The 71,838-nt window shown below is 39.8% G+C and overlaps 1 protein-coding gene across 4 annotated transcripts; it reads left to right on the top strand.

Annotated features, from left to right (window-relative positions):
* The first annotated feature begins 13,590 nt into the window (after positions 1 to 13,590).
* On the top strand, positions 13,591 to 71,365 carry TENT4A (terminal nucleotidyltransferase 4A). 4 transcript variants are annotated; one of them, XM_063163043.1, is made up of 12 exons: positions 13,591 to 14,435; positions 27,976 to 28,099; positions 29,551 to 29,597; positions 30,528 to 30,648; positions 32,174 to 32,281; positions 32,985 to 33,113; positions 34,191 to 34,404; positions 40,782 to 40,908; positions 47,914 to 48,014; positions 48,265 to 48,437; positions 59,655 to 59,813; positions 69,139 to 71,365. In XM_063163043.1, the coding sequence occupies exons 1-12, from the start codon at positions 13,618 to 13,620 to the stop codon at positions 69,313 to 69,315; spliced, it is 2,298 nt and encodes a 765-aa protein (XP_063019113.1). In that variant the 5' UTR covers positions 13,591 to 13,617; the 3' UTR covers positions 69,316 to 71,365. The 4 variants fall into 4 exon arrangements, with proteins under 4 accessions (XP_063019113.1, XP_063019105.1, XP_063019132.1 ...); XM_063163035.1 differs by having other exon boundaries at positions 69,136 to 71,365; XM_063163062.1 differs by lacking the exon at positions 59,655 to 59,813.
* Positions 71,366 to 71,838: the final 473 nt, after the last annotated feature.

Genomic DNA, 71,838 nt, shown 5'->3' with positions numbered 1-71,838 from the left:
CAAAGCAGCAGTGCAATAGTGTAGATTTGTAGGATTTTAATGTTTTTCAAAGGCAAGTATGTTTCCTCTTTCATTCTCTGCCTGTCTCTTTGAAAAATGGTGATGGTATCACCATCAGGATGGAACAGGAGAACTGAATTGGAAATCCCAAATAGTACTGTGAAAGTGCTCAAGTATTAAAGGGCAGTCATCAGGATATACTGGAATCAGTAACCAGAGAGGAAAATAGTCCTTTTTACACTTCAAATAATCTTTGCAGGTTTTACTAGATCTCAGAAATAAAAAGTATCAGATTAAACATAATATTTAGTCTGAAACAGTGCAGTATATGATAATTACTGATAAAATAAAGTAATACTAGGAAGAGTAGTTTGGAAAATACAAGTAGCTATGCAGACAGCATACAGCAGTATAATGTTATGAATAGAAAGCTAAATGACCAAGAAGAAAAGCGCTATTTTCATAAGCAAAAAGGGAACACTGCTCTAGTGTGGAGTCCTCCTTGGGCTGCAGGTGGATCTCTGCTCCATTACGGACTTCCATGGGCTGCGGGGGCACAGCTGCCTCCCCATGGCTGCAAGGGAATCTCAGCTCTGGCACCTGGAGCACCCCTCACCCCTCCTTCCTTGCGTGCCCTGGTGTCTGCATAGCTGCTCCTCTCACTCCTCTCTCCACTTGCAGGTTTTTTTGCCCCTTTTTAGCTGTTATCCCAGCAATGCCACCACCATCACTGCTGAGTTCTGCCTTGGCCAGTGACAGGTCTGTATTGGAGCTGGCTGGTATTGGTTCTGCTGGACACGGGAGAAGCTCCTGGCAGCTTCTCACAAAAGCCACCCCTGTAGCCCCTCTATGACCAAAACCTTGTCGTGCAAGCCAAATAAAACATCTGAATTTATAAAAGTTCAAAATAAAACGCTAACATGGCATTTGTAGGAAAAGTCTTTTGTTAATAACTTTAAGTGGTTTTCCTAAAATGAAATTGCCATACAATGTAGACATTCCAGACTTCAATGAATAATATGCTGTAATTACTACTCTTTAAATGGTTACTATTAAAAGTAAAAAACCCCAGAGTAATTGTACTTTGTTTCCTAATTCTTCATAGTAGATGAATTGTCATTGCAACAGCTTTTAATTTCAATTCAAAGCAGACAAAACAATCTCCTTTGCAGATGCAACCCCATCTGCTACTGTGGCTAAACCTCAGAGATCTTCTTGAATGTTCTTGTTTCTGCATCAGATCAAAAAGATAAATTGCTAGTAACACTGCCAATGACAAACCATGCTTTATTTTTCATCGAGTAATACTGTCATCTTCTGCCACTTTGTGTCTTCATTAACACTAGGCTAATTAGAAACATGAAATGATTATCTAACATTTTCTAACATATAAAATCCAGTCTAACACTCTTCTCAATTGTCTTATTGTGGCGCTGCACAGATGTGGGCTTTCTGGGTACCTATTGCATCATGGTTTCCAGTCCCCTCTAAGCACTGCCTAGAGCAGAAATTGTTACTCACAGCAGCAATTTCAAAGACAGTCCTCTCCTCCAGCTCAGGGACCCTGGAAGCAGACAAGAATGCACCCCAAACAAGCATGAATAAATTACCAGCAGAGGTCTGCACCAGCCATCTGTGTCTGTTTTGCACAACATGTAGAACAACAAGGAGTGATAAACTTCCTGCTCATGATCCTCTTTCCCTTCCAGCCCCCAGCACAGCAGCCCTCAGTAAAAGGCACCATCATCTACAGAGTTACTGATAGCTAAACCTTGCCAGCACTTAGTGCATAGACCCTCCTTTGGTGTCACAGCACTCAGCCAAGCAAGCCAAGAAAGATGGAAACCCACCCAGAGCATTTTTTAATTCAGCCTTTCAGAGGCTTACAACTTTTGTTTGGGCTTGGAAGTTTTTTGTCCGTTTCTGGGAAATATGTCAATACAAATGTACAAAGTCCAGTAGCTGGGCTCAGGCACCCAGTCTGCCCAGTAGCTGCCCCTGGATCTCAGTCAGCGGCACTCGGAGGCACCAGCCCACGCATGCATGGGGACACAGCTTGAATCCACCCTTGACTGTGCTCAGACATGGACAGCATCCAGCAAGAGGCCCTGGGTCCTCAACCTCCACAGCTGACACCACTTGGAAATGCAAAATTCTGAGAGCAAAATTCTAAATATATCAGCTCCATCCTGGCTTCTGGTATATTTAGTCTATTCTTGCCTCAGATTTTCACTAAACACCTTCAGTTAAAACAAACAAACAATAAACAACATCAGGGGGAAAAAAGTCCATTAAATTATTTATTCATGTAACATTGTTTCACACACAGTGAATTTATGGACTATCTCATGAACTGATAATCAGAGGGGTTCCTGGAGAGTTTCCTGTGGAGAAAAGATTGCCTGCTCAGAGCAAAGTTTTATTTTGGGGTGGGGTTTTTTTATGTTTTGGGTTTTTTTGGTTGGGCTTTTTCTGGGGTTTTTGGTTTTTCTTTTAATAATATCGAAACTCTTTATCATAGAATTGTTTGTGTTTGTGCAGGTGAATTTTTGCAAAGCGATGTTTACAGAAGGAGCAGAAAGGGAAATGCTGGGACTGACCAGAAAAGTTGAGTTCTGCATTTATTAGCTGTTTTCAACTTAAATATGTTCTAAAGTAGGTGACTGTAGCATAAGATGTAGGGGAAAAGCATGGCTCTATTGTTTATAGAGACTGCTTTCCATAACACCGTATTTTTCAGCCTAGGAACACACGTCTCCAAAGGCATTTTAAACAACAGCCTTTGAATGGGCTTTCATTTTAAGTAAATCAGTTTTCTGAAAATCTCTCCAGTAAGGATTTGGAATGGATACTCATGAAGACTACAGGTAATTTTCATTTCCAGGGACAAGGCCCCTTATCTTTGTTACCCTCTGTACAGATTCTTCCAGAGAAACATACTGCCTCTTCCTACTCTTTGTCCAACAGCAAGGCCAGCTGTTTGGCAGCAAGGCTGGGCATTCAGCCAGAGCTCTACTTGATCTAGAAAAGGTTTTATCTTTCCTAATGTATACTGTAAATATTTTGTTCGAGCAGAACCAATTTGAAACTTTCCAGGATGATAGATGAGATCTGCCCTGAGACATCACAGACCATTTTTCCTTCCTTGTGGGTAACTGTAGATGTAATTCCTGTGAGGTCAAAACATTTTGTCCGTGATTCTTGCTGGTTTCCATGTGGCCCAAATGGGAGAGTTCAAACTGAATGAGAGAGTTTGAATCAGGCCCAGCTAAGAATTATGCCTTGCAGTAAAAATGTCCAGAAATTGTTCTTTGTAGCTGTGTAGAAAGCTGAGGCAGGGCTGTCTATCCTATATGGTTTAATCAAGGTCAAACCACTTCCACCCTGTCTCCCAGCCCTATGCCAGAGCCATTGCTAGTAGGAACAGATGGTTTCCAGGCCAGCACCAGGCAAGAGAATCTTATTGCAAAGCCAAATAGTGTGTGGTTAACTGTAACATGTCCTCACCAAGAAACATACCACACTCTGGGCGGGTGTTGGAAAGGATTTCACTTGTCACAAGGATTCTGAAAGTAGAAAACAGCAGGAAGAAATACAGGGCAAAAGGTGAAAAAGGCAGCTTCCACATCTTCAGGACAGATCCTTGTATGTTGCCCTGCCTATCCATAACAGATCGGGTTCAAGGGAAGACTCTGAAGGGGTCTGCACTTCACAGCCAAGAGTCAGCCACAGATTTTTGTGATGGAACTCCTGAAGCATCTCACTGGGCATCATGGAGTACAGACTGATACTGTGTACAGTTCTCAAAGGTAAGTTATGGAAGAGAAGGATCAAGAGAGGACAAAGGGACTGATCAGTCTACATTGATTATTTCCATCCAATAAAAATAAGTCTCATGGATATGTCTGTCACCACCTCATGAGCTGGGATGAACTTCACAGCTATCACCAGACAATGCTGAATGAGAAAACAGCTACAGCCTGGTGATGAAAAGAGCCCTTCTGTATCCTACCAGGCAGGGTGTGGAGCCACAGTACATCTGTCATGTGTCCAAATTAACTTGTTTCCGAGGAGAAAGAGGTCCATGCATCCTTGCTACCATAATGAAAGAAAAAAGTTGAACTTTCATGTTTCTGAAGGAATGAATACCTATCTGCTTGATGGTGTCAGTCAATACCACACCATGAGTTCTGCAGGAGACTCTGCAAGTAAAGCCTGTCCCATTGCAAGTGTCATCTGTCAGCAACGATGGCAAAGATCTTCAATTTGAGCTGTGGTATACTGGATGGAGGTCAGACTACCCCAAGGCAGGCTCCTGGCTGCAGGGCTGTCAGACCTCTCACTCAGCTGAGAAGCACTAAAACCATCAATGAACTGCCTGGACTCACTGGAGTGGATCGCCAGCCTGTGAAGCCTCACTGCAGGAACCTGCAGCTGTTTCCAGGCTTCTGGATGCCCTGAGCCAGTGGTGAATTTGAGGCATGGGTAAAAGCAAAGCTGCCACATTACAAAACTACATGGGAGCTTCAGCTTGGTACACAGCAGCAGGAATGGCAGCCTCTCCTTGCTCTGGCCCATGACCTGCCTGGAGGGAGCAACAGATATTCTGCTCTCTTAAACTATGCACAGTAACCTCAGGCTATCAGAAATCCTAATCTGCTTAAATGCTGGCATTTCACCCTTCCTCATGCCTTTCTGCTCTCACCACAACAAATGAATGTTGTTTCTTCAATGTTACCTGTGTGTCCATAGAGATTATGAGCCCAGGAGCCCAGAGGCATAGGCTTGCTGTGAAGCCCATGTTTGCTGAGATTAGAGACTAACATTATGAACAGACTCCTTAACCCAGTTTGCATGGCTGTGGAATGGAATCTGCTATTGCAGGTAACAATCATGTTCACTATGCTGGGTTCTGCCCTTGGATCAAAACAACCCTGTGCAACACCAGAGGTTGGGGGAAGAGTGGCTGGAAAGCTGAACACTGGAAAAGGCCCTGGGGGTGCTGGTTAACAGTCAGCTGAACATGAGCCAAAGTGTGCCCAGGTGGCCAAGAAGGCCAATGGCATCCTGGCCAGTATCAGCAATAGTGTGGCTAGCAGGAGCAGGGCAGTGATCCTCCCCCTCTGCTTGGCACTGGTGAGTATTCAAATCCTGTGCTCAGTCCTGGGGCCCTCACTACAAGAAGGACATTGAGGTGCTGGAGCAAGTCCAGAGAAGGGCAATGGACTGGGGAAGGGTCTGGAGCACAATTTTGATGAGGAGAATCTGAGAGAGGTGGAATTGTTTAGCCTGGAGAAAGGGAGGCTCAGGGATGACCTTATCACTCTCTAGAACTGCCTGAAAGGAGGGTGTAGCCAGCTGGGAGTCAGTCTCCTGCCAGGTAATAAGTTACAGAACATCAAGGCCTTGATCTGCACCAGGGGAGGTTTAGATTGGCTATTAGGAAAAAACTCTTCACTGAAAGGGCTGCCAACCACTGGCACACACTGCCTGGGAACTGGTGGAGTCACCAAGGATTGACTCCCTGAAGGGATCCTGGAAGTATTTGAAAGATGTGTAGATGTGGCACAGTTTAGTGGTGGAACAGACAGTACTGGGTTAAAGGTGGGACTTGACTGGACCTGGTCGGACCAGGTCTTTTCAAATCTAAAATATTCTGTGTGATTCACTGCTGATACCCACAGACAGGAGATACTGGCACTGCCATCACAAGTTTGGAACGCCCAGGCATGCTCTGTTCATCTACAGCCTTCAGGATCCCAAAGGTATATCTGATGGACTGCATGTGTGTAAGGTCCCAAGGTGAAGTGGTACTGACAAGCTGAAGAAGTGCTGGAGAAGTCCCAGCTGATGTTTGTCCACAGTCTGTCCATGCGCTGGAAAGAGCTCATGGTCAGGCTGGTTTTTATTTCTCAAGGAAGGCAGAGAAAGTTGTACAGTGCTATACGATTCCAGTATTAAACCACAGGATAGGACCCACAGGAGGATTTGGTGCAAGAAATTTGGAGTGCTGGTAGGAAATCTGGGGGAGAGGTGACTGAATACTCTTCTGGTTCCTGGCCTTGATTTCAGGTCTTTCAAAGAGCAAATGGACATGTGTGTGCTGACTGGTGAGCCTTCACTCTGACAGTTTTCCTAGCCCCCTGGCCAACATCTGCATTCTGACCACTCCACCTCTTTTGCTCCTCTTATTCCTAGTCCAGATATTTCTCTACATCAAATAAAATTGCCAGCCATGTTCCCTTACTGATGCATGCTTTTCCTATCTTTGTTTCTATCCTCATTCTAAAGGACCAGCTAAACTATATTATTCTTTCTTATCAGTCCCTATCTAATCTATCCTACAGCTGCTGTGCATCAGCTTTAGCTAAAAACCCTGCCAAAAATCTTGCTCTCCTTTGATCTTCTGTATTTCTCTGCTAACTTATCCACGGCCCAATGCAAATACAGTTCAGGTCAGCACTTTTATATTGGCAAAAACTGTTTCTCTTATGGAAATCTCTTTCCTGAGATGTCCAAGTGATTTAGTTGTGGCCCAAGAACAGTTAAAAATAATAGCTTTGAAGGTGGAGAGGCAGGACATAGATATACTTAAGGAGAGGGAGGTGCACTGCAATGGAGCAGTTTCTATTTAAAGAGTGAATTCGTGTAGGTATGTGCCTGTGCTGCCTATAGCTGAGGACCAGTGGGCAGGATGAACCAATGATAAATACTTAAGCAGCTGACCACACAAGATAAATTATCTTCTCAAAATCTGCACAAGATCAAATACGGCTTTGATCTAGCATGAGATCTAATAAAAGTGGGCTACATCTTTCACAATGATAGTTTTTGCTGACACCTGATGTAACCTTAATTCTAACCACGGTTGTTCTGCTATGCATAAATGATCCTTCCAGGTTTAGTACAGAAGCAGCTGGTGCCCTGTCTGATTGCCATGTTAACCTGGCAGGTCAGGGTTCCAGAGCACATCCTCACTAAGTGACTTTTACATCAGCTTTCTCACAGCTTGTCCCCTTGTGCTCTCCCCAGCAGAAAGCTTACACCCAGCAGATATGATAGAAGAGTTTTTATTCTAATATTGTTCCTAGGAGAAACAATGCATTACTGATAGATTTTTCTCCTAGAAGACAGTCTAGCCAGATCTTTTTCCTTCCATATTAGTGCACATGCAACCACACTGTGAGTTGGGATCCCTCCCCTCTGCCAGGATTCACACAACATCTTCTGCATGCCCCCAGCTGTCCTCTGCAGCAGCCTGGAGAGTGACAACTAATGATCCTGGGACCACCTAGATTGGAAACACAAGTAAGGGAGGAATTCTAACCAGTTTATTACTGTGAACTTCCATGAGAGTGGCCTTAATATATTCTCTCAACCTGTCATTCAAAGGCAAGCAACCATTCCGACAAAAGCAATTCTTTGCAGGGCTCTGTGTTAACCAGGACAGGAAGACAGAGCATCTGATTTCATACAGCTCCACAGATCCCACTTAGAAAAATGCTTTCAAAAGCTTTATAGACATTTAGCATAAACTTCATTTGTTTATGATCTCTCTCATAGAGTATTTTCTACAGCTGAAATTATTCTTAAAACCCTCTTTGTGCTTGTTATCACAATTTAATTTCACATCTGTATAAAGCTTTGAAGAAATAAAGTCTATGAGACTTGTCTTCAATTAAGTGTTACTGCTGGCAGCAGAACATCCTCTCTTATGAAAAGTGACAAGTCTCAAAGGCAGAATTCCGAATCCCTGAGTTAAAAAACAAACCTTCCAAAAACTTATATGCTCCCAAACCTTCTCTAAATGATTAAAAGAAACAAAACATAACACAAGAACAACTTTAATAATTTCATAGAACATCATTGATACAGAGTAATTTAATATGTCACCAAATACTGTAAAAATGTGCTGTGTTAAGTATTTAAGTACTGTGTAACAAGCTAAGATAAACATTCATAATAAAGCAGACTTTTGAAAGTAATCCCTATCAGAGTCCCAAATATAGCAATGGAAATAAACTGTGGGAATGTCAAGGCGGCACCTTTACCTTGCTCCTGCTGTGGTATTGCACATCCCTGCCACGCACAGAGTGATGAAAGGTCTCCGAGGCAGAGTTCCCTCCAGAAGCGTTGACACGCATCCAGCAGCGTGAGGCAAGGATCACACCCGGCTGTCCGTGCGCCCTCTCCCACTCTGATCCCACCCTGCATGCAAAGGGAACAGAGTGCCTTGTGAACCGCCTCCCACGCGCTCTCCATTTACCACACAGCTATCCTATGTGGGCAGCTAGGGAAGGATTTTCATGTGCATGAACATGCCTGGCTGGAAGCTGCAGCTGTTCAGCTGCTGATTTATCATGTGTTCAGCTTCTCTGACACAGGGCTGGCAGCCCTTGTAAGAGCAAGGAAGACAGGGTGGGAAGAGGAGATGGCTGGTGGTTGACAGCTGTTTCAGGCTCTGTACTTTAATTGGCTCTGAATATACCTCAACAACTTAAATTTGGCTGATGCTTACTGTTCATCAGAAGAGGACATGGAGCCTTGAAGAGAGGAAGGACTGAGCCAAGTAGAAAATTTAAGGGAGAAAATATAACATGATTTAAGCTGTTCAGGGTTACTCATGCCTGGCCTTCTTTAATGGGAGACACGAGCCATTTTGAAGAAGGTAAAAGCCTGTATTTCCAGACAACAGATTAAAAGAATGCCCCAAATCATATCTTGTTAGAACCAGAAACTGATGTTCTGGATTTCTACTTGTCTCCCTGTTGTGATCAGCTACATATGAGACATGAAAATTGTATCTCCACTCTCCCATTCAGGAATGTATTGACTGAGAAAAGAAAACAAAAGTGATGATAATGCAGCTAAGGAAACTGTCTCCCTGTCACCTCCTCCCCAACATTATCTCCTGGTGACTAGCACACTCTGAAGGTCACTTGTTAGAGATGCACCTCCTTCAGCGAGACAGCCTTTCTCTCACATCCTCATCTAGAGATCTTGATTTGTTCAGTTCTTTCCTTTCCTCACCTTCATCAGGCATGAGTGTGGTCAGATATGCTGCTGAGCCCTAGTCTCTGTGCCTTCTCCATCCATCCCACGACAGAACCATGGAATATTCTGGGTTGGAAGGGACCCTCAAGGATCATTGAGTCCAGCTCTGAAGTGAATGGCTATGGGCCACAAATGCCACAAAAGAGATCAGAGCTGGTGAGCATGAAGGAGGTGATGCATCAGAGGCTTGCAGTGTAATTGTGGGTGGCCAGAACCAAGATCATATGGGCCAAAATCCAAATTTCATGTCCAGTCTTTCCTTATACACCTCTGGGGATGGTGACTCCAGTACCTCCTTGGGCAGCCCATTCTAAAGTCTAATCACCCCTTCTGTGAAGTAATCCCTCTCAATGTCCAACCTAAACCTCCCCTGGCACAGCTTGAGGCTGTGTCCTCTTGTGCTGTCAGTGGCTGGCTGGGAGAAGAGACCAACCCCAACCTGCCTACAGCCTCCTTTCAGGCATTGCAGAGAGTGAAATGGTCACCCCCGAGCCTCTTCTGCAGGCTAAACAACCTCAGCCCCTTGGGCCATTCCTTATGGAATTCGTGCTCCAGACGCTTCATCAGTTTTGCTGCCCTCTTCTGGACTTGCTCCAGCACCTCAATGTCCTTCCTGATTTGAGGGGCTCGGAACTTTGAAGGGACACAGGATTCAAGGTGCAGCCTCACCAGTGCCAAGTATAGGGAGAGACTTTTCATTACCTGCATCCTCACAAATTCAACAGTGGGAACAAAGCTTTACTGAAAAGAAAGGATATTTTTGATCCAAGCTATACTTGACTTCCAAACATTCTGAGAATTTAATCTTCAGTGTGAAGTTTCACTCAGTAAAGAACAGCTGAATTAAAATCAACAAGACTTTAAAAAAACTTAATCCCTGCAAAGGAAGTTCTCACTTGCTACTTTTAGAGGGAAATTCTCACTTTAAGGAGACAAGATTAGAAACATGCTTTATTTAGAGTCTCACTGAAAGGCTAGAAACAGAGGAGAGAAAAAGCTGATGTTAGAAGATGATAATCTTTCTTGTCATCATGCCACAACAGACCAGCGGGTATTATTTCCCCATATTGTATACATTTATGTAGGAAACATGTAATGCCTCCTTGTTTGCAGAGATATTTCAGTGATGTGCTACAAGCTTTTACAAATCATCATGAGATAAAGAAATTGGTGTATTATCAAATCATTGCTTATAGATTTCTCAGAGATTTCCTTCTTCCCCAAGTACGTAAAATGTGGACCTTCAAACACATTGTGCCCGCCCATCCATCCATCCATCCATCCATCCATCCATCCATCCATCCATCCATCCATCCATCCATCCATCCCATTACACTAACATAGTATCTGCTGCCTTGAACCCATACAAAGAACTGAGAAAGCACTAGTGTAGCTTCAGAAATTCTGTCTAACACAACATAAGGCAGTGAGAGACAACTCTCTTTGTGGCTACTTCAGGAAACAGCCTAGCCTCTTCCAAGACAGTGTTGGGATTGCTGAGAGTCTCTCCTCTTTCAAAAGCTGTTTCTGAGTTACTGCCTCTTACAAAGCGGTGGTCTCTACCACTTGAGCCTGAAAAATGAAGTTGAAGATAATTTTAGCAAAGAGGGAAATCAGGCCCTCTTGAAAGTGCTGACTTTTAAAAGAAGGCAACAGGGCAGGGAAGCAAACAAAGAAAACAGGTCATGAAACTGTTGCACTTGGAAAGGTCTCCATAAGATTGGCCATTGTGTCTTTTTGGTTTCCCCCTCCACCTCTTCGAGCAACCCGGTCTAGTGGAAGGCATCCCTGCCTATGGCAGGAGGGTTGGAACTAGGTGATCTTTAAGGTTCCTTGCAATGCAAACCACTCTGTGATTCTATGAAAACACTGATCAGTATTCCTTTAAGAGTTTCAAATCAGCAGGTTGAAGATGTGACCTTTACTGGACGTATGAAAAGTCAAAACATGGAAATAAAAAGGCTGAGATGTTGGCTCTGAAGCTGCCTCAGCCTTCTCAATATTTCACAGCTGATCTACAAAGTAACTCTTCAAACCATTAGCATACTACAGCAGCTATGCTTGCAGAAATACTGTCCATCCTCACCTCTCCTTGCTGTACCCAGGAGGCAAGAATGCAAAGTATTCAGGGCTGAAAGAAGAGACAGTGTAATTATCTGGCTTATTTCTTACAGCACCTATATAAAAAAGAACAGAGTTGAAAGGCCTGTTTATTTGTCTTGTTTCAAGTTCAATTAAAACCAAACCAAAACAATCCAAAATACTTTGGAAGATGAACCATAAAATGAAGGACTGCTATCAGTAACTCAAGTTGAAATCTCTGCTTAAGATCTGAACACTTCATTGACCATGCAAGAAATTGTGGTGAACATACTCCTACATGAGAAATAATTAATAGCTCTTTCATGTGGTTTGGGCTTGGTTAGTTTATTGTGTACTTTTATGTGTACTTTGGCTGTTAGTCCTATTCCTTTATAAAAATAAATTAATGACCTGCTTTTTCTGAATGACTTCCAGTAATAAATATTAGGCTGTCACCCTCATATCAGTTTTCCTTGCTCTGAACTCTAAGGGCATAGTTTGAGAATACAACTGCATCATGCACAACTATCTTCTGCTAACAAGTGACAGTCTTGTTCTCTCATCCTCTCTCCACCCCCTCCTTAGTATCAGCTCTGACCACAAAGTAAGCTAATTCAAAATGAACTGCTGAAAACTATTACTTTTCTTCCAAGTGTGGTCTCCTCTGAATTAAAAAGTTAAATTTGCTCACTGATCAATATCAGGGATTGTGCAAGGCAGCAGGGAAAGGAATTAGCAGGATTATAGAGAGCAGGACCTCTCCTTTTCTCACCTTCTGCAGCAGCTAGTTCATTCAAGAAGTACTGTGCAGCTGCATCGGAGGACTGTTCTAACTACAATTCCCTGATAGTATTTGGCTTTATGCACAGACAACTCTTCTCCGTGCTGTTCTGCAGCCTCGTTAAGGGCTCTATTGAATGATCTGGGGAGTCCTAGACTGCTGGAGTTTCTGGGGGTGCCTCACGAGAGGACACTTTATCCATACGCACACTGAAGCTGCTCATGGAAATAGAAAAGAATTAATTGGATAGAAAGAGAACCATTACGGACATCATTCTGGGACACTGGCTCTTAAAGCCAATCTTCAGATCACAGCACGTCTGTGTCTGATCCCCTTCCAATAGCAGCGTCCATTTTACTTAGTGATCACCGCACGCGAAACCCATCCCTTAGAGACACCCCTTGGAACTGGCACTGTCTCCCTGTCCACAGTCCTGGACTCAAGCCCAATAAAAACTGAAGTACCCAGTGGAAATGTGGTGCTTTCTTGGTGCTACCAATCCAAGGAAAGCCTTCCCTTGGTAATGAACTGTATGGCCCTGCCTGGACCCATCACCCAGGCCTCCCCTTTCCCCCAGGGAGCAGAGTGGCCCTGCCCAGCCCCACACCCTCTGCTGCTCAGCCTCCCCAAAGGAGGTCAGCCTGCACTTGCTTCTCCCCTGAATTCCTCCTCAAAATCCACCCTTTTATTTTTGTGAGAACTGGGCTACAATTCTCCAGAAGGATGAGCTGTGTCATGGAGGGGTCAGACAATGCAGCATTTGTGAGAAACCAACACGGAGGCAGGGCTGCAGCTGTGCCAGCCGCTCACGGAGATGAAGGGAAGACAAGTGAGAGGGAACCTCATGAATGTCTGTAAGTATCTGAAGGAAAGTTGTCGAGAGGATGGAGCCAGGCTCTTCTTGGCGCTGCCAAGCCATAAGACAAGAAGCAAAGGGCAGCAACTGATGCAAAAGAAGTTCTACCTAAACATGAGGAAGAACCTCTTTCCTGTGTGAGTGACCACACACCGGAACAGATTGCCCAGAGAGGTTTTCTAGCCTCCCTCACTGGAGATTTTCAAGAACCGTCCGGACGCAATCGCGTGCCACCTGCTCTGGGACGCTTCTGCTTGAGCAGGGACGCTGGAGCACTGTGGTGGTCCCTTCCAGCCGGACCCATCCCGCGACTTTGGGAGTCTCGGAGCAGCGGGCACCGCCGCGGCTCCCCCCGCCCGCCCGCCGGGGCTGAGGCACGGCCGCGCGCTCCGCGCCGGCGCGGGCGGGCGGGCGGGCGCGCGCGGGGCGGGGGAGCATTCCCAGCTCCCGTCTCCCTCCCGCTTCCCGCGCATGTGCGGTTGCCAGGGCGGCCGTCTCCGGTGGAGGTTTAAAATCTGCGGGACATGCGCAGTGCCGGTTCTGGCCCTGGCGAGGGGGACACGCCACATTGGAACGGCGAGCGGAGCGCTCCGGGCAGCGCCGGGTACAGTTTGCGCCGCCTTCGCTTCCTCCCGAGCCGCGCTCGCCTCGCCCGGCTCTGCCTCCGGCCGCCCTGCCGCCCTCGCTCGCTCCCTTCTCGCCGCGACACATGCCGCTGCTGCCGGGCCGCTCCTAGCGCCGCTGCCGGGCCGAGCGAGCGAGCGAGGGAGCGGGCGGTGAGCGGGCGGCGGCGCGGAGCTCTGGCCGGGCAGTGAGGGACGGCGGCGGCGGCGGGCGGGCGTGGATGGATCCCCGCGTGGCCTGGATCCAGCCCGAGCAGAAAGGACCCGCGAATGCGCTGTGGATGCAGATCTGGGAGACCTCGCAGGGCGTGGGGGGCCGGGGCGGCGCCAGCTTCCCGCACTACCTCTGCCTCAACTCCCCGGCGCTGGACTCTGCCGCCTCTCCGCCCCGCGGGCACGGCTGCGTGCGGCTCGGGGCGCCCGGCGCCTGCTGCTCCTCTTCCTCGCCGCCGTCGCCTTCGCCTTCCCCGCCGGCCCTGCTGACCGGACTGGTGCCCGCTGTCCCCGGCGGCCCCGCGGCGGTGAACGGCGGCGGCGAGGGAGGGCGGCGGCTGCAGAAGTCGCCTTCCGTGTCTTCCTCGTCCTCCTGCTCGTCGGTGGAGTCCGGCACCGAGAGCCCCGGCTTCTCCTCCTCGGGATCGTGCAGCGGTGGCGGAGGCGGCGGCTCCTCCTCTTCCTCCGGCGGCCCCCGGGCGGTGGCGGTGGCTCCTCCCGGGCTGCTGGGCAGCGGGGCTGGACCCGGCGAGTTTTTTAACTTCCACGAGAACAAAGTGAACGCTGTGAATGGGCACCACCAGCCGCCGCACCCGGCGCGCAGCCCGCACCCGCCTCCGGCGTCTCCCCAGCAGCACCAGTACCACCCGGGCCGCAGGAAACGGGAGAATAAAGCCAGCACCTATGGCATGAATTACCTGCTCTCCGGCAGCCGCGGCGTCGCCGTCAACAACTCCCCCCACCAGCAGCGCCAGCCGCCTCAGCCAGCGCTGCAGAGCCCCGGCACCCCCTGGAAGACCAGGAAATACAGCCCGGGCGTGCAGGGGTGAGCAGCCGGGCCCCAGAGGGAAGCGGGGCCTCGGCCGGTTCCTTCCTGCGGCCCCTCCGGGAAGGGGGGCGGTGGGATGGGATCACACGAACTCCTCTGGAGCCGGCCGCGGCAGGGAGGCCGATGGCAGGGGATGGCGGGGCGCAAACCCGTGCCCTTTTATGAATCACCTTGGTCTGTACCGGCCGGGTGGTTCTTGGCCGAAGCAGCGATTCGTGCACTGCGAGGGAACGCGTAGATGCAAGGGGTTAGGCCTTACTTTGGAATAGACTGAGAGGTGAAGTTGTCAGGCCATTTATCAGAGGTCACCTACAATAATTAAAGCAAGGATGTGTGCAGAATGCTTGTCGGAGCTACCAGGTCTCAATTCTGATTGTAAGGGGCAAGTGGAAGGCTTCCGTTCAGAGAGACTCAAAACCTTTGTGTTAATTTTTAAATGCCTCTCCTTAAGCTGCAGAAAGCTGGTTAGCTTGGGGAGTGTTAGCAACCTCACATGAAAGGGAGGTGCCGAGTTCTGTCTGAGATAGACATGAAAGTCAGTGTAGTCTTAGAACATTTCTCTCAAGTGTGTTTTAGCTCTAGGATAAATTGAGTCAGCCAATAGCTGTACAGAGATCTTGTCTTTTTGAAGAGAACGTTTTTATGAAGCTTACCCTATCTGGTAAGCCATACCTTTCTCGTACGAATGGGTAGTTAGTAAAGCCGAGTGTTCAGTTTGATCTGATTGGCATGGAGAAGGGACTAAAATTGAACAAAGCCTGTCTGGGATGCTCGATGAGACTGCTGTATTTTACTTGTCAAATTTCATTCAATCAAGAGGAAATGTTACTTTCTAAAGGTTATTTTATTCCTGGAAAAAGTGTTAGCTGCGTTGACTGACTGTAGCAGATTTCTGATGTCACTTCAAAAATAGTTTCTCGGAACATCCTAACATCAAGACCCTTGGATGCCTGTGGAATAAAGGCATTTTATATTTGTAGAGGGGAAATAGCTAAAGATAACAGGGTATGAACTGGAGGTTTTTAAGTGAGAGATTTAACTTAAGGACAGTGGCTTCCTTTTCTCTTTTGTGTAGTAGTCAGGTGCTGAGTATGTTAAAAGTTATAAAAAAGTATTTAAATACATTTTTAAAGTTATATTTTTGCAAACCATAAGCTCAAGAGGGGGAGGACAAGACTTGTAACTACTGCTTTTTCATTCCGGACTGACACTAAAAATTCAAATTTCTTACAGAAAGCTAGAATATGAATCTTTAAGAGGTGTCTTGCACTAGGAGCTTTGAGTCCTATACTAAGACATTTGTATGTCTCAAGTTCCAATAGTATCTTTAAAATAGTGTGAAGTTTTATTTTTTGTTTTTATAGAGATGTGGTAACTTTTTAATTTAAGTGATCTCAGTGTAAGTGAGGCAGATCTCCAGGCAGGTGGAGGAAGGAGCAGCCTGAGTTCATCCAGCAGGTTTATGACAAATGGCAAACCTGTGAATCAAATCCAAGTGTTGCAAGTTCTGTCCTGTAGCTGTTAGGCAGCAGCACCTATGCTGTTCACATAACTTATATTTTTAATCTTCTGTCCTGTTTTCTTTCACCTTTTGTGTAATAGTGGCCATGCCACTCTTCAGGTATGAGTTTCTAGAGAATCCATATGTAAGGAAATTGTTTAGCTGAGATTCAGTTGTGCTGTTCAGTTCTGTAATGTAGGTAGTTCTTTTGCTGATGTGTTAATGACAAGGTTTTTGCTAAATATCTTTAATAGTGGAAGCTGTGTTTCCTGATCTTCTGTCAAGGATCTCTGTTACAAAAGTGGGACCTGATTCTGGCAGTGGGATACCAGTAATACCAGTAACTGCAGCATGTGTGATCCTGTAGTTCCAGAGCATTCCTTAAAGTAGTAGGGAACTAACTAGTGCTGAAGGAGAGCATGAATCTTGAAACCATAGACCTAAATATGACAAGCAGTTTCTGCCTTAAATTTGAGTTCTGTTACCTAAGATGAATCTTGAACAAGTCTACATTCTTATACAATTTCCTCTTTAGTGTTAGTAATTTTTTATTAAGTGCTTGCATGATTGAAATAAGAATATTTTCATGGACGGATTTAGGTATCTATCTTCTGCAGTAATTCCTGTTTATTGGTGAGCTTAACTTTCTCCTGAAGCCTGGCTGGTGTGTTATTTGGCAATTCAGTGAAAATGCACTGAAAAGGCTGGGATGGGACAGATCCCTGCGGGAGTTTCTTGTGGATCCCTTATGTTCCTTTAGTTGCCTGCTGTTCCCTGGAACTGTCAGCCGGGTCCTGAAGTATCTCTTTGGTAACTCATCATCTGTTGACAGAGCATCTTCAGTGTTGCCATCCTGCTATATGCAACTGTTGAAAAATGGGGTCCTGAAAATCTTCAGCTGCAGTCTGGTTTGGGCATTGATTAGAGGAGGAAGGACTTGATCATAGGTGCTTTTATGCTTACCCTGTACCTGAGTGGTGGAGCAAGACAAGATTCTGCTGTGAATCCTGTTCCTAAAACAGTGCTTTTCTGCGGCATGCTGAAATTTCCGAGCGATACGCGGTGGCTCGCAGTGTTACTGTATTGTCTTCTGGTAACAGAGTAAGCAGGGCAATCTCTGCTAGCCCTCTCCCAGGCTGCAGTCCTACTTGTGATGAGTTGTGTGCTTTTGAGCAGTACTGTGCTCTCCTGCTTTCTCATTCAGAGCTGAGGGTGGTCTGTGGCACTGCAAGTCATTGTGTTATTCACACTGCTCGTGGTCAGTGGCTTGGTGATGGTAGGTGTGGTGATGTTTAGGAATACTGTATAAAAGCTGTGTTTTCCTCTGTTTTATGTACATAATTCATTTTTTCCAGTGGCTTCATGCTTTCACCACTTTGATAGCAGCATGACAGTCTTTGCAAAGGGAATTTTTCCCGTAAAGCACAAGTGGGAAAAGCTATGTTTGATTAGATTTCATCCTATAGCTGTTCTTTTGGATGCCCTAGATTGTCCCATGTCATGCTTTTAACAGAATTTGGGAAGGTAAGGAGTGAAGGGTTTGAAGCCATATTTATTCCATTGCCTCAACAGAGTGATTAATATAGCAGCAGTGTAAATTCCTATGTGCCTGGGTTTAGTTTAGTTTAGATGACAAAATGATTGGTTTCAGATGCAAGGCAGAGACGTATCCTTTCATATTATGAGGTTAATTCAAGCTGTTGGGACTGATGTTCAGAAGTTCATGTTGTTTCTTGGTACTGTAAAGTATCCTCTTGTGTAAAACTACATCTAGCCTCTTAGGGTGTGCATTCTTTTCTCAGCAAATACCTTCTGTTTCTGTAAAGTCAGTATCTTAAATATATCTGACTAATTTAAGCATCCAGAGAGTTTAGAAGTGCTCAGATATTACTTCAAAAGAGGGCATCAAGCTATTCTAAACTTTTTGCTAAGGCTTCTTCTGCTTTTGTTTGGATGCACAGCTAATGGAGTGCTTTCTCTGAAGATGCAGCTAATAGCTTGTGAATAGTATAAAATTACATCAGATTTAATTATTTTATTTCTTAATATGAATTTAACAAAGTAAGTAAAAAATTAAAGCATTTTTAACGATATGGGTCTGTACTGCTTAATACTTCCAACTAAGTGTTCAGTCTAATTGTAGATGTTGAATGAAATGAGTGCTGAAGTACCTGGCATATCTGCTTGGCACATTACAATGCTGTGCAGAAACAGCAGAACTGGCTTGTTGAGGATTGGTTTGAGTACCAGAACTGTTATGATACATTGGAATGGTGTTCTGCCTGGGCTGATTGGTGCTGCACAGTGTCTGATGACTTCTGCATTCATTTTCCCCTCTGTGTAGCTGTTGTCTTTAACTCTCTCTCGATAATGACAAACAAGTTCTAGAGTACAAGAGCACCAAGACCTCCACATTTCCTTATGCTGAAGGAGGATTCAGGGCAGCATTCCCTAATGACTACAGCAGGTACTTGGGGAGAGGTCTCATCAGCAAGGTAAGCTTGTGGCAGTGCTGCTACAGAAGGCTTGTTTCAGTGTTCACCAGTTTGCAGCTGAACAATACCAAGCACAAAAAGTGATGTCTAGAGATATGGTGATGTGCCTCTATGCTAAGCTTATATCAGATCATTTATTATTCTTTATTTCTTCACCTGTATGCAGCATTTCTAATTCCAGTCTTACACGGGTTTTTTGCATTTTTTGATATATTTCAGAACTTTAATAAGATAAATTTAGTTTCAGTTTAGTGCAGTGCACTATTAAAAATCCATTGCATTCAGGACTGTGCATAGCTGTGGTTGCATGTTTGTCAACCCTTTCTTCTTATTATCCTGCTGTCAGAGCTGTCAGATACAAATTAATGTGTGGGCATGCCACACTGTCAGCCCCTTCTGCAAATTTTGTTTTCTTGTATTTTGAGCTGAAAGAATGTAGACTTTGGAAATGCTCTGAAGCCTTTACTGTCTGGAGTGAGATGTCCAGCACTTGTAGGGGCTTTAGGGGCCTCCCAAGGGTGGTTATTCTTAACTTCTCCCTCGCTTAACAGTGCGGTCTTGCTCCAACACCTTCTAGTAAAGAATCAGCACAGTGGGCTGTGCTTCACCACACTGCTGTCCAGTCCTTGGTGTCTGCTGCCTGTGGTGCTGGGTGGACACCTGAGTGGAAGTGTTGATGTAGGAGGCAGGTCATGCTGGCATGTTACACTCAGTTCTTGTTTTGCTTCATTATAGGGTCAGGGTAGAAGTAGGCATTATATGCTGGAGTGTATGCAAGGAGAAGTGTGGAATTAGTTGCCTGTTAGTCATAGTAAATTTCTGGAGAGAGCATCAGGATGTAGTTAAATAGATTGTTTTCGTGCCTGAAGCTTGGTATGAAGGGAAGTTCAAAGGTAGCTGCTGGATGAATTGTCCAGAACAGAACATCTCTTTTTTCCTGTGGTCAAGTAAGTTGCCTTGGTAAAGCACAAAATTTCCATGCAAAGTGGGTACCTAGTGCAGAGTTAGAGGCTGCTGCTGTGGGGAGTGGAATGAAAGGAATGTTTTGGCAGCAGTAGGCTCCAGAGTCACCAGAGGTGCTAGAGGTCAGAAAGGCTGAGCTACACTAGTAAAACATGAGAAGGTCTTGTATGACAGGTGCTCACATCTGTGTGTAAAGGAGAATGGGACATGCTGGAGCAGTTTAATCCTGGCATCAGCTTCATGGTGTTTTTGCCAGTTGTTAGACTTTGGCAGTAGTGACAGCTGGCACTAAGAACATCAACAGCTGTACTGGGTGAGACCCTTAGAGGCCAATGCCAAATATTGGGGAAGGAATATATATGCATGAGCTTGTGGTGATATTTTCTGGAAGCATCTCCCAGCTTTAGATTATTAGTGGTTCTTGGACTACCTGGGTTATAGGCAATGCATTGTTATGCTTATTGTAGATTTTATGTATGAATGTGTCTTGCCTTGATCTTTTATGATCTGGGGTTAGCAATGACCTGTGGGAAGGTGTTCTTCAGTAAAGCTATGCATTATGTAATGATTTTTATTTTTTTTTATCCTGAGGCTGTCACTAGGGTAGTAGTGCCTGCCAGTTGCAGGTCTGTGCATTACAGAGGCAGACCATGAGTGCTTTTTGCAGGGGACTTGAAAAAGGAGGAGGGGGGATGTTGAGTCACCTGACAGTTGTTTGTTTTCTAGTCTGTTAAATTATTTCTTGTATTGAAACTGTTTCCTGCCTCTAGATGTTTATCTCTGCTGTATGTTTTTCAGTCCCTGCTTTATCTTTGGGACTCATATGAACCATACCTGTGTGTGATAGTGTTACAGTTTTCCTGCATCTTGGGCTATCTTGTTCTATCTTGTACTCTGTCTCCTTTTTACTGACATGGGACTCGTTTGATGTTTTTGTGCTTGGAGGCTTCACCTGTGATCTTCCTTTAATATGGAAGCTAAGAGTTCCAGTTGCTTGTTTCCTGGTTAAAACATTTCTTTATCTATATGAAAGGTCTTTCCCCATGTCAGCTTAATTTCTTCATAAGCCTGCATAAGGCTGCATGTTAAATGCCATTTGGAAATCCAAAAAAATTGATAGATTTTTTCTGTGTGATTCTCTGATTCTTCCAAGTAGCTCTGAATGTTGTTTTTTTTTTTTTTTTAAGACACTGCTTCCATTCATGATGGTCATATTAGCATCTTGATATAGTCATAGCTATTTATTTATTGCATTGATTCTGCTTTAGGCTACTTTGACTATTTTGAATGTCAAAGGTAATCCTTTTAAATTAAAAAAGATAGATTACTTATTGTTCTGGTACAAATGCCGTATTGAGTGTGTGTGACATTTGGTGAATGCTGAATTATCAGGAATAGGTTTTGCTGTGAAGTATTTTCTATTAAAAAGTTTGGAACAAGTTCTTCCTTCATAGTTGTGGATCAGGGAAGTCTCTGAGGAATTAAAAAAAAATTAACCACTGACTTCTCTACATATCATGCATTTGGATCCCTTAAATTTCTCTGTACTGATAACTTAATTCACTTAAGAGAAGCAGGGTTTTGGGCTCTTGAACTAATTTAGCCTTTCTTAGTCATAGCTTTGCATCTTGTTAAGTTGTTCCTCATAATCGTTGTTGATATCCTTAATCTTTCAATCCTCTTTTCCTGCTTTGTACATGACTTCAGGATTTCTGAAGACATCTTCTGATGGAATCCTATGACAAAAAGTAAAAGCTCTTTTTTTTCCCCCAAAATATGATTAGTGATGCACACTAAACAACCAGTGTGATATCTTTAGAAGACTGAAACACATTGTTCTTTTGGTTATGATTTTGAAGGAGCTTCCTCTGTTATATGGCAAACTGCAGCAGTACTTAAATCCAGAAAGGACTTTTCTAGCTTTTTTTGCCTTGCAGAGATGCTGACTTTGAATGTGAAGGGTTTGTTGCCAGTAGTGCTTTGATGGGTGCATTTTGAGTTGAGTCTGCTGCTCAGAATTACATTAAGGGTTGCTTGTCTTTAGTGCTTCAGTGGCTAACCTGATGTAATGAATACCTGATCTACATGGGCTAAATTAGTCTCTCATCACTAATATGTTTCTGCTGTTGCAGTCTGACTTGTCTGGGATGTTAATCGCTTGCATCTTTGAGCATTTGGAAAAGAATGGTATTAAGACAGGAATTTCAGGGTTTAGTGGTTCTATTTATTGGTATAGCAAGCTTGCTGATTCAGTCCCAAGGTTTAATATATGGCATTCTCCTTCACTGGTGCAACAAAATGATTGTGATGTTTTCTTGGTGCTGTAGGGGGGTCCATCAGTCCAAGTCAGGAGTAATGCACTTCAGAAGCTTATGTAGCAGATCTGCATTGCCATGTATTGAATTGGAGATGTGCATCTGCTTATTTGTAATTTTTTTTATGATGCAGATTTTTCAGAGCCCATCCAGCCATTAATAAGGTTGAGTTTTATTGGATTGATATAGTTTCCAAAAATACTTTAGTTTCTGATTTTCTTCAAAATGCAGACAAATTGTTACTTAGGTCTGGACATATGCAGTATAAATCAGTCCAACAAACTTAGTTTCTTGGGTGCGTCAACTGTCAAGGTGTTTTTAAGAGGTAAAATCAAATTGGCAAGAAACCTGGTCTGAGGTTAGGATGAGCTCTGACTTGCATGACTCTGGGGCAAAGAGAAAGCTTAGAGAGGAAATAAGAACAATATGATCTCTTGTGGAAAATGTACAGTATATTTGTTCTGTGGTTACTTTTTTCTTCCTGTCTCTCCTTTGTAACTAGCAAAGCAAGCTCAATTCTTGAGTTTGGTATTTACCTGTCTGTAAAATATTTCAGAGCTCAGATTCATAAGTACTATATAGTTGGGATTTTTTTTTTTTTATTCTGCCAGTCATTGTAGTTTGCTGCCTTCCATTCAATTACTGTGACAAAGGTAATTGCTGTCTGAATAATGTAGTGGTATGAGACTGATTGGGTGCAGCAGTACGGTCTGTGAATGTAGCGCTGTGTTTTCATACTTTCTCTCATCTGTAAGCTTAGAACAGGAGTAGTAGTAGTGCTGCCTGAGCCTTACTGCTGTTGAGGAGGACTAGTATACAAAGGTAAAGGCATCTGATGGATGTTGAGTGGGAATGGGAAGGATTGTAGTTCATCTCTTCGTGGTCATAGCTGTATTTTAGCCCTTTTTGCAGATGTCTTAATCTTAGATCATACTGGGAGAAGTCTGTCTCAGAATGCATCCTTGCTTTCACACACTCACTCTCTATGTGTGTGTGTATATATATATATATATATATATAAAATCTTGTTATGTATCTCCTCCTTTATTTCACTGAACCGTGTTCTGTAGTTTTAGACTGTAAGACTGATTGACTGATTTCAACTATTGAATGCATTTGATTGTGGTAGTGTGAGATTTCACCTGCATTTCCATGATAATGCAATTGTGCTTTGCCCTAGTCATAGTTGAAGGTACAGTTCAACAGATTTCCAAAATCTGGTTCCAAATGTGCAGTGACTGACGTGCATGTCATCATTTAGTCTTGAGACAGTGAAGTCATGCATGTTTTGGAGTTCCTGCTTCATTGAAGGAATATATTCTATGACTTGTAACCTTTATTTCAACAGAGATTCTTTTGAGATGCTGTGTAAACCTCCCCATTTCCTTACCTCCTTTTTCTACACATCCCTAGTATTAGACCCCCATGCTTTAACTGTGGCATCTGTTATTTCCTTTGATAAGGATACTTGGATGATGTGTTAGCCTTCAGCTAGAAAAATACTCAGTAAAGATTATGTTTTTAAAAAGTATTAATTGTTCCACATAAAAGATGCAATCATGTTGTACTGTTCCTTTAGAATAAATTAATGTGCTTAGTAGTGTAATCATGTTGAAAAAGGAACCAGATGCTTACTTGAGGGAACAAAATCTCTGTAGGTTTTAATTTACCTTCTAGTTTCTTTATGATGTTTGAGAATTTTGTTTCCCTGCACTGAAGTTAGTCCTTTCTTATGTATAATATGTTTGCAGTAAATGAGTAAAATGGATGATCTCCTTTCACAGAAACCTGTCTTTGAGGAAAACCTTTGCAAAAATCTGAGAATGTCACCTGAGTGTTATTTTAACCTGGAGGCTAGAAGAGTGGCTGCCTTTCCTTAAACAGTAGAAGGGATAATTTTTTGATAAACAGAAGATGTTAATTTTGTTGCAGTAGTTCAGCCTGTAAGCAGCAGATGCTTGCTGTGCTTAGCAGTAATAACATCAGTAAATGGTAGGTTCCTTCAGACTGTTAAAATTAGCAACCTGAATAATCTAGCAAGTACAAGTAGCTTCTCTTTTTCATTCCTGTGTTCTAATCTTTCCCATCTTATATTAAGTAAGAGTACAGTTATAGCTTACCAACAAGTTTCCTTCCCAGTATTTCTATAAATACAGTAAAGCTGTCTTGTGAAAAAATTGATTAAAAGGCCTGCCTTTGCTAGTGAGGCAATACAATGGGCATCTTAAAATGTTACAGGAGATTGCTGGGTGCTGTGATGCTGTTGGGAATCCAAATTCTTTAAGAAGCCTGAAGGAAGTTGAGAAGACTGACTTGTATATATGTTAAGGGAAGTTCCATGAAAAAAAGAGGAGTTAGGATGTTACTTGTGTCTGCATGTACCTTATGTGCTGCAGATGGAAATTGTGTCCCTAATGGTTAAAATAATGTCACAGTCCTGACTTAAAAAGTACTTATGAAAATCATAGAGGGTACGTGGACAACATACTTAAGTAAAAGCTATCCCTGTATTGGCTGGCTGACTGTTCCATGGTTATCTGTTTTTTTCAGACACTGCATTATTCTTTCAGCTAGTGAGAAGCTATACTGGGATTAGTCTTGAACAGCATACAGGATCTTGTTTTATATACATGAGAGTTGCAGGTTTTTTTGTGACAGTGTTCCAATAACTTTGTCTGAGCTAAGATGTTTACAAAATGCAAACTCCTGTGACATTAAGTTTTAGAAAAGCATGTCTGTTTTGAGAAGCTTCTTCAGGTGTAAACCAGAAGATAAAATGCCACAGTGGTTGTACTGCCTTATGCGACTGTGAGTATAGCATTGATTCTTATCCAGAAAGACATAGACCAAGAAGATGATCTTTTAGAAACTGTTGAATTAAGGAAAACTGGAAAGAGCAAGCAAAATAGAAGTCTTTTAAGTCAGAGGGTTAAGAACTGGTTTGCCACATGCATTAAGAACTGGAAGTCTTGCACATCAAAAGCAAGAAACTTGCCAGTCAGTAGGGCTCAGAGAGAGAGGTGAAAGGGCACCAGGGGGAACACAGTCCATGTAGTAAGAACTAAGTGAACTAATTGCTTTCTGTCAGAGAAGGACTTCAGAGACTTAAGAAAGCTTTGACTCCAGGCAACTGCAATTTTAAATTTCAGTAAGAGTTTAAATCGAGTCAGCAGAATAAGACTGGTGTACACCCATGTCTTGTGGTATGTGCCAAAGAAGTTCAGGGGAATTAGCCATGAGTGTGGCTTGAACTCTAAATGAGCTTTGCCATCTAGACTTCTGCTGTTGTCCTGTGCAAATTGAAGCATTAAACCAAGTACTGCCTTGCCAGTGTGAAGTAGAAAATATGAACCTGACTTGATATTAAAGAGCAGATGAGGGAAGGACATGTAGACTAGTGATGAGTGATACTCTTCTGAGTCTTTCATAACGTGATTAACAACTGTGACTGTGTTAATCATTGGAAGAGAGGCTCAGTGGGGCATCAAAGTTGAGAGTAATTGTGGGTTGGCTGTTTTCCTGAGCCCACTGATGCACTGGGGCTGCTTTTGAAAGGCTGTGCTGTGTGTGGTAGAGGTTGTGATGGGGATAGTTCCCCTTTTATTGTTTTCCCTAATACAGGATGGCTACTGTAAATGCATTTTTTTCCCCAGAAATGTCTAGATCTCATGGAGTGGTTGGATAGGGCTGATACCATAAAAACCCAGAACTTCTTGCATGACCAAACATAAAGAAAGGGTCTAGTACATGTTTTGATTAAGGTAGTTGTGTCTCACAGGTCTCATTTTCTTGAAGGATTTATTGTTAATCCATATTCCTGTGTTCCGTTTGATAACATAACTTCTGGATTTTCTTTTATCAGAAGAATGTTTAAGATTCTTTTTGAAGACTTTGTAAAAACCAAACATTTACAGGTTTGCTGGGTTAGCTCTTAGAAATAACCAAAGGAAAGAATAAATTTATTTACTTTATAATAAGGGAAAGTTACAATAGAAGTAGTCAAGACTGTTGTTCGATACGTTCATAAATACCTGGAGGGAAGAAACGAGTGAGAAAAGGATAAAAAGGATAATAGAAAGCTAGAGCTGACTGCAGACAGACACTGTGGGAGTTCATTGTTCATTAGATTACAAAATTGTGGATAAAATTAAATTCTAGTAAATATATAGAATCATGACCGAAGAAAAATAATTCAGGCTGAATGCACACAGTGAGTGGGCTCTATTTTGATAGTTTTGTTTAGAAAACACTTTGAAGCTCCTTCATTATGGTTTCTTTTAAAGAGCAGCTCAGGTACCCTCACGCAGCAATATTCCCAAGTGTAGGGACAACAAAATGAGAACAAGTGTGTGTTCTGAACTGAATGGCAGAATGACGTGTTGACTCTGTGTGTCTTTATGCCCACCTGCCAGAAAACATGGTGCAAATGGAAAACAAGCCTAAGGAGGTTAGCAGTGATCAAACTTTGGGCTTGCTTTTGTCAAAGGAGACAAAAACCTGTGAGGATTAGTAGCTTGGAAAACTTCTGGTGGATAGAGATAAATGGATTGAGAGCCTGAGAAGTCTTGTGTTTTGAGGTGAACTGCCAGTAACAATTTTTTTTTTTTTTTTGCCCCAGGAAAAAACATCAGATAAAATCATTACCAGGCAGTAGTTCAAAATAAAGCACTCTTGATTCTGATGCATACTTAAATTCTCATTGAATGGCACAAATAACAAAGCAGAAATGGACTAAAAGACCTGGAAAAATCTATGGAATTAAGTTCTTTGAGCTAATAGGTATCAGGTTGAGATTCACTCTGAATGTATGCCAGATGAAATTACTGGAGGCTTGGAAGGATGGCTGGCTCTTTGCTTTTCTTGCCTTTTCTTGCTTTCGCCCTCTATCTGCCCACTGCAGATTATTATAGGCAGAAGAATAGGAAGTCTTTAGGCTGTCCCCACTGCTGTTAGGTATATTCAAGTATTTTATTCATTGGTCTTTTTGTCTTGGAAAGATAGGAAAAAAGCATACTTTCTATAAACAAAACAAAATAAGAGCATGTTAGTTTTTTATTTTCTGTCTTGCTCTAAAATTTTGGAATCAATTGGATTCATCAGCAAATTGAAATGTTAGTTAAATCTGCTGTGTAGTTAAATGTTCAGTTGTGGGCCCAAGCTCAGTTTAAGAAAAGAGAAAGGGCAAACAGTAATTCAAAATATTTATGCTTTTTGAAAGTATCTTTGAGCTTTGCTGCAAAAATCTCTTTTTGTATGGGAAGGAATAGTGACACTTAAAAATTAGGCATGTGGTCTCTTGGAAGTTACCTGCTAGCAGGAGAGTTACTGAGTAAAATGAATTGCAAAGTCTCAGATGAAGAGTTGAGCTCTACTAGAGAGGTAGTAAATTTTGCTTTTGGAAGGCTAAGTATATAAACTATAGATTAATTTTTGGGTTTAGGACAACATTTGGATTTCACTACGATGTTGACTAGATACATTTTGTGAATTAGACAGAAATCTTAGAAATATGTCAACATCAAAAAAGATGTTTTGGGAAAATGTCACAGTGGTAGTTACTTGCATTTTTGTTTGGCATGGCTTGATGCTTTTCCATTGAAGGCAAATACGACATTCACCTGAATACTCAAATTTGGCAGCAAGAGTTCTATAGGGCTGGTAGATGTGAAACAAAAGGGCTTAATAGGTGTATAAGGTTCCAGTGTCAGGACTTCTCATGTAACATTGGTATAAAAATACTTTACACTTGAGAATATATTTAACATTTCTCACTTTGAGTTCAGTTGGAAGGTTGCTTTCTATATGAATGAATGGCTGATGAAGAGCCTGAGTGTCAAAGTGTATGTTTTTACATCAAGAAATTCTCAAATGTCCTTTTTATTGTCCTCTGCAAAATCTCACCATTGCCAGTGGCCTGTTTGCAGTCTGTGTAAACTGCTACATACACAGAAGTAAGAACTGCTGGAAGAATAAACCTGCTTGAAGACTTTGGTTGATCTTGTGCTGCTTCACATTTGCATCATGTAGTTTTTAAGGCTCAGCTTTGTTTTCTAAAGAAAGGAATCATTAAGGATCAGGAATTGAATTTGGCCTTCACTGCTGAGCCAGTAAGAAATGTAGTAAATGTCTACTAGAGCTAGTGTTCTGAGCTCTTTGGTTAAAGGATGATATTAAATAAAGCCTATGGTCTGTTTCTTGCAAAATTTATGGTAATGGTTAAATAGTTCAGTTGTCACTATAACTGATCTTGTTTTCTCCATTAGACTACATGAAGAAATCATTGACTTCTATGACTTCATGTCCCCTCGTCCTGAAGAAGCAGCTATGAGAAGAGAAGTGGTGAAAAGGATAGAAACAGTCATCAAAGATCTCTGGCCTACCGCTGATGTGAGTGCAGCTTCAGTTGTGATTTGCTTCTCTAGTAAATTGTAGAGCTTGGTTCACTTAATCTTGCTGTTATCTTTCTTTCTTTTAGGAATGAACAGGGAACTCTTCAAGTTTAAGGCAATTGACTTAATATCACAGTTCTTGCAATATTTGGAAATTTATTTGTAATTTATTTTAAAAAGTGGGGAAATTTTAAACCTAGATTTTGGTTTAATGAATTCTACTGAATGTTTTTTCATTTTGAGAGCTGGGAATGTGATACTTTTAGTAATGTCTTTCTTAAAAAAATGCTTATTAAATAGATTGTCTCTGTATAATTTAATTTTGAATAATAAAGTGAGACTGTCTACCTATGTATCCATTTCTGCAAGGAGTCCTGAATGTGTGGATATTTTAAAATCAAAATATTTTATGAAAGAGCAATTAAATGCAGATTTTTTTGTACTCTTCATGAATTTGACATTCAAGGAATTGCTTTAGCCCCACTGTAGTGGGAAAATTGCACTCCTTGAGATACATTGCCATCTAAACTGATGTAATTTCCAACACTTTGTTACCCAATGAATAAGTCTGCTTGTTCAAAAAGAGTGAATTCTGAATTGTATTTCTAGCATCACCTTTGTGATTGCAAGATTGTAGCATTGTCATTAGACACCAGAAATATGTTTCAGACCACGATTTCATAGCCTTCCATGGCAGACAGTGAGGGCTCAGACTACAGCACTGAGCTAAAAATACTGTAAAGCTGATCTGCTTCATCCTCACCCATGTTTTTCCTTCATAGTGAGATTTTTGTACCTTGTGGAAATTGATATAAACACTGAAAAGGGCCTGTGTTGCCTGGCCAAAAACTAAGTGAGCTTGTGCATTGGGCTCTTCTGTATCAGAGAGGGAAGGGCATCTCAGTTCTTTAGATGGGAAGCTCACTGGAAGTATTTGATGTGGTCTGTGGATGTATCTTCATTGTGCCTGCTTTTCCACACAAAAACACCTGCTGCTACTTCATAGTTGTTCTTGACAGTAAAATCTGTAGTATTCATATTTATCTGAATGATATGTTTAGAGGTACTTGCTGGTTTTTAAACATAAACATTTGGAAAAAAAATCCCTTAAACTGTTTCAGTAAAGCTGTCCTGTAAGGAAAGGAAGGAGCAGAAGGGAAGGAAACGGATAAAAGCTTGTATGTCTGTCAAACTGGAAATAAGTAATGCAAAGAACTTGCCTAAATTTATTCCTTGTAAGCAGGATTGGTAATTATTTCATGGTAAAGAAGCCAAATTTTTTCCTCTAAAGTGATATGTCTAAGAAAAAGTGTGCTTGTACAGAGAGTATATAGTAAAGTAGCTTTTTTACTATGTCCTTAAAAACTGGAGAAAAGTATGAAGTTTTGTGAAAGTAAAAGGAAATGAGCATTCATAATTGCAAGATGTTTTCTTGCTGTGTTTTTTCAGGTCCAGATATTTGGCAGCTTTAGTACAGGGCTTTATCTTCCAACTAGGTAAGTAATAGTTTACTCTTCTTTTAGAAAAATGGTAGATTTCAAAGAGGAGTTTAGAATGGAATGTGCAAATGTGTCAAACTTTCAGTAAAACTTTTGAATTTCATGTGACACAGGGAAGAGCTTTTGAACTTCAAGATTTGTATTTGATGTATTATTTTACTGTTTTGTTCTGCTTGTTGACCCTTTGGTGAATTACCTTTTCTTCCTTGTGTTAGTCTTTGGCTTTTTTTTTAAACAGACAGTGAAACTGAATGTTTGGCATTTCCCTTGTAAAGATTGTTTTGCTAAATAAGATAAATTACTAAGAATGTGTCACTTATCACAGAGTTACTGTGTAAAGTCAAAAGAACCATCACAGCACTGCATTCCCATCTTTTTGGAGAGCAAATGTCTTATTTAATTTGGTATTGTGTATCACTTAATGGTTCAGTTTGATGTGGAAACCTGTGTAGCTCTGCCTTGAAGATGGGGTTGTCTTTATATAAATTACATTTTCAGAAGGAAAGCACTGGAAATTTTGTTTCTGTGAATACCAATCACTGATAAAATTCTTTGGATTATTAAAATGCCCGTCAACATGAGTAGACAGGCGATGGATGGAATTGGTCTGTTTAAGTCAGAGGGGAGAGAGCATGAAAGGTAAAAGGGAAAGGAACTCAGAGAAAAACTCATTAGAGTAATGGAAGCAAAAAACTAGAATACTGCTTTGGGTCCTAAAAATACCATGGACTGTCTTGCTTAATGCTCCTAGAAGAAGCTTATTGGTAACCTATGTTGCAAAGTGCAAAATGATCACCATGTGTGGTCATTTGGTACTTGTAATCATCATGGTACTTGTAATATGTAGAATGCCAATCTTACCATACTTTTTGGCAGTATATTATGCTTTAGATTTACTGGGTTTCATGCTGTGTTCTTTTTGTCTAGTGACATTGATCTAGTTGTTTTTGGGAAATGGGAGCGACCCCCTTTACAGCTGTTGGAGCAAGCACTGAGAAAACACAATGTGGCTGAGCCATATTCCATTAAAGTACTTGACAAAGCTACGGTAAGTAATAGCTGTGGAATACTGAACTGAAAAACTTTCAGACCCCTTCAGATGTTGGTGATAAATAGTATTCTTAGTTCCTGGAGCAAATTATATTGTCCTTAACTCTCTGCAAGTTTCAGTAGAATCTGTATACGCTTAGCAATAGCATGGAGTCTTTTGTATGGCCGTCAGTAACTCTCTGTACTGTGCTTGCTGAAGGCCATACTTCTTACTTGGGTTGTCAATAAGTATCTGAAAGTGAGTATTTGCAAAATATCCAGTAAAATAAGTTAACTATTTGCATAATGCTTTTCCACTGACCTTTGAGGGGAATTTGTTAAGCCAGTAACTAGAGCTGTCTAGCTTTCAGCATGTTTTCAGGTTGTCTTGTTTCTGATGGCATAGTGAAGTGTTCCAAACCTAACCTTGGGTTTTCCTGTCCAAAATATACTATTTGAGAGCTTTATGTCATTTGTGAGACTGATGTGTGTTCTCTTGCATCTTCCTTGTAAGCCTGAATCATGTTGAATAAGTTTAAAACTTAATGCATGAAAATTTTATGTTACTGGGCAAGTGATGTTTTCTTCAGGGGACTAAGGTGAGTATTCCAAGCTTATGTTAGCAAGCTTCTGTTTTGTTGTCTCTAAAACAGTCTTCCTCTTTTAGGTTCATAATATTCCTGTGGCTTTCATTAGAGTAGCAGTACATAACAGCAGCGTTGGTAGTCTTTGGTTTACCTGAGAACTATTGGGATTTTCAGAATCTGTATTACCAGTTAATGATGGAAAATGGCACTAGAAAAATCGCTTACAATTGTACTATTCCTTCTTATTTTTTTGTCTGATATTGGTATAAAATGATGCTATACTTCTGCCCTTTTTTGTTTTTCATTTCAGATTAAAAATATGAAGAGTTCAATTTAAAATAAATCTTTTCAGCTGAAGTTTAGATTGTGATTTTAAGATAATTTTGTAGGGCACTGCCTTCCAGTGGTGGTGTTGAAGCTAAACTACATATTCAGTCATTTTATATTAATTTATTTCTGCCATGTTACTACAATGGCTTTGCTTTATTTCTTCTGGATTTCATTTGACTCTGCATTGAACCAGTTCATCTTGATAAACCAACGGGCATTACTTTCTGCTAGGCTGGTTTCCTGTCAGTTCAGCAAGTGAATGGTGCAATACTGGGTCAGAGGAATGCAGTTCCCACAGGTTATGAGATTACAAGATCTCCTATTAATTGGAATGAGTCATTAAGTAAATTAAGTTGTCATATGAAACCCTGCTATTGCAGCTATGAAGGCAGATAGCTAATGGCTGTGGTAGAGTACCAGAATGGTGGTAGGTTAAGGTGATTGTACATTAATCAGTTCCTTAGAAAGCATTCAGTGGTCAGTCAGGTTAGGATTGTTACCTCCTCTTACACAGATTTGATAGTTGCAATCATTTGGACTGCTAATATCCACGTGTCTTGAGTAAGCTGAGGAATAGCACCAGTGTTGTGTTCCTGGGGATTCATATTCTTGTCTTAATCTTTTCAGGTACCAATAATAAAACTCACTGACCAGGAGACAGAAGTGAAAGTTGACATCAGTTTTAATGTAGAAACTGGTGTGAAGGCAGCTCGATTTATCAAGGAATACATGAAGGTATCAGCCGTTTATTGAGTGTTATGCTACTTACCAAGGATGTGCTAGATGCTTAGCCAACCTTTTTTGGTATGGCTTGACTATTGCTGAATACTATTTTCAGTAATACTAATTAAACATGGATATTTTAATTTATTATCTATTGGTGTCCATTCAGTATTCCCTTTGAGTGCTAGGTGTTTGAATAAACCTGTACACTGTGAAAGAACTTCTATGGTCATGTCTAGATATACAGATAGGCACTAAACTTTGCTTCTGAAGCAAGTCTCTTTTCAAGTTATGCTTACCTTGAATTTAATTGATGCTGCATAATGAATACTGTCCTGCTAAACTGTCAAAAACCAATTCTTGTGTAGCTACACACTTAAAAGTTTCCTTTTACGCTCTGTAGTAAAAGTACTATTTAGAGTGAAAGCTTTCACTATAGTAAGTGAAATGGGCATTTAAAGAAGGATATAAAAATCTTACTGTTTAGGTGGGAAATAAATTTTAAACGTAAGGTCTTTGATCAAATAAGAGTTGAAGTCTATTCATCTGTTTCTAGAATAAAAAAAAGCAAGTTTCAGTTCTTCCTGTGGAAACACTGTATAGTACACCACTGGAAATATTTTTGTATTAGATGAATCTTTGCTGAGATTGTGTACTTCTTTGTTTGTTTTGGAATGTTGACATTGTCATTGATAAAACTTGTTTTGCTTTGCAGAAATATTCTTTGCTACCTTACTTGATTTTAGTATTAAAACAGTTCCTCCTTCAGAGGGATTTGAATGAAGTTTTTACTGGTGGAATTAGCTCTTACAGCCTAATTTTAATGGCAATTAGTTTCCTGCAGGTAAGTCTGTTCCTTATTTGTTTCTCTGTTCTTAAATAAAATATTTTGTGTTCTGTACTCGTGCCCTTTTATTGTACTGTTTCTTCAGATGCCCCTACCACAGTGCAGCATTACTGTTATGGCTCTGAGTGCTTGACTCTTGAAAGATCCTGTGGACAACCTCTCAGACATCCAGGATCTATCCTGTGTGAGCTGGAGCAGCAGCAGTTGCCTTGTGAAAGGCATAGAGGCTGTGCATTGCTCTCTGCACCAGGGCCTGTACCTGAATCATCTTAATGGTGCTTCATAAATCTGCAGGATGCATTTTTGTCTTTTGCTTCCCAGACTGCTGATACTGAATGTGCAGAGTAGTTGATTTCAGTGTTTATTAAAATGATGAAATCCAACAGTCAGGTTCTTTTTTTTTTTCTTACATGTTGGTTAGGTTTTGACATGCTTAATTCTGGCAGATGTTGTACTCGAGTGATGAAATAGTCACAAGTTACAATGTTAGAAACAAGTTACAACTTCTCTTAATGCATTTTTGTGACAGTGAGCCTCCTACAGGTATGATGAGGTATGGGCTTAGCATCTCTCAGCAGCTGTGGTAATGGACAACTTACATATTCTGCTGCTGGTGGTGTTGACTGCAATATTACTATAGATTTTGTGTGCCAAATATAATAAATAGAGACAGAGACACAAACTCTATTTCAGCTGGGGAAACTAGATTGCGCCCCACTTTCTGACAGCATTGAGGCATGGATTTGCTGTGGAAAATTGGGTACTACTTTGTTACTAACTAGGCTATAATTTAGTATGCAGTACTTATTTCTTGTTTTAGACTTAGGGAAAATAATTCCCTAATCCTCAAAAAGCTACATGAGGAAAGATGAAAGAATTCTTTGGCTTTCAGATACTGCTAAAGTGCTGCCCCCTCTAGGTTGTGTGAGAGTGGTTTAAGTACATGAAGAGTGAATTATTCAGTTGAATCTTAGGTGAAGAAATACTCAGCTGTTTAAATGAGCTTTTTGTTGCCCCGTGTTATGGTCTGAAAACTACTAATTTTTTATATGCAAAAACTGGTGTGTGTTACAGCTACATCCAAGAATTGATGCCAGAAGAGCTGATGAAAACCTTGGAATGCTTCTAATAGAATTTTTTGAACTCTATGGAAGGAATTTTAACTACTTGAAAACTGGTATTAGAATAAAAAATGGAGGTGCCTATATTGCCAAAGAAGAAATCATGAAAGTCATGACTAATGGATACAGACCATCCATGCTATGTATTGAAGATCCTCTTCTGCCTGGTAAGACTGTACACTTCTTGCAGTATTGCAGAGCTCTGGCTCAGCTTGTGCTCTCAGCTTGCATTAGTCTGTCAGATGAGTTCAGAAGCTGCACTGGGAAGAGGCTGTTGCTGCTGTAGAGGTACAGTCAGGTAGGAGGGCTGAGGGATACGGGCCTGAGGTCTCACAAGATTCTTAGCCTGAGTAAATTGAATTACGTGCAAACAGCGCAGTTGCATAATGCTTTGGAGATCCAGAACTGTATTGAGGACATAAGGAGATTCTCTGACAGCATTGAGAGGTAGTGAAAGAAAGAATTCCAGGAAATTCTGGAAGGGGGGTTGTTAACAGAGGAGTTCTCCATTATTTGCTGTGAGAAAGAGATTGGAAGGTGTAGTTTTTACTGCCACAGTCTGTGGTGCCCTACTTCAGATAAGTCACACCATATGGGAAATAAATGCCCCAGGTGCAGAACCTGTCCTGCAGGGTGGTACCACAGAGACTGCACGGGAGCAGGGGTGGGTCTCTGAAAAAAACAGCTGCAGTGGTGGTGTGGAGAGCACTTTGCATAACTGGCTTCTGTGCTGCACAGGGATCTTTAGGGAATGGCATTTAGAGTTTTAGAGTTGCATGTTCTTTTGATAGTACTTAACATTTTTTTTTTTTTAGATTTGGTTTTAATTCAGTAACCCTCAAAATAATTGAGCTTAATTTTGGCTAAGTGCCTCAGGAAAATTTCCAGCTTTTTCCAGTACTCAGTTTGTATTCTATTTAGACCATCACAAGTAGCTGAAATTCCAAACCAGCTTTTTAACAAAGTCAATTTTCAGTTAATTTGGACTTCAGCACAAGTATTTCTAGAATGTAATTGGCAGTCCAAGTCCATACTGTCACATTTTGTGTGTAGACATTTTATAGCATTTTTACAGCACTTCTAAAGCAAATACCATGGACCAGGAGCTTAAAGCTGGCACCTTCTGAATGCTCAATATGCTGAATGTTCATACTTCCCTAGAACAGGTTGCAGGCTGTGATACTTATTTGTCTAACCATGTCTCTGATGTGTTTGTAACTCTGTGTCCATCATGACTGTTGTTCTTGGCCAGGCATGGGTTAGGGTATGATTGTGCAGAACTGTCATTGTCATTGAGATTTCCTTTAGGAGCTGTGTACCTGCTTGCCTGAAGACCCGTTTAAATAGCAGTGTAAGCCACAATTATTTAGAGTCAGAAATCCTTACTGCCCTTCAGTTCTGTTCCTTTCCATCTGCTGGGGCCTGAAGGAGAACAAATTGTGTGTGCTATGCAATGTTTTAGTCACTGCCAATAGTACTCTGGAGAAGGAGAAAAAAAGTCTAATAAGGGCTCTGAACTGTTCCTCCTAGCATTAATCTTGCAGAAACAAAGAACTGTAGTTTAGAAGAAAGAATGGCTGTATGCTGTCAAAGAGTTGATAAGAATTAAATTAAATAAAGAGTTTGTATGGTGTGAGATAATATAATTCTTATAGGGGATAATGTTTTGGCTATGGAAATAAAAACTGACAATATTTTTGAGTTATCTGACCACTGTGTCTCATAGGGATATTCTTTAGCAGCTACCACAGACCTTCAGAACTTGCCAGATGAGGCTAGGAGGAAAATTGCCTAGCACATACAGGATGGCTCTTTGAATCAGATCTGATGAGTACAGCCTCCTTAGATTCAGGCTCAATCACATATTCCTACAGTATCTAAAATTGCCTGTCAAGTGTATGTTAGTACATCTAGAATTCTGTTAATTAGTTTAGTTCTGTTATTCCTTCTGCCCCAGTACAAAAATCTTTCCCAAGGGTTCAGGTCCTTGCCCAGTTCATAAATCATATCTGATGAATTTGGGTTCAGATCCACTCAATGTCTGACTGTGGGTTGGTGGCAGTACTGTGAAGGAGATGGGAATAAGTTATTTTCATAAAGAGTGGACACAGATGTCTCAAGTTAGCATAAGCTGCTGGTGAGTTTTACCCCTGCAAACCTGTGTTTGCACTGTATCCACAGGTTTTTAACTTTTTTTTTTTTTTTTGCCTGATCACAGCTGTCTGTAAGGTTCCTGTCAAGCCTTGGAAGAATACTTGAAAAGATGGCTTCTTAATCCCAAAGTGAGACAAAAAGTACAGGGATAAAAAAACCTCTCCCTTTCAATTTCTCAAAGATTATCAAAGTAGTGTAAAAGTGGCTCCTGTGAGTGTATGCAGTAGCTCAGCAATGGGATACTGATGGGTATAACTCAAAAGAATAGCCTTAAAGTGGTCTTGCAGGGAACAGGAATGTGTTTAGTGGGATTAGTTTCTTTAAGTTGGAGGGACTGTTTTTTATTCAGTGTGAAAAGGAGGGTGATGTCTGGCTGAGAGATGAAAGGTGTCATCAGAAGGATGTGATACATTTTTCTGTCTGCTCATAACCTTCTGTTAGTTCCTGGATTTGGGAGGAACAGGCATCCAGGTTTCATATTGTGTTGGTGTTTTGGTTGCAATGGGTTTTCTTAGATTCTCTTAGGTACTGCAGGGTTTCCTCAGAAATCAGAGACTGATCACTGTGTGCCAGAAGACGATAATTTGTGTGATTTGAGAACCAGGATTCCAACAAAGGTGTCAGAAGTTGGCACTTCAAGTGGGAAGCTTGTTGAGGTCCAGATTTGAGTTATCAGACTAATGTAGCAGTGATGAAAATTACTTCAATTTTGAAGTAATAATTTATACTTGGTCTTTGTACATAGTCTAAGATATTCCACCTTGAGTTAGTGTCTTAGGACAGGGTTAGCATTGTCTAAAGGAGGAGTTTCCATAAACATCTTGTAGCTGCACCGTTTCAGTTTCTCAAAGCACTTGTCTTTTTTGTAAAATATATAAAAAGTAAAAGCATTTATTAAGGAGAGCTGCAAAGCCAGGCACTCAGAAGTTTGTTCAGGAATATGTTGGAGCAGGGTAGATGATGTCATCTTGGAAGAGGTTTGTCTGGAGTTGGTCTAGTAGTATCCTGTCTTGGAAGACATAACTGTTGGCAGTTGACAAATCTTTTAATCTGTGGTTGTAAAATAAGCTTGTCACTTAACCCAGCAGACTGTTGAGGGGCTTGTTATTTTATACCTTTGCAAATCGGGTGATTATCAAGGTCCTCCAGTCATTTGTGATGCTCAAAACAGGAATCATTTTTGGTCCAGTTTCAGGCTGGCAGTAGCTAGAGTAGCTAAATTGCTACTTTTTAACACCAAATTTAAAACTTGGAGTTCTACCTGTGCATCTCCATTCATGAGGAAGTTTGTTTTTCATTCTGAATTGCTGTGGGCAGTAATGAAAGTTCTAAACCTTAAATGTGTTTCCTTGAAAAAGAGAATCTTTAACTTGCAGGGTTTATTATGCTTCATGTTGCTTGCTTCTGCATCTTGATAGGTCACAAGTATGGGAAGTAAATAGATTTGAGATTGGCAACATCTATGAGATTCTTTTCTAGCCTTAGTGGCTGCCCAGAATGATTCATTGGAGCTATTCAGTATCAGCTATTTATCATTAGAACCTGCAAATATATATGTTTGTGTGTGTGTATAAAACATTAGTGGTTATAAAAATACCCAGGTTCATTGAAGGTAGCATTTGAAAGAACCTCTTTAATGCTGAATGTTGCAAAAAGCTGTTTACTAGCTAATAGCTTTACATGAGTGGGTCTGCTGCAGTTCTAGCTCATGGTCTTACCTTTACCTTTTCAGGCCGTGTTCTTAAAACCGCTTCAGGTAAAGGAAGGCTACCTGATGGAGTGGTAATACTGATAGCAAGTGATGGAAATTTTGGACATGCTCCTTTAGGGATGAAGGCTTTGTAAGAAAGAATAAGGATTGAATTATACATGAAATCACACAGACCATTGTTATCTGCTAATGTACATCTGAGGATTGAAGTATGTATGATTTTTTTAAAGAGTGACAGCATTTGGGTTGCGTGCTTTAACTGATCAGTCTAGATTGTGACCAAAGGAGGATGCTCAGATATGTAAGACATGGTTCTCTAATGAGTCATCTCTCAGAAAAAAATCTGTTCAGGGCAGCAAATGCAAATGTGTGATCTTCTGGCTTCTTTAATATGTTGTTTTGTGGATTGGCTAGGGTCATCTTTATACAGATTTGACAGATCAGTTCACAGTAGCTCGAGCTGCAGCCCAAGTAAAAGCTCTGCAGACTGTAAATTGATTAAAACCCATTAATTCAGACATTTTTATGAATGAGTTACAGGTGCAGAATGAGGCAATCCAGGAGCCCAGGCATGGTATGGCATGAGCTATTCTGCCTCTCTTCTTAAGTCAGCTTCAATCAAGACTCAAACACAACTTCATTGATTAAAACTAAACTTCCCAAGTTTACTGTAATTGGTTTAGGGAAGGCTTATGATTTCTTTTGCTGGCACAACAGAGGAGGTAGTGACAACTGATGAAAGGAATAGCCAATATTTTGTGGCAGCCCTGTCTTCATTTTGGTATAACTTTATGCAGGATACATGCCAAATGTATCTGCCTAGAATTGGGTTAGACTAAACTAATAAAGATTCTTTGAGTGCACATTGAGTGTGTATTCTTAATTAATGTTATGTGAATTTATTGTATCAGTTAGGTTGGAAAAGAGCTCTAACATTAAGTCCAATCATAGATGGACTTTAATTTAGTGGTAGGTGCAATTATGTGTTTTTAGTATGCATTCCATTTCTGTATTGCTTCTCAATTTAATTATCTTACATATCTAGGTTTAGAATGTCATTATGTGGCTGGTCACACAGTAAGGGCTCTGAAAAGCCCTTACTGAATTAATCATTACTTTTTCAGTATAATTAACATTGTCTTCTGATTTCATGACCACTAAAATATTTTGGTCACTTTTCAGCCACCTTTGGAGTAAGTCCTTTTTGAAGTCTTCTCTGAAGAACATGTGTTTCCTCCTAGGTTCACTGTCCTAGGCCCACACTGATCTCTTTTTTTACTTCAGGATAGAGTCCAATAGCAAATAAACCATTTGGAGAGACTTCTGTAATAGTGGCTGCTGTATACCACAGTGCTGCATTCAGAGCAAGATACTCAGTTATGGCAGTAAACAGGAAGTATTTCTTGATTGGTTTTTATTTGACCATGTGAATTACTGGAAAAATTCTGTTTTCCCAAAATGCATTTATGTTTTCAGTTAATTTTCACTGATTATGCTTTTCTGTTAGAATGGCATTATGGTTGGGGAATTTTGAAAAGAATCTGTTTTCTACCCCTGGATGACAAATCTCAGCAGGTTTGTCTATAGTGGCTTGATGGACAAAACACTCAGGGGACTGAAGTGTTCCTCTGAAGTCAATCTCAGCCTTGTTGGAGTCTGTCCTCCAAAGGATGGATTCTGTCCTTTACCCGTCATTTTTCAAAAGCAGATTTTTCATGGGCTCTGATCTGATGTTCATATTTGGTGGTTCATCCCTTTCTAGTGTTCTCACAGCACTTCACACATCATTCTGAAGGAGGGAGCCTTGCACTGTAAGCGGTTTTCTACCCACTCAAGACCTAGTCCATATTTTATGCAATTTGAAAGCAGTTTTGTTTATGTTTCTTAAATTGAGTGCTGACAGTGAATTTTGATATCTGGTGCCAAATACATCCATGTTAAGCTCCCAAATGCCTTCTGCTAGTAACAGCAAGATTGTTCTAGGTATCAGATGGGTGATCTGTTCTCGTACATTGTCACTGATACAGAAGGTATACAATGCTCCTCTGCAGTTCATGTGGCAATAGATTTGGAAAGAGTTCCAGTTAAAATGTCACTCATTCCTAAAGTAGGGCAATTGAGAGTGCTACAAACTTGATCAAAAAACAGTACTTTAAAAGCTTCTGGAATCTTTTATGATAGATTTTTGAAAAACTGGTTTATCCTGTGGAGATAAATATCTGTATGTGCTGGTTTATTAATCTGTAGTTTTAATAAGGTTAAATAGGGTTTTCTGTGAGTGTCAGACATAATGAAGGTTACACAAATGAAATTTTAAAGTGAATTTGGCCTGCAGGAACTCTACTGGTAAGTGAGACATGATCCTTTAAGCTTGGTAGGTTCCCTCTGGAAGACAGCTCTAAGAGCTTTAAGCTGATCTCTGTGCTCTGTTTCTTTCAAGCACTATATACAGGTATTTTAGAAGTGGTAAATTGAGTGCATTATGTTAAGTGTCATTCCTAAGGTCAACTTCTTTTGCTGAAATAGGCACTCTTAGGTGTTCCTGATGTGGCTAGGATGGGATAACTGGTTTAAACAGAATTAACCTGTATTTTTGAGGCTTCTGAGCTTTAAGTGTGACTAATGTTTTGGTAACTGATATTAAAAAAAGATGATCTGATGATTGTCACATTATTTCAGGAAACGACGTTGGCAGAAGTTCTTATGGTGCCATGCAAGTGAAACAAGTTTTTGATTATGCCTACATTGTCCTTAGCCATGCAGTATCACCACTCGCAAGATCATATCCAAATAGAGATTCTGAGAGGTAATTAGTTCACTTTTTCAATATCCATTTGTCTGTGTAATCAGTTAGGAATGCTTGGTTCTTGATTCATAAAAGGAATGTTATTTATTGTTTAACTGTGGTTGTATTGAAATCTGCACAGAAATGTAACCTGCCCAGGGATATGAGAGTACAATGCCTCAATGTGCAGCTCTTAAATGAAGAGAGTATGATAAAATCCAGGATGAGTCCAACATTCTGCTTGAAGTATTTCAAAGGAGGGTTTGCTGGTTTAATGTTTAATATGATGCATGTATGTATTGTGGCAGAAAGAAATGTGTGTTATCAAATTACTTGTTTAGACAATTAGAAAACTAGACAGCAAGGCTAAGAATTTCCCTGGTTCTTTAATAAATGCCCCATAAGCTGTTTTAAAAGATTTGATATGTATTTAAGAACTAAAAAAGACTTAAAATACTATATTAAAAAAACGTAATAGAATCAGTTTAGTTTGATTGTATTGCCAGAATTGCCATTAAAAGTAGCATGCTTCTAGACATGCCATTTTTAATGCAGTTCTTAGTGTCTTTCATAGAGACACAAGCAGTACTTTGAGCTCTCACCTTTGCAATTTGTTTTTTGAAAGAGAGAGGAGAAAGATAATGAAGGCATGGCTGCCATGTGGTATTTCCATTCATGTGTCTGCTCTAGCACCTTTTGTTCTAACCCTTAGTGTCAATTTGGGCTAGATCAGAGGATGTCTCTTCCCTGAGACTTCCCTAAAACCCCAATGGCTTTGAGCTCCCTAGCTAATCACAGGGCAGGATGGCTGTAAGATGTCACATAAACCCTCTCAGTACAACTGCAAACTCTAGTCATGATGTAAACTTTCAGCATTAATGTCATTGGAAGGTGAAATAGTTTGCTCTAGTAAGTTTGCATCAAAGTGGACGCAGTCTTTCATTTGTGAGTTTAAAACTGACAGTACTTGAGGAGTGCCTGTAAATTCTTTAGGTTTTCAGTGGTACTAAATTCACAAAGGTTGAGACTGCACTGTGATGGAGGTACAGAAGGGGTATGGAGTGTTGCACTCACATTTGAGATTGTGGTCTTAAAATATTAAAGGTCACTGTTAAATGTGTATTGGCTGACTTTCTTGGTGCTGAATGAAACTTTGCTCTTACCTAAGTACAGGTAGAGTAACCTAGGGATTCCTGAAGTTTTGCTTGTCTTGGGTTGTGGTCTCCATTAACTTCTCTGTTTTTCTCTGAAGGATATAGTCATTCTCTTAGGAGGTGTCTGTATTTACTATAGGCATCAAAAAGTATACTTGTATAGCATCTAATGGGAGCCTCAGGTGTCATCAGTATGTGCCCTTTGCATGCACTTGTACTTGTTACTGTATCTGGGAAATGTTTGAATTTTGTTCACAACTGCAAACCTGTGGAGCAGTCCCAGCAGCAGTGTTCAGGCGTCGTGTCTGACCTGTCTGTGAGTTCTGAGCTGTCTGTGCCAGTGACATCTGAATCTCAGAACCCATCACGCCACTGGCTTGCAAGGGGAACAGCATGCAACAAAGTTCTGTATACAAATAGTTCCCCTAGCACCAGTGTTGTCAGTGCCAAAGGACTTGTAAGTGGATGATGAGCTGTTTGGCAGCAAGTTTGTTGCAGAAGTCTACATTCCATGTTTGATCTCAGTTAAACCTGATGTGCTTGGGTAATCCAGGTATGTTTGTGGATCCCTCTTCCTGCTGAAAGGCAGAGGGGTCCATGCTCTGTATAAAGACCTTTCTGGTGGCCTGACCTAAGGCCTGGCCATCTGGGAGTCTGTTGTCCTGATCCATTTTTTCCCCTGTTCTAGATTTGTTAGTAGGTAGGTTAAACTGTGGCATAACTGTAACTATAAAAAATGGGCTCCATTTAAGACCAGGGACTGGCTTCTAGTAGAACATGACATTCTACTAGAGGGATCAAGGCTAAATGAAGATTACTTAAAAGGATAGGAAGTTGCAGGAGGCTGAACTCCCCAGGCTGAGTTTATTCAGTTTTGTCCTAACTGGGGCTAGTTTTTTCCTATGTAGGATGGTTCTTGAACTATCTGATGGGTTTGAATTCATATTTCCTCTTCCCAGGAAAGGTTTCTGTGTACAGAATTCTGTTTTGTAGATGATGCTCAGTAGATTTCACATCTTTCTTGGTGATTGTTGTAGTTCTTTTTCAGGGTCAGTCCAACACAAAAATGTGTCTACATTAATTGAAGGCTTTCTAAAGAGTTGCTGCTTCTCATAGTCCCAATGGGAAAAAAAAGTCAGATAGTAGTCCTTCAGCAGCATTGGCCTTTTTCTTCATCATCTTCTGTGGTAGCAAGTCCCACAGAGTAATAAGGGATAGATTCACATCCCTCTTACCACCATTGTCATTCAGGCTTCTAAATAGAACATCTGAGGTGTAGTGGGAATTAAAAGCGATCTCCTATCATGGAAAAGTTTTTTTCTCGGTGGAAACAGTAATCAGCTGAATCCTGAAGGTAATTTTTACAGCTACAGAAATTATCTTAACACTATTTTGTCCTCAGTCAATCTTACCTATCCCCTTCTGAGAATGGTTTAGGAGAGCTTGATTGACAGTTTGGTTGATTTTATTAGAGCAAGCCGCTTCCTGTCATCTTGGAAAAAGGAGTTTCCTCTTAGGAAAATGAGACTGATCCATCTTGAACTTGTACAGCTTGTATGCAAGGTGAAGTTTGGTGTTGTCTTCAGCCAAGATGACTGAAAATTGTGATTGATGTCTTAATATTTAGGGCCACGGAGACATGAGTCTAGCTGTGAAATACAGTTATGGGCAGGATATCTTCTGCTTAAGGATTGGTGTTGGTATGTGCTTTGATCAGCTTTCATATGATCTTTGCCCCTAGCCTGTCTCTGGGAAAGAGTGTGCCATCTCAAGTGAGCTCACTTCTTCAGCCTGTGAGGAATGGTATTTTCACAGAATCATTGAGGTTGGAAAAGACCCCTGAGGTGATTGGGTTCAGCTGTTAACCCAGCCACTCCTGTGTTCACCACTGAGCCATGTCCCTCGGTGCCACGGTTACATGGCTTTTAAGTGCACCCAGGGACAGTAACTTCATCGCTTCCCTGGACACCCTGTTCCAGTGCTTGACAACCTGTCTGTGGTGGAAATTCTTTCTAATATCTAATCTGAGCCTTCTGTGGTGCAGCCTCTTATGCTTTCACTTATCATTGGTGAGAAGAGACCAATGTCCACCTGGTACAACCTCCTTTCAGGTAGTGTAGAGAATGATAAGGTCCACCCTGAGCTTTTTTTCCCAGGATAAACAACCTGGATCTTCTCAGGACTCGTGCTCCAGACCCTTCACCAGCTTCATTGCCCTTCTTTGGACTTGGTTTTGAGACCATTTTTCCAGTTCTGTTTCTTGATGAACCACAGGAAACCTTAGCAGATATTTGGCAACAAGCTCTCAATAAGCTCTGCTTATTGATTTGTGTTCATTTAAATAGTGGATTATCTGTTACCATCCTGTCCATGGCCTTTATATTAAAGTGTAGTTTCATTTTATGCCTTGCCCAGGCTAAGTACCTGGGTACTGTCTTCGGTCAGCTGTGCTGTTCTTTCCTTCTCAGTGTGAATCTTGCCTTGCATGAGATCCAGCAGTCCTGCAGTCAGAAGATGGACTTTTTGGTTTGACTGAAAACAAGTATCTCAATGCTTCTGTCATGTCAAGAAGTTGACCCAGCTTGTGGCTGATGATGGGTAGATCAGAAACATCAGGAGTTCATGTTTGGGGCAAGAGGGATAGAGCAGTACTGTATTGTTTCACAGCCCTAAGTTTTGCTGCTCTGGATGTGACAAAAATCCATCCTTAGGTTAATACTTAGTTTTGCAGATTGGGATGTTGGCTCACATGCTGGTCTGTCACATGGTTTGGTTAGGAATGTGTGCTCAGACTGCTTCTCTAAACAGCTCTGTAGCCACATTTGGGAAGCTGAGGAGGTAATATGCAATGAGGAATGGAAGACTTGGTTTTGCTGTCACTGCCCTTCAGTATAAATTAGACTTTGGAAATCTTCTGTATTGTGCTAGACGTGGCACAGCTGGATAAGGGAAAGACCTGTCATGCCAACAGGTCAGTTTGAGAAAGCCTAGGCAGTTTCCCTCTGCATGTCTAGCATTGTTACTTACAGGTGATGGTCTTCAAAACAACCATAGCCAGATGGAAAGTGATCTCTCCATCTCTGTGCTTGGAAAGTTGTTGGGTCTCTTTCTTATATAAAAAGTACTATAAATATGTAAAATATTATATATAAATATAGAAATAGATATATAGAAATATATATATAATAAACTAGTTCGGTAAATAGTTTATTCCTGGTCTAACTATATGATAATATTAAGGGAAAAAACTTAAAAGGGGCATCTTTCTCAGGAGATCTGATTTTACTAACCAGGTAACAGTATTTTTTTTATGTCTTCCAAATAAGCATATTTGAAGAACTGTTTGTCTCAGACATCTGTAGAAATTCTGGCCTCAGTCAAAATAAAAGCCCCAAAAGCATGACATTTTTCACAATAAAGGCAGGGTAGATTAATAGGTTTTTTTTTGTTCCTAAACATTTTCAGAAAATAAATCTAAGCACAATTTTCAAATGCTTATTTTAAAAAATTGTTCTTTGAACCCATGGATGTGCTTGAGTTCCATACATAGGAAATAGTGTTCTTTTGAGATCAATACCTGGTTTGATCACAGTTGCTTCCTCTTTCTTTGCTACTTTATTAAGTGTATGTCAGTATAACCTTAATCACCTTTCAGCTTCTCATGTCTCATAATGAAAGTCTTTAATTTTGCTGCACAAGCAATGTACCATGGATCTGCCTTTGGACTCCTGACCTTATAACTTAGTGAATTTTCTTTTTTCTACCTTTATACCAAAAGAGAGAGTTTAGAGCTTTGATCTCTGTGCCCTTTGAGAGGAACTGGTGAGAGTACATATTCCCCCATTATTCTGTGTGTGCAACTCTGCCACAATTGTTGGTGTAGCAGTCACTTCACCCATTTTGCCTGTTCTTCAGTATATTAGTCACCCAGTCTGATAAAATACTTCTATTGTTCATTTTCCTTCTGCTATATGCAATCATGACTCTTGCTTCACTTCCAGGACAGTGCTCCAAGAAGCATCAGGTTTGACAAACTCCTTGTATGTAATAAGCTTGTTACTCAGCCCATGTTCACTTTCTGGTGGTAAGACCACAGCTGGTGGTAGTTGTGAAATTTATGTGTAATCCTAGAGTAGAAGCTCAACTCTTTTTGAAGGCCTTCTCAGATGAAACTTTTTAACTGCAAGATTTCCTTCCCTGTCCTGGTGCTGATGAGACCCAGCTGGTGCATGTTTGAGTCCCATAGTGGCATTGGTCTTTTGGGAACTGCACCTTTAGGGCCACAGCTGAATCTCTGCAGTTTTGGTCATCCCCATCTTCATTCTGTCTCCTCTTGCTCAACTTACTCTTTGGGACTGAGAAACCAGAACTGCATTGAGTATTTAAAATGCTGTTATGTCATGGGAGTATACATTAACAAAATGTGATCCTGATTTATTTGTTCTTTTCTTAGTGTGCTCTGCTTAGCTATTGAACTGTGGTTCCCAAAGTTGATCTTTAATTACAACCCAGATCTTTAATTTCTGAGTGCTGAAAAGCACACCTATAATTCTGCGTGTAAAATTCAAGATTTTCTTTTCCAGCATGCATCATTTTATCCACATTACATAAATAGAATGGTGGATGACATGCATTCTGTCCTGGTGGCCCATCTGCAGCTGCACTTGGACTTGTAATTTAGATGATATTATTTGGTTCAATGTTTGCTGGACTGACTTTTTCAATCCTAACAGTAACATGTATTTAAAGTTGGAAGACTAACATGGAACATGTGATATTTGGTCTTGCATGAGATAGTAATTGCTAGGATAGTAGGAAAATTATTGCTACCTAAAGTGTTACTATGAAACCTAGTAAAGGTAGTCTAAAATATATTAGGGTTTTGTATGTCCTGCCTTCCCATTGTACACCTGAACTAAAGCAAAATTCCAGTACTGATACAAGGTACCTTTATGATGTGAAATACAAAATGAACTTTAATGTAATCATTGAAGATTATTGAAAATAACATTATCTGTTCCACAGTGGTAATTTTGCACAGCCCATTTTTGTACAACAGTAATTTCTTCATGTATGTTGAGTGTGGAGTTTATAGTTAGTATTTCAGTGACTAGTCTCTGATGAAAAGAAAGCTTGAAAATTTATCTCTCAAACAAGAAGACTCAAGAAGTATGATTCAAATAGCTGAATGTTGGAAAAGTGTGTTAGAAAAACAGTACTTTGTTGATAACTGGTCACTGTTCAGCAGGACCAGGTAAGTTTTTTCTCGGAGCCTCTCACTGTTACGAGTTTATTGAAATTCTGCATTGTTTTGGAGCCAGTCTGTTTCTTGTTCCACTACCTCACAATCCATGATACTTCCTTTATAATTGTGGGGGTCTTATCACCTTATAAGTTGTTTTGTAAATCCAGAAGCAAGGATTAGTGAAGGTCTCTGTCTCCACACAGCCAGTTGTAATGCGGGGATGTTTTCTGTCTTCCGTACATCCCATACCTTTTTATAATCCAGATTCTGTGGAAAAACTTCCTGTATGGAGAAATACAAGAACAATAAATTGCTTTTATCAAATATACTGTTATCAGCATGCACATTCTTTATAGTTAATATGCATTCCATTTAGAAATACAGAGTAAAAATCTTACCTGTGTGTCACTGCTTGCATGTTAGTATGGTAAAAGAAAAATAATATGAATATAAGTGGTGCTTCAGTGGATTAAATGGTGTGCTAAAAAAAAAAAAGAAGGTTCAAAAAGAGTTTTTGGTTAGGGATATCTTAAACTGACTTTTAGTGTAATTTGGTAGCTTGTTAAAATGTTTGCAAATATGTAACCATCAGTCTTTGTTTAATACTTAATTGAAAAATTTTTTTAGCACATTAGGTAGAATCATCAAAGTGACCCAAGAAGTGATTGACTACAGGGCCTGGATTAAAAAGAAGTGGGGGAGCAAAATTAATTTATCACCTGAACTTGGTAGGTATAGCAGGAAACCAACTTAAAATTTTTTCTTGACTTTGATGTAATTCAAAATACTCATGCCTTGAAATTAATCATTCAGATATACAGGAAAAAAATAAAAGGAACCTGTAACTTTCTAACCCAAATTAGTTTTTTCTGAGCCTGTTTTTCAGTTAGCTTGTTAAACTGCAGCTCTTCTTAGACTTCAAGGCCCATGTGTTTGTGTTCTGTGCTCTTAAATGATACTTATGTTTTCTGTTAACAGATAATAGGTTGAAAATAAGAGACCCAATAGCTCTCTGCAATGGAGAACAGCAGCAGAACAGAGACTCTGAACCATCTTACAATCAGCACTTGGCATTGTCATTGGCCAGCACACAGCAGTTATCCTCTGGTTCATCTGCCTCTTCTGTATCATCTCTCTCCAGCAGTGACATTGTAAGCTTTTTCTTTTAATGGGTTAAACTAGTAAGTAGCAGAGATTATCTTCAAAGCCTCAATTGATACAGCAGTATATATAACAGTTAATGGGATACTGTCCCTAAACTGCTACAGCAAAACTGTCATGTCCTCTGCTCAGAAACATTACTGAAATCAAATTTTTTTGTTTATTAATTAAATGGGTCTTATTTCCATCCTAAATCTTTGGTACCCTTTGTGGTAAAGTTAGATGTAATGAAATATAACAACTCAATTTAACAGTAGCTAATTAAGTAGAAGAGGAGAAATGCCTTCTTATATTCTTCCATTAAGCAAAATCTTTCATTGTCAAATTCTGGTCCTTGTTCCCCATACCTGAAATTGAACATGAACATTATATTGTGCTGTGAGGGTGAATAATACTCATTATTTTCAGCCAAGCAGTCAGTTCATGTTTTAATGGTAACAGGGCACTTGAATAAACTCTTGTCACCTTCCATATTTTAAAGTAGTTGCTGGGCTTTATTATAACTTCCTGGAAGAGGAGGCTGCAGTCTCTTGAAGTATGTTCTCAGACTCTTTTGAGGTTCTGCCAGGTGGTTTTGTTTTGGTGTAAAGTTAAATCAGTGCAGATTACAAAGCACAGCACTGTAAGGCATGAGCAGCTCATTGTGAATCTTCTGAAGCATTCTGTGTTGGGTAAAGGCATTGATGGAAGGAGATGTAATAGGCAGTCACCTATGACAGTGAATAATGAGATGATGCTGAGAGGTCCAAATACCTGTTTCTTGACTGCTTTCAAAAACTAATCAAATATGGAATTAAAAATTGGGAATTGTATTTAATAAAAATTTAGTAACTTTTGAGGGACAAGCACCTCCTATATATGTTCCGGTTACTTTCTGTAATTACTTTATGCTACTGTTCTTTTGGGCTTGAATTGCCTCTTTATGCCACCTTCAGTAAACAGGACAAATGTTTTAGTTGTACCATCTGGCTAATGAGCAAAGAACAGCATGATACTTGCCAGTGGTACTATTAGCCATGCTCCTGGTTTAAGTATATCAGTGGAAAAGATTTTGCTGTAATAAATTTTATGAAAAATGCAAATATTTGCTTATTATATTGGGAGTGCAAATATTGAGTGGCGAGTTATGAACTCCCCTTAGTCCTGTTTAGCCTGATGTTGAAGGTGAAACTTCATTGCTTGATGCCAGAGAAATTAATGAAAAGTGAAAAGGATCTCAACAAGATAGAACTGAAATCTACTTGGGCATTCACAAAGTAGAAGGAAAAGCTATGTTTTCAAAGAAAATAAAAAACCATGTCCATGTCCTTGTGAGAGAGGCCAGGTTATATATTGGCATCATGTCCTTCGCAGACTGATAGAATGTTAACTTAATTTGGAATGGAATGGCAGGTTTCTAAAAAATGACTGATGAGTTCATTCTACTCTTACTTGGGCTTGTGAAGAGGAGAAAGTTCTGGCTGAGCAGTCCTGAGCTGCACCTGATTCAGGAAGAGAAGCCTATTCTGCCATACTCAGGTGATCTGTGCCATGATCTGGCAAAGGGCTGTGCCCAGGTTGCAGCAGAGGAACATCTGGCAGGTGTGACAATTTGGTATTTGTGCCAGAACTTCTGGTGCATTATTAATAGGCATGATGTGATGAGCTTTTCTGTCAGCTTCAGAAGAAGGTAATTATCAATATGGTGCATCTCATCACTTTAGAGTTACATGCAGTGTTACCTCTGATCTTGTGGAAGGATTGTTCCTCAGGAAGGATTCTGTAATTATTTTAAGTTAAATAATCTGAAATTTTCTGGTACTGGAAGACTGTGAAAGCAAGGTATAGGTTTTAAAGAAAATGCAGGTGATGAGGAGAGCCCAGAGTTACAGCTTGCTGACCTCTTCCCAATAATTAAGGGTTTATTTTAATAGCAAGATATGCTCCCTATGTCACTATTAACCTTAAGCACAAACTCTACAATAATAGATTGTTCCAGGAGGTGTGTTTTTCATGACTGCAGAATATCTTTTGCTGTTTGTGAGATTCAGGATCCTATCTGTTAAATCATAGGCGCTAGATAGCGTAGTTGCTTTTCTATTTACTGCTGAAGTTTCACTGGTAATGGTGATCAAGCGGTCCTTTCTGAGTTCTACTTGCCAGTATAATAGAAGTCAGCATACTTTAGGAAGAGGAAATAGGCTTGAAAACTTGTGACATTACTTTCTCACATTGCCCCTCTCCAGCCATCCACTGAAGTAGTTATATTTTGAAGTCATCACATCGCTGTTGGCTGGTGATAAGTCTGGAGGCCTTGCATATATTTGTCAACATGTCCTGGAAGCATGTCCTGGAAGCAATATTGGCAGTATATATTGAGAGTGCAGGCATTATCAGAGCAGTGCAGTATTGCTCACAGGGATCCTAGAATTTTTATTAAACCCTATAGTTTAATAGTTGGTTGCAATACAGCATGCTGTTTGGTTTTTAAAGATTTGCTTCCTTGGAGTTCTGACAGCATTACAGGTTTTGCATCAATAATCTGTAAATATGACTCAGCAGCTGAATGGGTAATTGTTCTGGTGTCTTGGACTTATGGGTCTGTCAGCTAAAGCAATCGTTATAGATTTATTCTGGCAGCAGGAAAACAGAACAATAAGAAGGAGCATGTTTTTCTCAAGACTGGATTGTCATAAACCAGAGCTAACATTTAGAAGTCAGCCTCTCAATGTCTGTATATACTCGGAAAAATGGAAGAAAATAAGAGCTTACAGTTACTACCCTGAGTTCTCCATACTGGTGGCAACTTTTTAAAGATGAGAACTTAAGTACCACTGAGGAACAAGAGAACTGTCTTCTCAAAGGACAATCTTCTCTTTCCCTATATATTTTAGATTTATGTGCTTTTTCTCAGCACACCATCTGAAACTCAGGAGGATGTTTACTTTCATCTTTGCACATCTAAGACTAGCTTGCAGGAGAACATGCTTCTAGACCATTGTGTGTCTACACAGCCCAGAGTTAAAAACTGAATATAATGAGACCAGATCATAATTTTAACAAAATGTATCCTTTTATGAATTTCCCAAAGTACCAAAGCTATTTACAAAATGCCCTAGTCTAGCACTCTCTGGTCAATGAAATTCTAGTCATGCTGTCTTTAGTAGGTGTTCTAGCCAACTGTAAAATCTTAATCACAAAGGACAGCTCTTCAAAGGGCCAGTAAATTTTGGATCAAGATGTGGAAGAGAAGCCTGTCTTTGGGTATCACTGTTAGTGGGAGAGCTGTTCAGTTGATGGGATTGTCCTACTGTACGTGTCAATACAGAGCTCTGACTCACTCAGTAGTATTTCTAATACAGTTTTGTGCGAAATATTGAGCACTAAAATTCCTGCCATGTTACCTTGGTTCTGTGAAGAATGTAAATATTGGTGATCAGGAGCAAACTAAAGAACATGTATTGAAAAACCTTATGGATACAAGGAATCTGGTTATCAGAAATATCAGACCATTCATATATTTTTTCAATTATGTTAATTACCAAACTGATCTATGTAGTAAGTCTCTCTCAATGAAGCTTTCTTCTGATTTCAAATGCCTTACATTGCCCTGAAAAAAAGCAGGTATATTCTTCACTCCTGCAAACAGGTAAGTTGTATAATGATGCATTCCTACACAATCCAACAAATGTTGAAGTGAATAATGGAAGATGTTTTATAAATGTCTTTGCCATCAAGGACAGTGTAAAGTGTCCTATTTTTACTTCATGGAAGCCAGAGTCAAACTGTTTAACTACAGAAAAGAAGCTCTGGCATTAAAAAAATCTCACCTTGGTCCTGAGTTAGGTGATTGCTATGAGAATCTGAAACCAGATGAAATGAGCTATGTTCAGCCCCAGCTCTCCTCTTGTTTTGGGTAGCTACAGATGTCAGTCTCACAATCAAGCAGTGACCAAATTCCTCTTGAAAATGCTATGTTGGTTGGGGTTTTTTTCCGATGTGCATTTTTTTCATTCTGGACCTGCACTCTGTAACTGGTGACCAGGATTTCTTGTTGCTTAAGCATTGTGGAAAAATGTTTTTCATTAGCTCAGGAAGTCCTAGAATAGTGCTAGAGAATATGTATTGCCCGATCAACAGTCTCTGCTAAGTAAGAAATAATCCTTGGTATGTCTTTGCAGTCTCATTTTGGTCTGGTTTGAATTCTGGTGCTATGTTCTGCAGTTCTGATAATGTTATGCCAAATAAAGCTTAAGATTTTATGTGACAGTGATGGCGGCATATCAGCAGCAGATAAAATGGCTCATAGGAAACTCTTAAAGCCCTTTTCTGTTACTTATGGATGTATAATGTCATATCCAGTCCATCACAGAAACTCCAAGTTGTCTTAGAAGTTTGTTTCTACCAAATTTCATACACCTTATCTCAGTGTTTCTGGTGATAATATTGTGTAGCCTTCTGTGATGAGATCATTTCGTGAAGACTTCTGAGTTCTGCAGTCATGCCAATGTAGTTAAAGTTTCAGTGAACAAGGTACCCCTGTAGTCTGGCTTTGGAGATGACACAATCCTTGCCACTTTTTAACATTTACAATAGCTTCTTTCAGACGGTTCTTGAAATTAACTGTAGTCCTATCATCAGAATGTCAGTGCTTGATCTGCCCCATCAGCTCAAGGATATGCTGCTGAGCAGAACCTTCAGTGTTCTGTGAATCTGTCTTTTCACTGTATTGAAGTATTTTGTGCTCACTACCTTGATTGGATGCTTACATTCTGAGACTAATATAAAAATGGGACTGATAAGAATAAGACTCATTGTTCTTTCAGTTCTACTGAATGCATGCAAGATCCACACTGATTTTTGGAACTGTTACTTGCTTTACAGTAATGGTGGTTTAGTACTTGAACTCAACATGCCTAATGAAGTTATCAACCATCTCACCTTCCTTCCTATTAGCCAGACTAAATGTCAGTTTATTAGCAGGAGCTGTTGTGCTTCTGTATTCACAGAGAGGTGATAGAGTATATGACATATCTTGTCTGGATAAATGCTGTGCTTTTAAAAAGTGATTAAATTTTCAGGCATTGAGGCATGCTTCTCTTCAGTAGAGGGACAGACACTTCAGAATACGTAACAGCTCTTCTTGAAGTCTTGTTAAATCCATTGTAATGACAGATTAATTTGTAGAGTTGCAGTTGAAATTGTGTGTATAAGGAGTGGGGGCAAAAGGAGGTTGCCTAATAAAATTCTCAGCCTTGAGAGCAGGAGCTACACAGATTTTTTTCTCTTCTTTTTATGTGCCTATATATTCTCATGTCCTAACCAAAGTAACTGTTCAAATATGTATGAATAGTTGATCATCTTTGTGTCAAATAATGCAGGTTTTGTCTTAGGCTTCTCCCCTTCCTGAACAAATACAAGTTCTTTAAAAAGCCTCTCTTAATGTTTGACCTTCAGAGAGATGCAAGTGCTGACTTGCAGGCAGCTTGTCTTCAGATAAAGCAGTGAGCAATACTGAGTGCAGAGACACAGACAACCTGGGGTTAACTGGGGAAAAGCATTTAATTGACATTTGATTTGGGGCATTTAAGAGTTTAGGCCCCCAAATCCTTAGAAGTGCCATTATTTTTTCTTGTACTTGCTATGCAGATTGTGAACACTTCCTGTGGATTAGAGGGGAACAGATTTTTCCAGTGTTGCTTTTGGCTATTTTACTCTTTCACTATATGGCCTCGTGTTTGTTTTTGAAGTTTTTAACCTGTATCTCTTACAGTGTGGAATTTTATACTGTCTCATGCTTTTCTTCAGTTCCTCTGTATCAGTTTCTTGAGCAGTCTCTTCTCCCTATCTGCTTGAAGTAAGAGTAAATTTCTGCAAAGCTGCAGGAGGCACAGTTTTGAATACAAAATCCTAAAGTAATTTTATTTAATAAGTTATTCTAAGCAGCAGAGGATGTAGAGAGAATCTGTAATTCAGCAAGTAAAGTGGGATTTTACTGCTGTGAGGTCAGTGAAGTAAGGAGAGGAGCACATAATTTAAGAGTTGATTTCAGACTCGTTTCTGATGCCAAATTCTAAGCTGTAATCTTGCATATCTAAACATTCCCTCCCATGAAAAAAACCCACAGAAAAAAAACCCTCCCATGAAAAAAACCAAACATGCTAAGCCATTTTAGCATGGAAGAAAACCTAAATTCAGTATTTATAGTCTAGTATGGCGCATGATCACCTTTCATAAGGAGTCCTGTAATTCAGTGCATAACTTGAAAGTTAAAGTGGAAATATTTTTATATTGTTAGCAATACAGACCAGTTGAAAGCCTGTGAAATAAAAGTATTGGGGCAACAAAGGAAGTTTTAAATTATGCACTTTTGGGACCTTTTTGATTTAAGATGGCTTATCTGAAATACAGTGAGTATTGACAGAACATGGAATAAGCTTGCAGTCAGGCCTCTCAGGGTATGAGGTATGGTTGAAGGGCTTGTGTTTAATCTGGTACATGCTAATTAGATAATGTTTTCAGTTGTCTTTCTGTAAAACAAACACTAATGCTTTTGGAGTATGCATATTTTTGTTTGCTTGTGTATCCTATATTCGTTCATTTCTCCCCTTCTGTAATCACAATGACCAAGATCTTTTGTTTTTGCAATGAAAGGCAGAAAAATCAACCAATTTCACCTTAATTCAAGATTTACATTGTTTATACGCTGGACAGTGGAAGTGGAGCAATTATATTGATGTAAATTCTCTTGTGACCTTCCATAAAAGTGGAAATTTTGTTTGTCTCCATTCTACTTTATTTACACCATAGTTGAAGTTATGGCTCCACCTACCAAGAAAGGAAATGGCACACTGTGGAAGAGATGGGATGAGGGCAGGGGGTGATTATACAGTCACCTTTGGAAGCACGGTGGTTTATCAAGCACAGTTTAGTACACTGGAGCTTAAGCTATTTGAGTGAGAGCATGCATTGAAGTTCTTCTTCTGTACATGCCTTCAAACTAGGAAATGTCTGAAGTCCTCTGGTGTTGCTTTATGTTCAAAGGAATGTGGTTTTGCACATTGCTAAGCAAATTCAGTAATAGGATGTATTTGCTAGCCAAATTTCCTTTCATTAGCTACTCCTGCTTTTCTGCACTGGTGTTCACTTACTCCTGTGGTGAGCTGATTCAGAAAGTGAAACTAGTAAGAAGGTGATTACTGTTTCTGTGGTTCACCTCTGTGAATTAGCACATAACAATGTCAGGTGCTACGACAGGTGTAATGGAGAAGGCTGGAATGGGAAAAGAGGCAGAAGGAGTAAGACTGGCAGCGCTCATCGGTTAAATCACTGTAATTGTAAGTAAGGAGAGGAACATTTGAAAATGTACAGTGTCAAGTGTTAACTATAAACAAGAATTTTCAGTTCTTTGCCTTCAAAGATGGAAGAGAGTTTTTACTGAAATAGTCATTGTTCTCTCACAGCTTCCAGCTCCTGAATGTTGTGGGAAAGAGAAAAAAAAATTGTTAATTAGTGGAAGAAATTTTGAGGGTGGAAACAATAAAGATCTTTTTGCCAAGACTTTTGTAGTTCATTCTTAGAGATGAGGGTGAAAACCCAAACTCATCACACTATCAAGAAACTTGCATTCTATTGTTTTACGTTTTTATTTCTGAGTACTGACTTTAGGATAGTTAGACTCCTTTAGCATTGAGCCAAACTTAAACACACTGGGGTCATGAATTAATCTTATGCAACTTCAGCTCTTAGGAAAGCATAGTCTTGAAAATGGAAAGCTCTAAAATGGTAGCTGAGTTGTTAACTGAGAAGTTACCAAGTATCTTAAGCCTTGAGTTATTAATGGAATTGAAATAAAGTCTTATGGCCAGACTGAGTCAGTAATGAGGTTTTAGCAAGAAAATAATCTCTTGGTGATGGGGTCCTTAGTCTTAAAATGGGAGATGCATTATGCGGAAAAGTAAATTGTTTTACTTTGTTTTCATCCAATGTCAAGAAGAGAAGCCTGGATTTAAGTTTTTAATCTTTTGTATGACCACAATGTTTCACTGTTTCTGTCTAGGCAGAAGTTCATCAGTAATACTTGAGTTTCTAGGTTTCTTCCATACTTTCTGTTTCTCCAGCATTAAAGTAAACTAGAGTCCGCAGTAATCAGGGCTGTGAGCAGTAGAAATCTTCCTTCTGCATGCCAAGTTCTTAATCAGGAAGTTGAAACTGCTTAAAGAGCATGTTCCCAGGAGGATAAACCTGCATCTGTTAATATTTCTTGGTTTCCAAAAGGATATCTTTAAAAGATATTTTCCTTGCAGGATGAGGTACTGCTATGAGGTGCAGTCTTGTAGCTTTATCTCTATATTATCTGCTAAAATCAATTGAGGGATCATACCCCTTTAGTGAACATTTATCTCTTTTAATGTGACCTCTGTAGCCCTCACCCTAGTAATGGTCAGAGCTTCTGTCTTCCAGACAAAAGTGTGTACCTAACGTGTCGAAAGTGTTACCTCCATGTAGGACTTGTAGGTCATCTGAACTTTGCATGTTACACTTAAAAATCTGGTCCAGAAGACCAAGAAAGATTTAATCCTTCAGTGTAGGCTGTGCTTGTGGAAAATCAGATTTGTTCACATTGGGCTCAATTTTCTGATCCAAGTTTAATCTTTCAGTTTAAGAAGGGTAATACTGCTTTTTATGGAAGTGTTTTCATGCTCTTAAAAAGTTAAGAGCATCAAAATATCAGTAATATAAGTCAGTCAATATCAACTCCATACACTAATGCCACTGGCAATCCAGGATTGCCTTGGAAAAAAGATATAATCTGCCTGTATGAGATGTGCTTGAGTAAATAACACTTGAGGCAGAAAAACATACCTTTTAAAAATTATAATAAAATAACACAAGCTTAGTTTGTGGTGAGTTCTATTCTTAATTAAATGTTGTGATGCTCTTTTCTCTTCCATCTGCTACTCTTTTGAGCAACTTTTTGTTGCTTTAAAGCCCCTTAGAAATCTCATTAATGAGAAGTGTCCCATCTGAGTCAGGTATGTGAACCTTCAGGGATCTAATTGTATCTAAGCAGAAGAGAAAGAAGAGATCCTTTGAATGGAGACACTAAAATTGTTCTTGGGTCAGGTTTGTAAAGGCTGCATGGCAGACTTGCAAGTTAGTTTGGCTAGACGATCAGATCCCTTTCTCCATCCCATTTGCTAGCTCATGGGTACTTGTGAGCATGCTTAGAACTTGTCTCTTCATTTCCCTCTCTTCTCATTAGCTTTTTAATAAATTCCATGACCAAAAGTGTCCAAGGGAACTCATCTTTGTGGCAACCTTAGCCTGTTACCACAGTGTTGATACTGTAGGCTTGGACAAAGGAGAAAAATGCCACCTAATCCAGGCATCAACTAAGCTTAATTTTTGGTCAGTGCTACAGCATGTAGTTTCCCTCTATGATGAACATATTTATTAAAGAATAAATATCTGATCTCATAAATAAGAAACTTTCTGCACAGATTGTTTTTACAAGTATGTGTCTCTAGTGAATTCATTGTGCAGTTATCTGCTTCAGGAGGCATACTGTAACTTTTATCACCAGTTGAACTAATGGGAGAGCAATTCCTTTCTTTTAGGTCTTATTTTTTAGTAAGCACAACTTCATACAGACCAATAAAAGACTGGTTGTTCTAACAAATTGATTTTATTGAGGACTCTTTCTACCATGAGTATTCAATTCAGCTGAGATGCAAGTTTTGCTTTGTGGTCGCTCATTGCTTAGGCTGCTCAGTATTCACAGTTGTCAGTCTCACTTCTGTAATCTTCCCCAGGAAAAGCTTTTAAACAGTCTCTTGTTTCTGTTCTTGAGCAGCCTATTCTCTAACTGAAGAATCTAATTTAGAAAACAAGACCATTTGAGGGCAAGTAGTAGTGCTGGAGATCTATTTAAAGTTTATGTGATTTAAGTGAAGAGTCTTTGCTTCCAGGCAATTAATCTTTAGAGACAGAGCAATAGAACGCTTCAGTAATTACTTCAACAGTAAAGATCTGTGATGACCTGAGCCAATAATGCCTTTTAATGTGGTAACTTCTAAACTACTAATTGGCCAACCGTCATCTCTTGCTATATTTTGAACCTAATAGCTGGCAGTGGAAAAAGCAACAGTGGTTTGGGATAAAGAATAGGTCTTTCCATTGTTTTTAAGTTCACAATGCTTTGAAGTTAAGAATGTGGTAAAAACCAGCAGTGAAACGTAGGGGATGTTACTTCTGCCACTATGTTATGGCTGAAAAATAAGTTTTACAAGAGTTTTTGTGTTCAAAGTTGTTTTAAAAGGCTGTAGCTTGCTTTCCACCTTTCTCAACTTAGAAAATAATTGATCATTTAAGAACTCAGGTAGTTGGGTATTTTCAGACTTCAGAATTTCCTGCAAAGCCCTGGATCTGTGTTTGCCTCCTTGCTGTTAGGTGCTCCAGACGCACAGTACTTTAGCATCGCTAATATGTTTGCTTAGGATGCATCTGAGATTGCAGGTGATCAGGCTGGAAGGAGAAGGAGTAGTAATCAGTGATATCAGTTTCATTGCAGTATCTTTTCTTTTATCCTCTATCCATCTTGCTTTCCCTGAAGAACTATCCCTCAGATTTCAGATGGAAAGGGAGGGGAGCAGAACTCCCTGAGAGCAGTAGCATGTGTGTATACTGGTCCTGAGGGGCAGAGCATCAGCTTGTTTCTTGGGAGGTGGAGCCCTAACTTTGCTGTTGCTGGATGAAGTGGGAGAAGATTGTGACAATTACAGTGAGTAACTTTGCCATGTAAATCAGTACACTTCGGAACACTGTTCTGAGGACGGAATCTGTCATGACAACTAAAATTCTTGCCCTTCTATCACCCAGAGTGTTGCTGTTCTTGTTCTGTTTTTCCCAGCTTTAGTTCTTATCTTGTAGTTTGAATTTGTTAGAGACATAACTTTGACTCTAGATTTGTGCTGACTGGAACTGACTTGTGATTGCCATAGACCTGTTGACGTTGTCTTCTTAATGGACATTCAATTAAACTTTCGCTAGATATATAAAATAAACATAGTGCTGACTTTTGTTTTTTTTTTTTTTACTATTGAAAATTGTTATGTTTTACAGTATTCGCTTGAGTTGATATTTGGGTGCATTTTCACGTGCATAGCCTGTATATACCGTACTTTCTGTAAAGTTGCTTTTCTTTTCCCCTTTTTCTCTGCCAAAAGGAATCAGATACACCACCTTGCACAGCTCCTAATGTTTACCAGTTCAGTCTTCAAGCACCGACTCAGCTTATGGCCAGTTTAGCACCCGCATTGCCCCTGCCAAGTGGTAAACCCCAATCTGCGCCTCCGAGAGCCCTGATAGTGGCCGCCAGTAATCAGGTATGAGCCAGCAACTCTGTCACACTGCAGCTGCAGCTCATCTGTGCTGTCAGTCTGAGGATAGCCTTCATAGAGCATGTGCTGAGCTTCATGTGGTCATCAAAGTACTTACCTGCTGTGTCACAGCTCTGGGGAGAGCAAAGGGTGGGAAAGGGTTTGCAGTAGAGGAGCCCCTCCGCAGCACAGACACCTAAGAGTAAGTTAAAGGAGTGTCAGGTGTCTGACTCCTTGTATTTGAGAATCCTGGTGCCCAGCTGGTGGGATATTTGTAGATTTTTAGGCTCTTAAATTTCCACCATCATATAGATGGTGGAGCTATAAGATGGTTTTTGAATTTTAAGGAATTGTACTGACCTTTCTAGGCTTATTTTGTTATCTTGATTTTGAATTATTAGATTTGGTTACACTTGTAATATTCTGTAATACATTTTAAAGGTAGAGAACAGAAGATTAATTATGGACATGTGCACAACGTTTTTTACCAAAAATTAAATGTGTGCATAATTGTGCTGGGACCTGAATGTATTTTGGCTAATATATGCATTCTGGTACAACCTCAGTGCCTCTTTCTGCAGGAAAACAGTCCCTTAGTCTTGATAATTACAGCTATTAGTCAAACATGCTTCACACGAGGCTTAATGCAAATTGTGAGTTGCCTGTGCTAACAAAACAGTGAGCTGGTTTCTTTGAAACTTAGTTTTGGTCAGGTTCTCTTCCAACTTCTCCAAGTCCTTCTGTCAGAGTTCTTGGGAATCAAGGCCCAAGAGATTTTCAACGTAATGCCTTTTTTTAAATTTGATTCAGCACTTACTTCATGGATCTTCACTGGACACTCTCCTATTTGTCCATATGTCTGTTCCTGGGGAGCCCAGACCTAGGCCCAGCACTTCATGTGTGACCTCACCTATGCTGAGTAGAGAGGACATGATCACTTCCCTTGACTTGCCTTTGGTTTTAAGCTTCTAACTGATTACACTGATTCTTCCCCTCCTTTCTTTCCCTACTGCTCAGTGCCACCTAGGCAATACCAGCTTACCTGCACAGGAAATGTATTAGTGAGAAGCTAATAGAATAATATATTTCTATTATAATGTCTGCAATTGAATATTCACTGGCTAGTGAATACAGTCCAGTCTGAAACTTCAGAAGGCTTTTTAGAATAAAAGTGGAGAGTTATTTTAAGTTAAACTTCATCTAAAATACAAATTTAGTGTAGATTATTCTTTCCTTAACAGCTCTGCTTTTCTGAAGTGCCCTGGAGCTAGTTAGGAGGCATGCAGTTGTTAGTACAAAACAAGTTGGCATTCAGAGTGTTTCCCAGAGTTGTGAAGAGACAATGTGTTGTGTGAATTTTGGATGTCTGCTGGAATTCTGAATCCTGGAAAACAGCTGCTTTGTAGCACTTTTTCTGGCTTTCTGTTCCTTGGCTGTCCTTTCAAGTGATTGTTAACTGTTCTGTTAGTAGTTTTATAGTACTTAAATGTTTAAAAGCAGGAAATTTTTTTTGGCTTTTCTTAACAAAGATGTGCCTTTGAGAATCACATTAAATCAGAAGAATTTCTTGCTGCCTGTAGTTTAGAAATGGGATAATAGACTATTTGCATTGAATTTACCAAAAGCTTATATTTTGTGAAGTAGAAGTGGGTTTTTTTGATAAAGTTTATGATTGAATCAGAAGTGGGAAATGAAATCACTTTACCCAGAATACTGTAAATATCTCCTTTCCACTTCCAATTTTCTGGAGCATGACTGTGCTAGATTAGGCTGGTGGCTTTTCTTTTGAGTTGATGAGACTCGGCTAGCTTATAACTCTTTAATAGGTGCACTCTACCATCTTAGAGGACTCCTGCCCTGATAGATTTGCACATGATTTCTTAATGCTTTCTTAAAAGCAAATCTTCTTTCATATTCAAAAAATTTTGAAAGGGACTCATTTGTCTGCATGATGTCTTCAGCTTTTCCCACCTCAGTTCAGCTTGGAAAGCTGTCCCTGGGTGTTGAATACAGCTCTCAAAAGCAGGAGGTGCCAAGAGCATTTAACTGTATTTTGAACAAATTACTGCCTTCTAGGCAAGTTTGCTGCTGTTAAAGCTTCCTGCTATTTTCATTTTTGAAACATGTTTGGTGTGATTGCCAATTCTATTTATGTACTGCATAATTAATTGGAGAATTTCCAGGTAGTTCAGGGACTGATTAAGCTCCTGGCACAGGTCTGTGTGCTTTTCAGGATCATTATCATCCATCATTTTTCCAAGGTAATAATTTTCCTACTCTGCTGACAGCAGTTTGAAATTTTACTTGAAGTTTATGAAGCAGTACTGCCCATTAGAAATAAGCAGAAAAACAGGTGCTGAGACGCATGTCCAGATGAGTAGAGGGGGCAGAAATTGACTGGTAACTTCCCAAGGAGAGGAAGGGACTACATTCCCTGTTGCTACTTGCAGATAAGTTTAATTTTCATGCTGGATTGCTCTTCACTAGGTTACCAAAATGAAGACAGAAGAAATTTCCTTTTTCTTAGGTCAGAAGAACTCTTTCATTTAACTTTTGAGATGCTTTCATTTTTCCCCCAAAGGGTTGTATTTTGATTCTAAAGTATCTAAAGCCAGCAAGCACCAGTCCCTCTGCTGCACTGGCTGGCTTCTAGTGTGACTGAGGAAATCTCCAGTGAAGATCAGTGGTGTCTGATTGGGAATATGTTTGTTGCTATGGAGACAACTAGGAAGTGAAACCTGAATGTCAGTGCTGAAATACCAAAGACAAAACCTGTAAAGGGACTTGCAGGAGTGCGTTCTTTTTTTTCAGATTCTTTTGAGTTTGGCCAAATAAGGCAGAACATTTAAACTTAGAAACTGCTTTTTTATATTGCATTATAGACACTTCTGTGGCTAGCATACTTTGTTTCAGAGTTTGCTTTTATCCAGAGCAATTGTTAATGGTGTTGCTGTGTCTCACTAGTACTGCTGATACTGCTTGTATCTCTGATATTATTTCTGGAAGCAGCATGGCAAACAAAATTGGTCAGGGACTTCAGTCAGAATTTCTTTTAGATGAGTGCAAACTGTCAAGTGTAGCTTACTTGGATGAAGGATAAGTTTGTAAAGACATTTTAATTCATGTCAGTGCAGAAGTGTGCTGAATTCCCTTTGTATATTAAGATACTTCAGTGTTTTCAGTATGTCAGCTTCAATTTAGAAATGACCTGATTTGTTCAATGGCATTTTTAAGCTGTTTAGGTACTGAAGGCTTCTTCATTCAACCAAATGACATTTTTGTTATTTTTTTAACTTGAGAATGCTCTCATTTAGGGTGGAGTAATTTTTCAGTGTCCAGGTGTTTTCATAGGAAGTAGGCTATGGTTGTCTACTTTGGAAACAGTTTTGATTCTAAATGACAGACTCCTCTGTGTGACAGAACATTGTTTGGTTTTTAACACATGCAGAACTTAAGGGAAGGTGTCTTATTTCCTTTTCTAAGGAAAGAGGAGAAGGAAAAACTGAATCTGATTTTCAGAGGTTGTTCAGCCGAAAACAGTACTGGAGATTTTTCATCTAGTTTCCCCTGTACTTACACAGTCTTTGTGTGGTGTCATCCTTCCATGTATGGAAACTGACTCAGCCTGAGCAGACCCTGGATGACTTAATCTGACTATTTACAGCAGAATGTTGGATTAAGTGGTCTCCAGAGGGCTCCATATAAACATCTAGTCTAGATGTTTAAAGGACTGTATGAAGTCCTCTGGCCACATTGTTGGTTGCTTCCTGAGTTGCAGGGAAGTCTACATCGTAGTTTCTTAGAAACATAAAAAAATCCCACCATAAATAAAAGAGTTATGGAAATGCAGAAGTCATACCTTCCTTTTGTTAACATAGTACTCCTTTTTCTTCCAGTGTCATTGTAATCAGATTTTTGCTCACAAACTGAGATTCATTTGAATAATCACATATGTATTTCCTCTGCAGACTTTTTCACATGTATTGGTATCACCTCATCATTTGGAAAGGGTTTTTCTTACTGTAGTAATAGTTTCTCTGTTCCAAATCAAAAGTGAGAATTCTCAGTGAGGTAAGATTTCTCTTTAAGGTCTGAAACTGTCAGCTTTGTGCTAAAAAAGCTATTATCTCTTGTTCTCCGTAGTGACAAGTATGCAGATACACTTCATGGCCCATGTCACAACAGCAGCAAAGTTGCAGTATGAGTTCTCTCTTCTGGTAGCATTGTTTTGACTCTTGCCCCTCAGTTTTGAAACTTGAGTACTGACAAGATCAAAAAGGGTATTTATTTCATGTGTCATCCTGCTTTCTTTACCATAACATAGTTCAGTATTTGCTGCAATGCTGATGGTGCTGTCTGCTGTCAGTCCCTCATTCTGGAGACTAGATCCTCTGCTCTCTCAAATACTAATTTATCTTGGAGCTGCTCATACTAACATTGCCTAACCTGTTGTGAAAGGTGAAGAGAACCTTGACCTTTGTGTGGTAGCTCTGCCAGTTATCTATAATGAAGTGCAATAAGATATGAAATATTGAAATAGTCTGCTCCCTTTAAGCTTTTATTTTTCCAATAAAAATAAAATTTACCTTTGCTGGAAGGTAAGAAACATCTAAAATCTTCCTTGCTTTTGACCTCTTTTTAGTCCCCATGTTTATTTTCCTTTTCTTTGCTGTTCTTACAGTCGGGTCCATAAATTTCCACTTTTAGTAACAGCAGAAAAGAGTTTGGGCTCATTTGATGAAATCTGTTCAGAACTCAAGATTCTATCACTTGTAGCTGAAAGTGACCTGTAGGTCCCAAAAAGAAAAGTGTCTTTGTTTGCTGTGCTTTGAGCCTTATTTCCCTAGATTGCCAGTACTGAGCAACTTTTGGAATAACTTACTTTGGTTTGTCTCTACTTCAGCTTAGAATTCTAAACCACATACAAATCTTACCAGGTTAAGAGTACACCCAGGTAGCATGCGCAAATATCTTACAGAATCCTGTTAACTAATCTAAAATAATGAGGCTAGGTTGCCTAATAATTGGCGTATTGCTTATATAGTTGAGGCTAAAATGTTGGTTAGGTCATTGTCCATTATTTCTCTGCAAAACAATGGGTCTGGTTCTTAAAGAAGTAGTTAAATTTTTAGTGTATTTACAGATGTTATGATCAGAAAATCAGTAAGTGAGTGCGACAAGCCTAAAATAAAGAATTTGGAAATATTGCAAACTTTCTGAAATATTTTGAGAATGCATAATATGTTATTTAAGGTTTACTTAGAATGTTAATGGTACATCAAGGTAGCACTGAATGCTTCTCTGGTATTTTACATGAAATGATTTTGAGGTGTGTGAGTTTGATTAAAGTCTGATCAGCTGCGGACTAGATTCAGTCGGGGCATTTAATCCTGTTAACAACAAAATACTAAATATGTGATCTTTCAGAATGTCTTAGTCCTTTTCTAAGCTTTTCCTTTACCCCTCTGTAAGTACTTACCAATCATTTTGGAGCACTGTAGCGCTGTATAATCTATTTTTAAGTTGAGCACAGATACATTATTACCAACATTTTTCTGCCTTTCTTTTCTCCTTACTTTAGAAATTCTATCAGGCAAAAAAAGAAATCTAACAAAAGACCAAAACAATTCAGAAGCCTGTTTATGTTTAGACTTCAGCTCTCTTATGTTACTTGTGTTATTTCAAATTGTAGGGGATTGATTTTTGGCTAATTATTTTCTTTTTGAATAATGGCAGTCTTTAAATGTCAGCAGTTTTGTACAGTAAATTTGCCAGTATTTAAGAATGGAAATTTCGTTTCCTTAGTAAATAATTACTTGGAATTTCTATTTCAATCAGATTTGTTTTCTTGAGTTTTTTTTCTGGGGCTTTTTCTTTTTTCAAGTTTTCCTCCATGGTGTTTTTTGTTGTGTGTTTTTTTTTGTTTGTTTGTTTGGAGTTTTTTGTTGTTGTTTTTGTTATATTCTGGGGGTTTTGTTTGTTTCATTTTTTTTTTTTGTTTTATGTTGTTTTTTTTCCTAGAAGCTTTTTTAACCTGCTATGTGAAGAATTCCACCTTACCCCCACCCCCAGCCTTGTCTTAAATGTGAATTCTTTAGCTTACCCTCCAGATGGAGCAGATTATTCAATCCAGCTAAAAACCAAACCAGTTCTATTTGTTGAATCAATAGCGTTAAGATGGAAGAGATTGTTCTATCTAGAGAAATAGATCCAAAGAAGTTGAAATTTCTAAACTAAAGATTTCTCTCTGATATCACAGGGGAAGGGCTTTCTTTTTGGATTATCTGATCTTTCTAGAGAGAGATCTGCTACAGATGATGCCTCTCAGTGATTGTGTCATTCCTGAGCATGGAAGCGTTCAGAAGTTTGTGCACAGGAGAAAGATGCTTGATGCAGCCTCTTGAGATTTCCAAAAACATGAAGTAAATTTCTTCTGTCTAAGGTCCTGAAGGAAGCTAAGTGAATGATGTGTCCCATTTTAAACAATTAACTAATTGGAAAAAGACGAACAAAAAAAATATTCAGTTTTTTTTAAAGATAGAGTTCACCAGGAAAGCCTTGCAGGAGTTTGTGCTGCCTAATATCTAAAAGGCAGTGGATGAAGCCTGGTGAAGTTTGCTGGTGCTGTGAAGCACCGTAAAGGCTACTTGAGAAAGGATTCAGAACGACCTTTCAAGGTGATGCACCAGGAGGGAGAGAAATAATTTAAACTTTATAGAGAGTGGTAGGCCCTGAGCAGACATTTTCTTGTAAAGATGACATCTTTCAGAACATCAACAGTGAGTATGATTTTCCCATATCTTTCCTTATCAGAGGGAAGTCAAAACACAAATGGAAGGAGCATAGGGAAAGATGTCAATAGTGATCAAACACATGGAATTGCTTCTGTGGGAAGAAAGAATGATTGTTTACCCTCAACAAGAGGAGGTATATGATCTAGGTCTGTGTGGTCATCAGCAGTATATGAAAAAATTGGAGAACTGAATGACAAGAAATTTCTTACTCCAAGAACTAACAGGTCATCCCATAATAGGCTCACATTAAATGTGATGCTCACTTAAGCTGTGAAATGCCATAGCACAGGATGCTAAAAGCTGATGGTTAAAAAAAAAAAGTGAACAAACTAGTGAACAAAATGTAGTTGAGAACTGGTAAAGATAAAGGCATCATCTCTGACTGAAGTGGTCCCTGAGTCAACTTCCTTAAGCACCTCTCCCAGCTGAGGAGTCATGACTGATGGATTCAGATCCTGCTCCAGTAGATTGACAGTGTTTATCTTAATGGCCTAAAAACAATGCAGAGTGCTTCATCACAAGCTCAAGTCCATGTTCTGGCTAGGTTATTAATCATTCTTTGAAGGTTTGTTTACCTTTTGAGCAAACAAGGGAGATATCTTTTAGGATACAGGTGGATGCACTTGTATGCATGCTGTGCTGCTTGTCTGATCTTGGGGTCACCTGCCATCCTGCTCCCAGTAGGTTTTTTTGGTGAATCCTCACTGATATTGAGGAAGAAATTCCCAGATTTTTCACATTTTCTGTTGAAGTGAATGGATTGGCTTCCTGGAAGTTTGTATGCTCCTTGATCAGTTTTGTTCTGGTTGTTCAGTAGCAATATTAAAGTTTTCCTCTGTCTTTCTTCAGCACATAGTCGACGGTCATTGTGATGACTGGCTACTTTTAGTGTTTTACTGTTTTAGGGTAATTTTTAGTATTTTGATGTCATTTCAAGTAAATGTTTGTATATAATTGAGTCAGAGCTATGCTTACTGAACTAGAAAACTTTGCACAAGGATATGACATGGTGTGTTTGCTTGAAGGACCACTTGTCCAAAATAGAAAACATTCTAATTTTTTATAGTTTCATGGTGTTTACTTTCTAAAATATCTACTAGAAGCTATTTATGAAAATATATCAATAAATTATGTTTGGGAAGCAGTGTCTCTTAGATATGGAAAATTCTCAGCTTGCGTTTCCTTTTTCTGTTTGTCCTTGAATTATTTTGGCATTGATAGTCTGAGAACAACACTTGGTGTTTAGAAGTTGCATGGCGAAGGTTGATTAGGTGACTGTAGGACACTGTATAAATCAAAAACCATTTTAAGGTTTTTTTGCAACCCTGAAGTTAACTGTGGTTGTTCCTCAACACTGGTCTTCACCAGTTTGCCTTTCTGGATGCTCACTGTCTCCTGTAGTAACAGTTTGACAGTAAAATGTTGCTTATGGAATTATGCTTTCAATAACTCTTTTTGTTTTGTGCACACAATTGTGGCTTGGTGTTCTCATTTCTTTTGACTTCACTCTTGTTTGGAAATACAGAATATGAAATACCTGCTGCTACTTCAGTGTTCTAAGCAATTGTCCCAAATGTTAGCTCTGTGTTCCTGTGCAACCCCTTAAGGTTAGAATTAACTCTTGTTGCAGGCAGTCAGTTGTCTGTTGAGTTATTGCTGTCAGACAATAACAATAAAAAATCAGGAAAGGTTGCTTGCATTGGTGTTACCAGTATTTAGGAAGTCTTTCAGTTTCATCTTCTGAAACTCTTGTACCTAATTTAAGTACATACACATTAAGCCAACTTACTTATTGTATGCCATTAAGTGATAGGGATACCTGTAGTACCTTATGGTGGGGTAGGTTTACTCAGGCTGCAACTAAACCTTTTGGGCAGTTTTTGTTTCAAGTTATTGGAGATCCCCCACAGAAAATGTTCTGCTGTATTTCTGATCACGTAATTGTTTTGCCTTGGCCTGCATATGAGGGACAGTCTAGGAGTTGTGTAAGCTGATGATCAGACCAGTAGGATTCACAAGCTCCTCACAAACAATACTTAGTTTTCCTGTCACTGACTTGAGATTATGGGGAAAGCTGACTTGTGCTCCCTATGCATCAGCTTGTGTGATCATGCCCTTACGTTTCTCCATGATGTTTCTGAAGGACTGAAGTATCTCATCTGGTCATGCTCTTGCTGAGATACTCCAAAATATACACACCTGTCACAGTTAGTATTTAATGTGGAAGTTCTCCTGTGGTTTTATAAGGGAGTTTGTACAGTGACTATATTTCATACTGAGATCCAAGGGTGTTAAGGATGCTTTGAAATCTACACCATTTCATTTGCAGGATGTTTTCTTCAGAAAACACTTAGTAAGCTGTTAGTGCCTTGGGACTTGCGCAGCTACAAATAAACAAGCACGAAAACACCTGTTGCTTCAAGCAGTGTTTTGTGGAAGTAACTTACATGTTGAGGAAATACAATTGGTGATATATGTTTTGTTTGCTGTTTTTATGCCTAAATGAATGCTTATCTTATTTTCTTTTTTTTCAGCAGCACAGTGGAATGAAGTTTTCCATGAAAGGAACTCATAGCCAAGGCAACAGCTACAGCCCTGTGAGCAGTGGAGGCATGAGGCAACCAGTTGGTAACCGTGGACACCACCAGTACAATCGTAACATATGGAGAAGGAAAAAACACAGAGACAGCTTGCCTATTAGTCTGAGCAGATAATGGCAGATGCCAAAATGACCTTCCCTGTTCAGACAGACTGAGTGAGTGCCACTCCACTTGAGGGATGGAGACCAGCATCCAGCACATCGTTTTGTTGGTGTTGCCAAATATCTGCAGCTGACTTCTTTGCATGTTTCTTTGTGTGGTGGTTCAGTCCATCTTCAAGAAGTAGTTGTGCTTATCTGTGAAGCCTTATTCAATGTGGAAGTTTGTTTTCTGCCTTCCCACAATGGTTCATTCAGTGCCGAAGCAGCTCTGACAATAGAACTGCAAGGACATTTACAAATGCTGTAGCTTTTTTGCTGTGGCTATATCTGTTCCTTTTCTTTTATTTTGGAAGTGAAGGAAACTTCAGCCCCTTGGAATTATATTTTTTTTTTCTTCTTTGCAGCAAATCAAGTTGGGAAATCATAAAAGTGAATTTGCTGCTCTCCTGGTTTGTTTTTTTTTTTCAAAGCTCATTTTTTTTTCTCTGTAAATATTGGAAGTATGATTTGTGCAATAACTTGGAATTTTTAATTTAATTTCATATTATCACATAAGTTATATTTAAGGGGAAGAGGTTTTTTAATTTACAGATCCTTTCCCAGGTTGCATTATCTAAGTTGGGGTCATAGTTTTGGCAGGTTGTCTGAGCAGTGTTATAAACATGACATTTGGTAATATTTGAGGCTTCTTGATTCACAATGAAAGTGCGATTTGGCTTACAGTTTTAAGAATTTACTAAGCTCCAAAGCATTTTGACCCTGTGTTTTTTAGCTCATTGTCTGGCCTCTATCAATCGTCTTGCTCTGACCAATGAGTTTTAATTTTCTTTAACTAGACAACAAATCGAACATTTGTAGTACCAGAAGTAAAACTTTGGAGAGGAATGGGAAAAAGGTTGGTTCAAGTCCTGATATGAAACTAAAAAGCTGTGAACTACATGCTTTGATGCATTTTAGTAACGTAACCTGTTAATGTTTGGGTTGAAAGAACGCTATTAAACAGAGGTACCCGGCTTAAGGAATGTGGAGAAAGGAAATATGTTGATTCCATTAAGGAATCTGTATAGTAGTATGCATTAGTTCTGTTAAGAGCAAATATATAAAAAGTACTTCAGCTGCTCTAAGCATTACAAGAAGTATCTTTTAATGTGTTGCAGGAGAGCACAGCCCAGTGTTGTACACAGTATGAGTGGCTGGCACTTAATTTACAGATGCATACAGGTATACTATGCAAGTGTGTATTGCCATGACAAACGCTGTCTTTAACTTTTTGAAAAATGTACATCCTGCCTAACCCTGAGTTTTTAAAGCACCACAGTTGTCCTGGGAGTAGGTCACATCTCATGCCCTCTGACTTCCCTTTTTTTAAGTGAGAGTTCTTAAGCTATACAGAAAACTACAGGTGAGTTATGTAAGTCCACTAGCAGAGAAAGCTGAAGAATCCTGTTAACAGGACATCTATACTGTGTACAGATATAGAAGGTTTTAAAACTGGTATCTGAATATTGAAATGAGGTGTCAAGCATGAAGCTTTTTAATATGCTGTATGCCTTTGAAGCAGAAGTAGTTCATGTTATTACTGAATCTGTTAAACACAACAGGTCCTTGAGGGGAGAGAGGGCAACATTCCAAACTAGAGTAGTGCATATCTGTTTGCAGAAAGTTTGTCTTAATGCTCCAGACTCATCACAATAACAAAGTTCTAAAAATTGTGAGCTGATTCATAATTAATATCTAAGGGCTGTTACATGAGCCTGTACTGCTTAGTCTTCACACACTAGCAATATTGAGCATAACTACATTAAAGAGCCTTCAGAGGCTTTATTTGGTGTCTTATACTAGTGTCCATTTTAAAGCAAAACTCATTTAAAAAGTGGTATCATGTAACACTTCAGTCATGGTGAACCAAATGAATTGGCCTGGCTATCACTGTGGTTATGTGCTACAGGTTTAAAAAAATGTTTAAATTTTTTGTGTGGACAACTATGTGGAAGCTAAAATTGACATATTTTTATGTAAAGTTTTCTATTCTTTGATTTTTAATAAACTTTGGAGACCAGTCACTCTTCTCTACTTTTTTTTATGGGATATTAATGGATGAAGTGACACTTGACCTTGTCCCATTCTTTGATGTACACTTTGAACATCTGCTTTACATTGTTCATGCTGAGCACCTTCATTATGAGCTTGGAAGGTGGATGGGTGCCCTCAAGTGATGGTAATGTTTTTCTGAAGGGAGTAATGAGCATGCATGTTTCTTTTATACTTGTGGATTTGATCCTTCGATAATGAGAAAGCAGAGGAGCTGGAGGCAGTGCCTGCAGTATTCTCAAGAGGAGATCACCTGACTAATTCCTTGGGATGTCATAACTTTTAATTAACTTTTTTTCATAGTAGTTTTTAAATTCCTTTCAAAATCTTAATCTAGGTTTCACCTCCTCAGAGATTGGTTGTATCTTGTCTTTTTTTGTTAGGCCTGTGAAAGGACTCTGATGTGTCAGCAGCTGACTCTAATTAAATTTTTTTAAAAATGAGT

Source organism: Melospiza melodia, chromosome 1 (assembly GCF_035770615.1).
Source record: "Melospiza melodia melodia isolate bMelMel2 chromosome 1, bMelMel2.pri, whole genome shotgun sequence".
Taxonomy (NCBI): domain Eukaryota; kingdom Metazoa; phylum Chordata; class Aves; order Passeriformes; family Passerellidae; genus Melospiza; species Melospiza melodia.
This window is presented reverse-complemented; position numbering and strand designations above follow the sequence as displayed.

Coding starts and splice junctions, on each gene's coding strand:
- TENT4A (XM_063163035.1), top strand. CDS start 13,618: ATGGATCCCCGCGTGGCCTGGATCCAGCCCGAGCAGAAAGGACCCGCG. Junction 29,598..30,527: donor GGGCTTTATCTTCCAACTAG/GTAAGTAATAGT, acceptor CTTTTTGTCTAG/TGACATTGATCTAGTTGTTT. Junction 33,114..34,190: donor TGGCAATTAGTTTCCTGCAG/GTAAGTCTGTTC, acceptor TGTGTGTTACAG/CTACATCCAAGAATTGATGC.